The 72,089-nt window shown below is 39.0% G+C and overlaps 2 long non-coding RNA genes across 7 annotated transcripts; both read right to left on the bottom strand.

Annotated features, from left to right (window-relative positions):
* Nucleotides 1–4,725: 4,725 nt before the first annotated feature.
* LOC141647616 (uncharacterized) lies at nt 4,726–8,989 on the bottom strand. Of its 5 annotated transcripts, none has more exons than XR_012545777.1 (5): nt 8,789–8,989; nt 8,455–8,614; nt 7,937–8,025; nt 5,174–7,812; nt 4,726–5,087 (listed from the first exon to the last, which is right to left on the bottom strand). It is a non-coding gene; the product is annotated as an uncharacterized LOC141647616 (long non-coding RNA). The 5 variants fall into 5 exon arrangements; XR_012545778.1 differs by having other exon boundaries at nt 5,174–5,295; nt 7,701–8,025; XR_012545776.1 differs by having other exon boundaries at nt 5,174–5,295; nt 7,690–8,025.
* Nucleotides 8,990–9,148: 159 nt separating this feature from the next.
* LOC141647615 (uncharacterized) lies at nt 9,149–22,036 on the bottom strand. Of its 2 annotated transcripts, XR_012545774.1 has the most exons (7): nt 21,816–22,036; nt 21,425–21,502; nt 21,262–21,340; nt 10,765–10,876; nt 10,038–10,269; nt 9,743–9,912; nt 9,149–9,282 (listed from the first exon to the last, which is right to left on the bottom strand). It is a non-coding gene; the product is annotated as an uncharacterized LOC141647615 (long non-coding RNA). The 2 variants fall into 2 exon arrangements; XR_012545773.1 differs by lacking the exon at nt 21,262–21,340.
* Between the last annotated feature and the right edge of the window lie 50,053 nt (nt 22,037–72,089).

Raw genomic sequence — 72,089 nt, forward strand, 5'->3', positions numbered from 1 at the left:
CCAAACCTGACTCCAACTCCACCTCCACCTCCACTCGGTGACGGCATCGTAATACCGCCACCACCCCGCCGGACCGCAGCCTGAAAAAGGTATCTGCATCGTAACTCGGTATCCCGCACCCGGTTCACGACCCAGACCTCTACCAGATTCGCATCGCAGCACGAATCCCTCCTCCTAAGATCATTAATGTACACGTTCTCCTTGAAGTGGTAAACTCCAATGAGCGACCCGGGTGTGAGACGGTCTCCTGAACCGCCTCACTCTCCTCACCACCGCAACACAATTATAACATCACCACAAATCCACTGACATCTACATGTAACACAATATGCCAAGTACACCATTTTCTCATTTTCCATGAATCCCAAGTTTTCCAAGACGCCATGTATCAACAATTACCACAATTCCTTAAGATGCAATTACCGATTCTCATGACATCATGCAATTAAAACAATTTTTATGAGACTAACCACAACCATAACATATGCAAGCATTTTATACTATTGAAAACCGAGTAGGGAAACCCTACCTCCAAGCACAAGTACAAAACTAGAAGTCCTACTCTATGAAATCTCCTCCTACAATTAACCAAGTAATTTCTATCACAATTGGTTCCTACAACAATAACACATATATAATCCCTTATTACAACTATATAATTACACAAATCCTCAATTAAAACACCTAAATGACAAAATTCCCAATTTTGCCCAAATTCTAGGGTTTGGGTAACAACAAAAGAGAGTAAAAGAATAAATAAAGACTCACAAGTTGAAAAGGGCAAGGAAAAAATGAAGGATGGCGTTAATCTTCAAATCCAAGGTTGAATCTTTTCAAAAGATGATAGGAATGTTCTAGAGAGGGTTTGAGAGGTTTTAGAGAGAGTTTTAGGGTTCATAAAAAGGGGCAAAACGCTATTTATGGCCTTACATAGCACTCACCCAAAACACGGAACCAGATTCCGCGTTTTCTGGTTCTGAACTAGAGCACTCGGTGAGTGCCTCGCATTTGGTGGAATGCACCAACCACTCGGCCGAGTGTCACCTAATAAGGCCCTGGGTCAAACCCATAACACACTCGGTCCTCCACACTTGGTCGTGTATGGACCACTCGATCGAATACACTCCCTTATTCGGTTGAATGCTTCCTAAAACTCAGGGGTATTACATCGTACGACTTTTAATGTGTATCAAGGATAGCTAGCATTGATTGAGCGGCTGTATGATAGGGTCAATACCAATTTTAGACCTAAATTTCATAATCTGTATCATACTTATGAAAATTCTAAAATCAATATCAACTTTTAAATCCAACTCAAATAATATCAGTATATGTATTAAGGTGTGGGTTCAAGTGGTAAATGAGTGTGGGGTGAGGGGTGGATAAATATGGAAAGGTCTATTGATATAGGTAGTGGAGCATAATGGTTTGGGTATGCATGGGTGGGTTGGTTAGGTTAATAGCGTGGAGGTGTGTTTGATAGGATGGGTTGGTGGGTATGGTAGATGATGGTATGATTACTGTGGTTGAGTATGCTGAAGAAAACGAAGAGGCTCAGATCCAAAGGCCTGGTAGATAAACCAGGGAAAGAAAAACCCCTAGTTTGTTGAATGATTTCATTGTTTAAAATACGGGCAAACATGATGCAGATACTGAAAAATAAAAAAAGTGTCAAACACATAGGTTGGACCATCATTTGCTAATATGGTTAAAAATATGTTCAACCAGACCTTTTTAGTGATGTTATGAGGAAGCATGAATAGGTTGAGGCAATGAAAAGGAACTTGATGCCTTAAAACTCAATGATACCTATGAGATAGTTGAAGTTCCTGCAAACAAGAACGCAATTGGTTGTTGGTGGTTATATAAACTCAAATTTAGTTCAGATAAAAGTCTTGACATGCACAAAGCAAGTTTGGTTATACAATGTTGCAGACAGAAACAAGGACTTGATTACACAGAAACATCTGTTCTTGTGGTAAAAATGACAACTGTGAGAGCTTTGCTATCAACCATGCAAATTTGGTTCACTTGTCAGATGGATGTAACTAATGCCTTTTTGCATAGGGAAATCACGGAAGATGTTTATATGCAACTGCCAATGAGTTACTCTAGTTGGGGTGATAGGATAACCTAGATAAGTAAAACTATAAAAAATACAAAGGCACAAGGGGGTATATGAAAATTGAGAAAATTCTTATATGCCTAGCTACAAACATGCACAAAGGCAATTATGGTACTTCAAATCTCACATGTCTTAGTGAAAGCAGGTTATAAACAGTGCTAGGCTAATAACTCACTCTTTGTGGGAGCAAAAGACAAGGCCATCAGTGCTTTGCTTGTTTATGTTGATGACATGATCATCAAGAGTAATGATAAAAAAGAAATTGATAATCTGAAGGACATTTTGCATTCTCAATTTTACATGAAGGATCTAAGAACTCTTCCATATTTCCTACGCCTAGAATTCAATCACTCAAATAGGGGCATCTTTGTATCATAAAATAAATATACATGTGATATGATCAAAGAATTCGGAATACAAAAGAAATAAAAGACCGTTGAAAAATCCTTTGGATATACATCTGAAGTTGGAGCCAAACAGGGACACACTCCTTGCAAATCCCAAGCTGATATAATGAAGATTGGTTAAGCTTATCTATCTGACCATCTCTAGGCCAGGCATCTCCTTCTCTATATGTAGCTTTTAAGTTAGTTTCTGCAAGCTCCCACTACTAGCTAATCACTGGCAGGCAACAAGAACGGTGCTAAGATACTTGAAAAATGCACCAGCTGAAGGGCTGCTCCTAGTTAGAACTTATGTAGATTTATTCACTGCCTATTGTGATACAGACTGGGCATCATGCCCCTTCTCCAGGAAATCCACTACAGGCTTTAAAAACTAAAAAGCAGAGTCTGATAGCCGCCAAATCGTCTGCAGAAGCTGAATACAAAACGGTAATGACATTGACCACATGTGAGTCACTTGACTCATGATATTGCTGAAAGACCTTGGCTTGAAGTCTATATCTCATGCTACATTCAAATGTGACAATCACGTACATTGCCCATTGTTGCAAAACTAATCTATCATGAGTGAACAAAACATATTGAAATTGACTACTACTTCATAAGAGAGAAGTGGCACAAGGGATCATCAAGCTAAGCCTTCATATATATGTTCCATCCTACAATCAGGTTACAGACATTCTTTCTAAGCCTCTCACTCTTGCACAACATAGGAAGCTTCTAGGCAAAATGGGAGTGATGAATTTCCTATATTCTCATCTTGAGGTGTGTAAAAGGGCATTATAGTCATTAAATTGTGTGTACCACAAGGCAATCACATGATCTCATATAGAACAGAGGAGTAGGTAAAATTATGCTCATTTGTGAGCTGTAAATTTCTGTTTTATGTGGTAGCTAGAAATCCTTCTAGGGCAAAGTTTATGCTCTTGTATACAGTATATAGTAGGCTTGTACATCCTTTTAAAAACTGAATAAGAAATACTTCTAGAAAACTAAGACCATCCTTGCTTGGGTCATCTTAATCATGATTAAGCAACAAATTAGCATGACCCAAGGGGTGGCCAAGGCAAGAAAAGGTCAGTTTGTTACCTCTTTTGGTGGCCTCGACCTCTTCCATGACCTGCTAGGTATCATGTACTGGTTGGTTACTCAAAAATAAAAAGACAAGCCAGAAAATATTATCAGGTGCTGCGTTGGGTTCCTTCCATTTCTGCAATCATGGAAATAGGAAACAGTAAATAAATTAAATGAAAACTAAATGAGAATTGTAAGATTAAATAAAAATAAAAAAGTTATAAACATACAAAAAATGATTATATCTTTTGATTATCTATCAAATCAACTCACTTTTGATATTTTTTTACCCTACTTTTAACTTTTCTATATTCCTGTACATATTGTCAGGCGCAATGTCGTTTTAATCGTTTTAACAAATTTTCTACAATTTGTTCTATGACTTAAAGCAGCAATATCAAAAAAAAAAAATTGTTTGAAAAAATCAGATTCTACAATCGTTTTAACAAAATCAAAGTCAAAATCATAACATTAAGCTGCAATATCATCTCACAAGATTAAAAAGAATCGGATTAGACATGGGTAAAGAAGATTGCTTGATGTGCGATGGAGATGATGGTATTCGCTGATGGTGTTGATGCGCTGATGATGGTGTTGATATGATGGTACTCGATCTAGGTTAGAATTTTTGTTAAATGATGTTGATTATGAAATTAAAAGATGACTATTTGAAAGGATTTGAGATTTTTAGATTAAAAAAATCAGATTCTACAATCGTTTTAACAAAATCAAAGTCAAAATCATAACATTAAGCTGCAATATCATCTCACAACATTAAAAAGAATCGGATTATACATGGGTAAAGAAGATTGCTTGATGCGCGACGGTGATGATGGTATTCGCTGATGGTGTTGATGCGCTGATGATGGTGTTGATATGATGGTACTCGATCTAGGTTAGAATTTTTATTAAATGATGTTGATTATGAAATTAAAAGATGACTATTTCAAAGGATTTGAGATTTTTAGATTAAACTAGTTGTTGCACCGCGCCCTATCGAGCGCGGTGCCCCAATTTGGTGCAATTCAAAGCGGAAGTATGCCAGCGGAAACCAGTTGTGTTGATCGGTAAAAAACTTGTCATTCAAAACACCCAAGTAGATAAATATTCAAAATTGCATTCCTGATCTAAAAAGATCGAGATGATGGTTCTACACAATACAGGATTGTTATTCCGTTGTGTACTGTACAAAAGAAAAAGTATACTACAAATGATTGTATGAGACACTGAAATACAACAAAGAGCTCAAATCCTGGAATTGAGCAACTATAGCACCTTCATGAATTAACTATAGCAAAACCTAATTGCAAAAAAAAGGCTAGTTTAAGACATGGTCAGCATTCCTACAACACTACTATTGTCCATCCAATGACGACCTTTAGGAGGTTGACACTTTGCTCCACAATCTATATTCAGTGTCAATGAAGACATGTATATTGTAGCATCTCTTACTTTGCTTGCAATTCCTCTACAATCAACCACTCCTGCACAGTTCATTTAAAAATAGGAGGAAATATATTAAGTTCACCCTAAATCAAAACCATGTACATGCTCATCAAACTATAATTACCAATGTGTTTCTGCGTCATCACAATTGTCACCAACGTTGTCTTGATGGTGTCGTTTCCACCCAAATATAGATGCACATGGTTTATTTACCCTTTATTCCGGATCATCAGTCCCACCATGTTTCTGTTAAGTGAACAAAAGCGAAACCAAATGAATAAATTAATAATAGCAGATTAGAGAACTCACAATGGCAGTAACAATATGCACAAATAGGTCTTAAATTCTGCAAATCAATGATGCGAAATTAGGTGCGAAATTATAAAGTTCAAAACTTCAAGATAGTGTCTAGATTTAGACAACTAACTACGATAGGCTAAAATTTCGACACATGCAAATTTGTGTAAGTTAAATTTTATTGGCAAAGACAACCAAAGTCACACATAAACCCAAGGTACGTAGGATAATACCACAATTACGATTTACCTCTCACCCTCTCAGCATTGATAAAATGCACGCATAGTAACCTAAATCATAGATGTAACATGGAAATGTGCATTAAAACTATAAAATAGGATGAAAGAAAGTTAACCATGCAACAGTTCAACTATTCTGACTTTCCTAAAAAGGGAAGAAGGTAGAATGGAGAAAGGAACAAGGACTGTCTTCCTTGGCGTGATGTTGGTTCGGTTCTCAAGTTTGGTTCGATAAGTACTGAGACTCGAGTACATCTCTCTTTACTTTATGGCTGAATCGCTGATTCTCTTCTTTAGTTTAATTGACTGAACTATCTACAATAGAGAAATACACCTTTAAATTCCACGTAAAATGCCCAATAAGGGTCGCTACAAGAACTACAACATTTTCCGACCTTCAATCATACCTATGTGAAGAGTTTAGACTTTAATAAATATAATGGATTTCGTTTTCTCATTTTCCTAAACAAATAGCTTACCCTTCTTCCCTCCATCCTTCATAAAAATGGATGATGTTTTTTCGTCTTCCTCTACAAAACGGCTTTCCCTCCCTCTAGTCAATATATTGCATTTCTGATTTTCCTATAAAAAAATAGCCCTCCTTCCCTCCCTCCCATCCTATACAAAACGGATTTTGTGAACTCGTTTTTATGTATAATCTATCTCAGAGTGATAAAATACACACATCGTAACCTAAAAGTAAATGTTGGGAAAATATTTGTATCATACATTCGTATGTCTAATATCGGAATAGACTTAAGACTGCGCAAATGTGACTGAACTCACAATGGCAGACCTGGAACGGGCATGGTGAAACGGAACGAAGGTGTGATTCATGGGTGAGTGGTTATGGTCAATGAAGAAAATGACATTGGTAAGTGAAGATAATGCCTCTGTTACAAAGACCACCTGCTAACTTGAATCCGTAGCAGCAGCAGGCCCCTCGACAAAACCGACTGCGGACAAGTACTTCCAATTTCAGAGTTTAGTTTTTCATTGTTCAGGGTTCATTTCACTCTTTAAGCAATATGTAAGTAAATTTAGTTCTACAAAAAAGGCAACTCGATAGTCATAATTTCTCCACAACTGTGATAGCAAATATGACAGTATTCCTCCAACTCTTCTCCCCCCTCCTCCTCGACAAATTGTCTTAATATAAGGGGTAGGACTGTATCTTTACTTTTGTCATTATTAGTACATCTTTACAAAACCCACAAATTCGACAATGTCTTTGACAATAAAAGTGTTGAACACTTGTGAAATAAGCATAAACGCGTTCACAGACTTTTAATTCAACAACTGAAATAAAAGTACATCAAATAATCACTTGAAGACGAAAGAAAAGCATTGTCTGTAGAAAGTGCTTACCATCATCGAATTTTGTTCTGAAGCAAAACCGATTTACAATCACGATTAAAGATTCCATTTAATAAACAAATAAATTAAATCCTTATGCAACAATATCGCTCAAAAACCCCAAATCATGCAACATTGCATAAAATTACGAACTCTGCCCTAAATGAGGGACATATAAATTTGATGCCATCGCGACAGACTCGCAGTTCTACATTAATTATTCACTTGGTAAAAGCATGGTAACAGAGTTACTGTGTAGGAGCCTTATACTAAATCGAAAAACATATAAGTACAATATTCATGATCAACTGATTGCTAGACACATTCACGAAGCATGATTAATCAATTGAACCTATAATTAAACCAGTGTTTCAACTTCGCAACAATTAGGATGAGAGTGGGAGACTCTTCTATCCTTTAGCGTAGGTTTTTGTGAAAATTCCAAAATTAAGAATTTCCCAATAAGACGGTAACTTTATTATCAGACAAACCTAAATACTCTTTGAATCAATTGACTTTTAAATTATGTTAAGACATATTAGGCTTGATATGACAATAAGTTATTTCAGTAACACTAACGACATCTCGATGGCGTGAAACCTGAAACCACTACTATTAAGTCTTGTACGAGCTGTGAGCTTTAAAAAAATTCTTAATGTACTCTTCATCTAGTTATAGGATTAACGGATTGGTCTCATATAAAATTATAGAAGACCGTTGTAAAAAAAATTGTGTGCACCACCATTACCTCGACCATACCTTCTCCCGGAATAATTTCCGGCTTTTAGTGAGCATCAGCTACAACCTCTCTAAGTTCACCAACTAAGGTCTCATTTCCGACAGCAACTAATTCAGGTTTAAATCGCTTGACCTAAGCATCAAAAAGAGTATTGAACGGAAGTAATTTTGATATAATCATGAGGATTATGAGCTAGAAAAGGGAAATAATAGCATGTGATTATATCATGATAGTCTATATGTTAAGAGGCAGACACCTGATCTGCTAGAATGGAGTAACATTTGAACCAACAACAAGAGAAACAACTCTGAATTTATCTGGATTCTCATCAGCAATATCTAATGCCTGCAAAGCACCATCTCATAATAAGAAGCAACAACCAAAACCAAAGCAAAAGAACATATTCTACAACCTGAAAAGAACATCATAGGCATACTACGTAGTTATGCACATATATCCCGTGTTAGTGATATGTTAAAGATACTTTCAAAAGAACCACAGCAACAACATTATCCTAATAGCTTACGTAATCCCATAATAAGCAGGGTGAGGAAGATGACTCCCGAATATCCCATAATGAAAATTATGTCAAAAAATGCATCTAATAATTGTTATTCCATGATATGGAGTAAAAACAAGTGAAACTGTTCTAGAGTAATTTTGCTTAGTTTATCATAATCCAATACCAAAGATTAAAACATATTTTTCTCTAAGACGGATTTTGAGTCGTGGAGCTCATTGACTGAAATATAGGGAGTAGATAAGAACCAGTACCTTGAACCTTGCTCCCTCCTTTGCCAATCCAATAACCAGGGTACAAAAAGCAAAATGCAGAGTTTCTCACTCCATACAGGTTTGGGATTATGTTGTCCAAGTAAAGAGCCAAGACAAACCAAATAATGAATGATCCAACAAATCATATGAAGATGTCGTTCTGCAGTTACAAATACAAGAGTAAAGCATCATTTTTTTTTTTGGGAGAATGAGATAAGCATCATTGATATAACATAATACGGGAGTATTCAGAGTGATTCGTAAAAGAGAAAGAGGAATATTTAGATAGCAAATGAACTCCATTTTTAACAGATTGAGGGGACTGTTTTCATACCATTGTAACTATACAATTATCGCCATTCGGAGAACATTTGGTCTTACCACTCCAGCTGATTCCGGGGTCTCGATGTGTTGTAGACGCATCTGTGAGCATCTTTAAAGCTTTGGCCAGCAAATTTAGAGGGAAGAAGGACCATATGATCCTGTACCCTTTAGCGAACCTATCATTGTAAAAAAATCCAAATTGTGTCACAACTTGCATAAGCGGGATTAATGTCAGTGATGTGAAACACAATACCTGTAATAGCAGTGTGCTAGTGTTCTCTTTTCTCTTCTCGCTTCTTTTTTTACATTTAATTAATTTGTCTATGGTTAGTGGGCTTGTCTCATATGTAAGACTCTCTCATAATGTGTACTTTTCCGTTGAGACTATCACACAGGAATTGAACTTGCCTGAATGATCAAGCCAACAATGAAGTTATAGTACCCTATATTTGTGGCTGAAGATTCCTGGTTGATGAAGGCTGATAGCGTAAAGGCAAAGGCTGTCTAAATAGATACACGGAAAGGGTAGAGATCAGATAAGACGTTAGTGGATGCTGCAAAACTGAACAATCTGGTATACAAAGAATGAAAATAATGAATAAAAGGAAATGACCATGTTTAACTGGAAAAGGAAGAACACAAGTAACAATATTGTAAAATTGTTGTGCAGGGAAAAATCGAACTGAAACATCATCCAGAACAATACAATGAAAACCGGTGTGGCAACGATAAGGCCCTCCCAAGCCAGCCATGATAGCCAATATGCACTATCAAAGAGACCCATGATATCATTGCCTGAAGAGTTTTAGCATAAATAAGGAAACATCCAAGTTTAACGCTTTGGTCATAAACATCACTAATCACTGATATTACCCGCTAAATTTGAAGGTTTTCGGTACACCAAAAAAATAAAAATTCTTGGAACATAAAACACTATTGAACCTATATTAGAGGGGAGACGAACCTGTCTAAGTTTTAGCTCTTTTTCAGCCACCAAGGCACTAATTTGGAATACAAAACCCAACATAGCAACAACTAAGGAAAATGTTGGACCAATGGACTCCATGGCTGAAAAGGGATCTGTTGGAGGGTGCGATAATTATATCAAACCGACTGTCCAGTTGAAATTTGGGTCTGGCCATCATCCAAACAGCAAAAGAGTCCTTAGTTATAACTAATAAACACACCATGAAATTTAAACAAAATGACTGGCTAAACAAACTGCTCATAGTACTACTATAAGAAAGTCGAGCCGATACCTTTAATCAGAAACCTAGCAATTTCGCGTTCAGCAGAAAGCTGAAGTGGGAGTTGAAATTTGAAGGTAGGGTCTTCAATTTTGCCTCTTATAAAGATTGTTGTCGAGTTAGTTTGAAGACAGCAGCTGATTATTATTCCATTTTGCTCTTTAAAATGCAGTGCTCCTGGACTGTGCATTGGGCTTGTAAGAAGCCATTCATCGACCTCTTCCTCCGTCCTAAATGACTTAACCTGCATAAGTAATTACACATCACAGATCTTCGGCATGACGTGTTCTCTTCAAAATTCAAATGCTAATACTCCAACATTCTTGCTAATGAAATTGTATTTTATTCTAACTTAGTTGGTAAAGTCATGAGTGACGGTACTCATGAGGGTTCAAATCCTAGAAGAAGGGAACCTGTAAGCCATTGGTAAATGTTTCGGGTCTTAGTTTACCACATTCTGGAAACCGGCTTTATGTATTTAGTATATACTATTAGGAAATGATTGTCTTTCTACTCCATAACTTATTGCTCGGGGACTCTTTGCTCTACTTTAAGTGTACTCATCCTAATTCTCATTTTAATATAAAAATATTCATAAGACGGAATACTTAGAAGTCCTTAAAACTCTGCAGTTGAATTTCTAATAAAATCAGCTATGTATAAAAAGCTAACAGGCTACCTTTCCATATACTTAAGATAAACTGAAGAAAATCTTAGCAATAGGTCATGTGGTAGAAACCTTGTGTCAGCTCAATCATTATGTGGCAATGATGACAACGCCTCCATCTCCTATCCAGACCCAATTGATGCAAAGTAACATCTGAAGCATCTCTCTCCTATAACGGGAGGTCCTGATAATCTCCACGACACAATAAATTAGGCTAAGGAACACCCAATTAACACAGATGGATCTTTCGCAAACATGACATTCAACACAACTATCACTTGCTTTATCAGATGAGCATTGATGAGGATCAATTATTAGCGATATAGAGATTCAGAACGATGCTAAATGCTAACTATATCCCAGGTGCACATGGCCAACATGCTGGCTTTAACATTTTGGGTACACTATATTACCATAGTAATGTACACTTGGGTAAAAAAATATGCTTTAAGAAATGAGATTTTAAAGGCAAATTAATTGCCTTTACTTGGTGTAAAAACCCATGTTGACATTGAAGCTTGGATAGTATGTGTATACATATAGTTTATGCTGCATCTTTAAGTTTAATTGAATTCAAGCATACAACACGTGAAGCATGGTTTTGTCTCCATCTATAAAAGATGTGAGCATTTTTACAAGAACAAATGACCATGTATCACTGATCTTGAAGAGAAACAAAGTCCTAGAATAATGACTTTGCTTACCTGAAACTCTGAAAAAGGAATGTCCTACTAACTACTGAGATAGATCACATGTGAGCCCGTCTTCCTAATAACCCATGTCGATTTTAAAAGTGAATGACTGAAGAAATACTAAAATTTTTTATTGTAAACAAAGTCGAAGGCCCTTCCTAATATAGAAATAGGTAAGAATAAGATATTCAAAACAGAAGCTACATAATGCAATGCCCTTATAACTCTTTACTCTTTCTTCTACACCTATGTCCTTATGCATCTCGATCTTTAATCAAAAATCTTTGCACTAATATTAATGTGTGCATGGAGATTATAAGAAAGGTCTGTTAGAATATGTCTTATATCTAGCAAGTTTAATTTCTATAAATTTAATTTCATCCATTGTTCCTATCGAATTATTAGCTATTTTACGTAATTAAATCAAGAAGTAATAATCACCAAGAATGCAATGACCAAAAATAAAGAAACAATAATCAACAAATGGTTGGACAGAAGTCCAGAACCCAACATTCACTCACCTAAAATTCTAGATGCCCAGCTCGAAGAAAAAGATAGGGAAACAAGACATGACTGAAGTTCATCTCACAGATTTGAGTAACATGAATGTTCCAAGTTCTATGTGCTAAATTATTAACCTTCACAGATGCACATAACCCACATAACATGAAAACAATCGCGACATTTTCATGTTAGCTTTAGTAACGACACCCCCTCCAAAAAAAACCTACTACCATGTCACATACTCACATGCAAACAACCTAACAAGGAGTATTTGACTGAAGACTCCATTTACTCATAGCCCAATACACAAGCTATACTTATCAAGTCAGTAGGCAAATTTTCAAGGCAAATACAACAGTCACCCAATTCAGAAAAAGTGTAGCAAGTTAATTAAGGAGTCTGAGGTTGTGAAAATATTCGCGCTCTAGATAAACAGAGGCAAATCATTTCCAGATACTTCCTAGGTAGGCTATTCACAATCCTCTAAATATTATAGATAAAGATATGGCTTATGACAAACCATGAAAGCCACACGAGATAGGACATACTTAATCTGATCACCATACGGCAAATAAATGGCAATCAAACAGCTCAATTTCAAACAGAAACTTCTGAAAACTATCTTTATCAGAACCCAACCCATCCCTTGAGGATCGAAACTGAGCTTATTTCAGAGATTCCGGCAATATTTATAGCACTTTGTTTCAAATTTTTCGGCTTTCCACCAAGTCTTAGTCTTCCTATGCGTTAATTTAGTGTATGTCCCTCATGTACAGTCTTGAGGAGCTGTTTCTTGTGGGTTGAATCAGTCCAAAATAATTTCGCATTTATAGGTGTATAGTGCGATATGGGCATCATGATTTTCACAAGGATGAGTTGGACTTTGAAGATCCAGTACAAATCCTAACATGTTCGGGTTCGTTACTACTTCTCATCATCTCCTGCCTATTTCTCCTTCTAATTAAATTCAAACACTTGATTCCGCCATATTTCTCATTTTTTATTTATTTAATCTTAATTGTTTTGTTCTGGTTTTATTTCCCATATTTGTGATTTACGACGCAAATCATGCCGACGTTCAAGCATTATTGAATCAAGCTTATCCCATGTACTCTTACAATCCCTAAGCTCGGACCCAAGCTAAGAAGTCAATTGATAGAAGCCATCCAATACAGAAGTTCACAGTTCACACACACACACACAAAGAAGTTATGGAAGAATTCTACACTATGTATGCAAAGGGTATTTTCTTCTTCTTCAAGGAATTTTTTCTGTGAGAAAAATTGAAGCAATCAGAAGAACAGATCATAAAAAGAATACAAAAATCATCTCAACTACCTAAGATCAACTTAACAGGTTGACCCACTCAATAAGGATGTAAGACTGAAGGCCCCAGACATACTGTTAGGGCCAAAATTACCGTATTTTGCCTGGGCTACGTGGCACGCGATAAGTGGGTAATTAATGAGCAATGGACCCATTACATACAAGGGGAGTCGGGCCCATGGACCGAGCCAGGGAGGCAGGTCTGGAAGCAGAGTAATTCGGGGAAGGACAGTAGATGAAGAAGAGTTCGACTTGGACTAAGATATTAATAAGATCCCGGGTAAGGCAAGGAAATCCTAATTATTGCCATATTCTGAATAAGGAAAGTCCAAACTCTACCTTGAGGAACAAGGTAATCAAGTGGGGAACCCTAATAAACCCACTAGGGTTTATTCACTATAAATACAAAGAAGACAAACAAGAGAAGGGATTCACACACAAGACGGCGTATACCACCTAACTTTCCTCCTGTGCACAACCCACGCATAAAACAAATTACCTTATAAATCATCCAAAGATTCCCCTTAATCATTGGCTAATGATTACCTCAATTACTACACCATTAAAGCCATGCTGCAAATCCTACGTACACCACTATGAACCCACAAAATTGCCCTTCACATCCTGTTAGTATATAAATGTCCCGATTACGTGCCAGGACGGATCATTCGTCATCGATTTGGGTCCATTGTATATTACATCTGTACTCCGATTATCATATAGTGGAATATTGGCGGGATTCCGACTCCCCCCGCGGTTGTTTCCCACATCGGGTTTTCCGCGTCACCAAAATCTCTTGTGTCATTATTTCCTTATTTCGTCCTTTACTTTATTCGTATCGCTACTCCGTCTTAATTGCATACATACTCCGTCACGAATCACATATAATTTAACCCCCCGTCACGAGGCTGAAAAGAGCGGTCACTTTAACCCTAAATTGGTAGAAATTTACCAAAACAGTTTGGCGCCCACCGTGGGGCATGGTGATCGATCTCTATAGTCAAGTTGTCATAAAGTCAGTATTCGGCGCCATGTCCCCTAGCGAGCAAAGATCTCCTCACTGTCCATGAAGTCATCCGAAAGCCATCAGTAGATCTGCTTCTTGGGACCCTCCTCGGAAGCCAGCAGCAGATCTGCTTCCCAGGATCCTCCGCTAGAAGTCAGCAGTAGATCTGCTTCCTGGGACCCTCCCCGGAAGCCAGCAGTAGATCAGCTTCCAGAGTTCCTCCAGAAGTCTCGCAGCAGATCTGGCCCCTAAGTCCAGCAGCAGATCTGGCCCCAGAGTCCGGCAGCAGATCTGGTCCGCGAAGTTCCTCCAGAAGACCGGCAGCAGATCTGGCCCCAGAGTCTGGCAGCAGATCTGGTCCCCGGAGTTCCTTCAGAAGCCCCGCAGCAGATCTGGCCCCAAAGTCCAGCAGCAGATCTGGCCCCGGTTCCTTGAAGCCCCGAGTCCGACAAAGCAGTCAGTTCCGGAATTCCTCCGGAATCCAAGAGAGGTTTGCTCTCTCGGCCGTAGATCCGCTCTCCGGCCGAAGATCCGGTTCCCGAATGCCTCCAAATCGCCGTGGACACCCGCTCCCCAAAGCCGAAGATTTGGTCCATGTTGTTCCCCAGAATCCTACAGCTGATCTGGTCCATGGAGTTGCCCAGGGTCCTCCAGCAGATCTGGTCCCAGAATTCGTCCAAATGCCGGCAGCAGAACTGCTCCCCAGAGTTCCTCTAGAGTCCTATAGCAGATCTGGATGCCAGAGTCCCTCCAACCTCTAGCTACCAGAGCAGGAATGGTCAGTGCACCAGAAACCACCAGCAGCGTACCAGCAACAAGTGTACCAGCAGAAGATGGACCGGCAGGAATGTTCAAGACAGGGTGCGGACTCAAAGGTACCAGGCTGGGGGCAGATCAGGACCTCCAGAATCTTTGGACCAGATATCCCTAGACGTCGTGCTGGTGCTCCAGATGGAAATTCAGAAGCAAGTTGCAGAGAGACAATCTGGAGCCTGCAGGAAGCATAGACGCCAGGCTATAACCTAGATGCCTAGCATCCTGCCGCTCTCTCTCAATGACTAGAATGGAGGAAGCATCAGGTAACACCGTATCTCGTAGTTCTGTTCTGTTGGAGCTAAATTCCTCCCTGTTGCAGGAACTTTCAGCCAGCAAGAACCAGAATGACAAACTGAACCAGTGTCACTACAGCTACACTAACCAGCGACCCTGGAGCAGACATCTGCAGGAGTGTCGTTAGGTGGTAATATATTTGGTACTATTTTGCATGTCTCTAACCCTCTTGCAGTCCGAAAACCTGGAGGAGCCACCACCTGTTATCACGTGGGGGCAAGTCCAGTAAAATATGCTCCACGAGTCAGGTTCCACCGTTTACACCTCTATTTGTGCTAGAATAATTTACGTGATAACAGGTGGATCAAAACTTTACAGCCTAAAATACTCAAAGGCGAAAAAGGCATGCCCCAGAAACAAAAGGAATCGCCTAAAACTCAGAAACACCGCCATGATGCTCTTATCATAACATCGTACATAGAAACTACACCGTAAGAAAAACCCTGGTGGATACAATAAACTTAGTCAACATGGGTAAGCTAGACCCAAAACGAACAGTGCTAAAGATTCAGAGTACACAGGTAATCTTCATCGTCAATTGTTTGAATTTTATAAAACTAACATGGCATGTCTCGCTTTGTTCTACGATTACATGATACGAAGAAGATCAAATCTAGCAAGTGGCAAACCAGAATGAGCGTCCTGCAGGAACTATCAAAGCTTGCAAAGAAGCAATCGGAATATAAGAACCAACAACGGTAATCAACACGCAGTCCGCCAGGCCCTTGGAGGCAGATTCCAGCAAATTGTCACCCTCATAGGATAACAGCTCATGAGAAGCTTCTAAAACGAGTTTCGTACCCAGTCTACATCTAGGGAACAATCCCGAAACAAAGCAAAATACAAAAGGGCCAAGTCGCCAGGCAATGATAAACAAAAGCACAAACATGATAGACGAGAGGTCCTCCTAGCATGATTCTCTACTCAGCAGCAGCTACACCAGCTTTTCTACCTTGCTGTGTTTGACCTTCTCTTGCAGGAACTAGCTCTGGCTCAGGAACATCAGCAGCCTCAAAAGCATTTTAGGGGAACCTTAGTACCACCACTGTCGTCCAGCCCGGAACTAGAAGAACCTTGGTCACAGTACGTATAGTCCCTGTATCTGATTCCCCGCTCCTGGTCCCAGCACCTGTTTACCATACCTATTGGTAACCGAGACATCAGTTATGTCATACTGGAACCCAGAATATTATCTCAATAAGTCTCTGCATCCTGCAGAGACCAGGTACACATCACTCGAAAAAACAGTTTCTTGCACTTGTTTCAGCTTTTTATAAATTGCTTTCTTATTTTAGTCTCATCATATCCATGCGGTAATTGACTATCCCTGAAAGCCTATATGAGAAAGCTAGAGCTATTAGGATAAATAAACAATGACCAATTGAACTATACGCCTAAGTGTTCACAACCTGAACATCGAACCTCGAATGACAGTTAAGTCACAAACCATGCTAGACTAGCACCTGACTTTAGTCCTGCACCCAGACCTAGGTGGATGAAAATATCAGGAACCTAGAAGGGAAATAGGAATCAGAGTTGTACATGGCAGACTAGCAGAATTTCCAATAAGAGGGACAAGAGTAGGCCTGGTACCCAGGTCCCCGAAAGGGGACCAGCAGGGAACCTGATAGTCCGAGCCTGCAGCGACCCTGAGAGTCAGGCACCTGAAAATATCTGGAACCAGACAGGTCCCCAGCCGGGGGCCAGAACCTGGAGGCAGACGTCCTTACAACATGTGGGTAGCATCCACGCTAGGTATCTCACCATTTATGTTTATCATTCATGAGCTAAACCATCGGTAAACAAAGAACAAGAAGATTCATGTTCATATGTCGCTCTTAAAGTAATTCATAAACTTCGTAATCTTGTTCCCCTGTTATATTTTGAATAACTATTGTCTTGAGCGTTGGAAGGTCGTTGGCTATGCCATCTGCTGGCCCTATTAGAATAATTTCTTGCAGGAGATCTCCCTACCAGCAGGAGTGGTTACTCAGGCTCCAGAACCTGCCACTCCTTCCCCATATCAAATCGCTCCTCCTGCAGCATATAACGCAGAATGCAGAATGCAGGACGTAGGACGCAGAATGCAGAATGCAGGACGCAGGATGTAGAATGCAGGACGCAGGATGTAGAATGCAGGACGCAGAATGCAGAACGCAGAATGCAGGACGCAGAATGCGGGACGCAGGATGCAGGACGCAGGACGCAGAATGCAGAGCGCTCCCTGCAACAAATTTTCGGCCTGCAGAAACAGCCTCCCCGCGCACAGGTCGGGCCAGCAGGACAGGTAGCTCCGTCAGCAGCTTGCAGGACATGAATCAATGGCATGGGGGCAATTCAATCAACGTATCGCTGGTACATAAAAGCTCCTAGCACCCTGAATATATAGGAGACAGGCAGCAGCCATAATGCTGCAGAACACATCCTTGCATCAGCTTCCCAAAGTGAAAAATCACAACAACATATGCTACAACCAGCCTGGTTCCCTGGACACCAGAACATGAAATAACAAATGACAAGAGGAAATGAAACTACCCTCAGCAAGAAAGTAAAAAGCAAGCATGGGTCTCATATTATATTGCATGCCATCCACAGCAAAGCCGTGAAAGTCATGCAGGGGGCAGAGACTACATCCCTCACACGACAGCCAGAAGCCAACAGTCCATCGAGCAATCTTGGTCAAACAACAAACTCAATGTTGAGAACCTGGAACGATAACAAAAAGAAAGAGCCACAATAGTTGAACTAAGAAGTGCTCACATACGCATGACATCGTACAAGCAATCAGAAGCAAAGGCATATGATAACAACGTCAGAATCAGGACTCTCCCAGTAGAGGACCTAGTGCTATAAAGGATATTTGAAAATACCAAAAAACAACAATTTGAAAAATTCGCTTGCAATCGGAAAAGAACAATGACAAAGAAAGCGCGGATAACGGGGTGTACAGATTGATGACCATGCAAGGTCAAATCTTGTATAATCCCCGACCGTACTTTGTCTGACAAAATGCTAAAACCTTAGTGTACAGAGTACCTTTCAACAGTCCATGAAGCAAAAACCTTTTTACTAATATCTTTTGTTTTATCGAGTCCTTTTTTAGTTTCAAAATTTGTTTTTGTGTTTTTTATTTATTCGTCTTTATTTAAAACAAAATATTTTCTAAAAACCCAAGTGGTACGCGCTGTGGCTTCCTGGATCTAGATGTTGCTCTGGAACACCATGAGATAGCACCAGGTATTTGTACTATTTGGTTATCTTTCACGCTTCTAGGGAGAAAGGCTTTGACACTGATGTTGGTTGCTTGTCAGATAAGGGACACTTTGAGGGTCTAGCCCCTGCCATGTGAGGCCGCGAGACGTTTATCTTAAGTCAAGCCACATGGAGAGCATACGCCGAGGTAGCGCGCAGGGTTCGGCATACTAAGACCACCCATACCTTAACGTTAACTCAGTAATTCCTTAGCTAGCTATGTCGTAGATCAATGGGTGCACGCACGGATTTCAAACGTCTGGAACCACAAGGAACACAACATTCCTTGTTAGTCGAAACATTCAATGAAGGTATGCTCGATCGGCTAACCTAGTGATAAAATATTTTACGTCATGGGTAAAATATTTTATCAAACATCTGCCACCAGGGGCAGAGGCTGTGTACCTGGAACCAGGTCAGCCTCCTGGCAAATCAAAAGTGGGAACTAAACTCCAGACAAACGAAATGACAGAGACATAGCATACAATCATGGTTGACATTGCATTCACGACATATGATAGTCTACAGCTTGTCTAATCATCATATAGTCTGCCTCATACATTAGAGAGTCCATGCATCACACTACTAACATTTTGCAGGTATCACCTACATAACAAGTGTATAGCAAACTTATGCCGAATGCTCCAACCACCAGATTCACCCTTGGTGACCGGATAATGAGAATGGTAAGGACGGTGGGAAGTGGTTCCCAAGATTCACGTCGGCTCCCAAAGATCGCCTTTCTCGGTCCCCGTGTCGGTCGCCCGTCCGATTTCGGACCAGTGCCCGGCTCCCAAAGATCGACTTTCGGTTCCCAGAGCGATCGTCGAGCTCCCAAAGATCTCGCCACCTGGTCCCTAGTGTCGGCATCGCCGCTCGGCATCCGCCAACATGATTCAGCGCCAACCGTCCGGTTCCCAAATTGACCATCAGGCTCAAAGATCGCCGCCCGGTTCCCAAAGCCATCGCGCGGACTTGAGAACCCTGCCGTCGATTCCTCGCATCCGCCAACAGGATTCCAGCTCCAGCCATCTGGCTCCCAGTGTCGGCCGCCCGGTTCCCGAAAACCAGCCGTGCCTGGTTCCCACCACCACCGTCGGGATCCCAACGTCGCCCATCGGGTTCTAGAGTCCACCAATTGTTCCGAGCATCCTCCCAGTAAATCCGCCCGGAGTCCGCTTCTTGAAAAGTGCGCTAACAGGAGTCCACGAGTCTACATCGATAAAATATCGTTTACATCTACTTCCGATCAGTGAGAACCAAGGAGAGCGGAAACTGTCTACAAGGACAGCAGAGTACGATTGACAAAATCAAGCATGCCGGGTACGCAGTGCAGGTACGAGTAGGAATGCAGAATTATCTCAAGTATATCTAGCAGAGTCGGATCCAAGCGAGCGGCCACTTGACTTGCTCGAGAATTCATGAGACTTCTCTATTAGAGTTTCAAAGACTGCTCTGTTCAAAGCAAAGTTTCGGTGGTCTATCACAAGAGGTTGGTGCAGACTCCTTCCGCGAGAATAGCAAAGCATAATCCGGAAGGATAACAACGGTTTAGCGGTAGCGAGAATGACGACTTGATGGCGAGCTTGAAGAATCATTTCCCTCCTCAACAAAGCCGAGAAGCGAAATTGGGGGCAAGCTGTTAGGGCCAAAATTACCGTATTTTGCCTGGGCTACGTGGCACGCGATAAGTGGGTAATTAATGAGCAATGGACCCATTACATACAAGGGGAGTCGGGCCCATGGACCGAGCCAGGGAGGCAGGTCTGGAAGCAGAGTAATTCGGGGAAGGACAGTAGATGAAGAAGAGTTCGACTTGGACTAAGATATTAATAAGATCCCGGGTAAGGCAAGGAAATCCTAATTATTGCCATATTCTGAATAAGGAAAGTCCAAACTCTACCTTGAGGAACAAGGTAATCAAGTGGGGAACCCTAATAAACCCACTAGGGTTTATTCACTATAAATACAAAGAAGACAAACAAGAGAAGGGATTCACACACAAGACGGCGTATACCACCTAACTTTCCTCCTGTGCACAACCCACGCATAAAACAAATTACCTTATAAATCATCCAAAGATTCCCCTTAATCATTGGCTAATGATTACCTCAATTACTACACCATTAAAGCCATGCCGCAAATCCTACGTACACCACTATGAACCCACAAAATTGCCCTTCACATCCTGTTAGTATATCGTCTGTCCCGATTACGTGCCAGACGGATCATTCGTCATCAGATTTGGGTCCATTGTATATTACATCTGTACTCCGATTATCATATAGTGGAATATTGGCGGGATTCCGACTCCCCCCGCGGTTGTTTCCCACATCGGGTTTTCCGCGTCACCAAAATCTCTTGTGTCATTATTTCCTTATTTCGTCCTTTACTTTATTCGTATCGCTACTCCGTCTTAATTGCATACATACTCCGTCACGAATCACATATAATTTAACCCCCCGTCACGAGGCTGAAAAGAGCGGTCACTTTAACCCTAAATTGGTAGAAATTTACCAAAACACATACCCCTGCTTCAACCAATTAAATAAGTGTGTAAACAACTTCCAACTTATATCGCTAATTAAATGTAAGTGTGTAAATCATGTGTAAGCAACAATGACTTGATTAGTAAACCACAAATTCGAAATAAAACAATCAAACTAACAAATATTTTACCTTCTTGGGATGATTTATTGTAGGATATCAGTATCTGTGCTTTGGCGGCACCGATGATATCAAATTACCTTAGTGCAAACTGCCGAAGAACACATCCCACCAACATAAACTTTATAAAAATCGAAAACCGAAAACTGAAAAGAGAAGATAAGCAAAAACATACCAACTCGAGACTATGATGAATCCAAGTAATACCATAATCTCTCTTCTTACCCTCCTTTGGTATCAGAGCCCTCAACATCTGAATTTTGAAAGGGCAACATCAAATGATAATAAAAAACACAGTCGTTTACCAACCCGCTGATAAAAAAATATACCAACCTATAATAAAAACACCAAAATAAGCCATAAATTGAAAATGGAATTATAAAGGCTGCTCTTTTGAGCCCTAAATTATTGCATCCCAATCAATTTAATCCTAAAAAAGCCCAAATTTCTGCATGCTATCAAAATCAACTTAAACCTAAAAATGACTAAACCCTAACTTATTTAATTTAATTCGGAATCAATAACAGATAGAAAGAGAATCACACGAATAAAACAGAGAAACTAACCTGCTACGTGTTGATCATCATTGTTGATCACCATTGTTGTTTTTGATGAGTGAATTATATACAACGAATTATGAGAAATGCATGAGAGATAAAAGAGAGACGGAGTTTGTGAGGCTTTTAGCAATAGGAGGGTAAATTATTAGAGTAGAAACTGGTAAAGGCGAAATGGGTTGAGGAGAGGGAAAATTAAGGGACTAAGAGGGAAAGGTAAGCTATGGAAGAGATTACCCATATAGTAAGCAACGAGGAAAGAAGAACAAAATAGGCAGAAATAATAAAGGAGGGCAAAATGGGCAAAAAATACCAAAGTTACTGTTACAGGAACAGTAACCATATTTGGGTTTTCTAAAGAGTGTAGAAAAAGGAGGGATACAATGCTGATTTGAGAATTTTCTATATGGGCTTAATTATTTGTTTCCTTCCTTTTTTTTTTGAATTAAACCCGAAGGTTTAAGAAATAATATTAACAGAATCAGCACAAACTACATCAGCGATTTCCAACGGAACGGACTCCAACCATCTACGAGAACCTATCGACCATGGTCTCAAATGAGCAAGCTCATGAACGGCCTTATTAAAGCTTCTACGAACCCAAGTAAACGAAACACTGTCGAAAAAATTACAAATAGCATAAATGTCATTATAAATTAAATAAATACTACTACGTCCCTTCCGTTGCTGCTGTAGATCATGGATAACATTCGAGAAATCGCCTTTCAGAATAACTCTTGAATTATTCCTCCGTCTCGCCTCTTTAAGACCATACAAAATAGCAGCTACTTCTGCTTCTGCAGGATCCATCTCTACCGCCCCCTGCTCCACCGCACACCATACAACCTCTCCCCTATCATTCCGACACACCGCACCCGACTCGACACCCACATCAGCTATCACAGCGGCATCAATATTCACCTTCAACACCTCCCTCTCCGGCCGCCTCCAACTTCCACCATCATCCACTACCCCACGGGTCCTCCCCTCACCCAAACTCCCATTGTCCGCCATTTCACATACGATGTCCCTCACCCTTCGTACGACCAAATTCGCCCTCCACTCTCCATCTTCGAAAATAGCCTTATTCCTCCTTTCCCAAATAGCCCAGCAACCAGTCATGAACTCCACCTGCTCTTTCAGCCCCATCTCTCTCATAGCAACTTCCACGCAATCCCTAACCCTTGGAAATCCCGAGCTTGACGGCAAATCGAGATCCAGGGCATCCCATACACCCCCAACCCACCCGCACTCACGAACAACATCTAAACAAGATTCCACACAATTTCCACACCGTAAACACTCATCCTCAGCCGAAGTCACCCTCGACGAAATATTGCCTCTAGTAGCAATGGCCTCATTACACAGCTGCCAGAAAAACACTTTGATTCTTGGTAAAACTGGAGCTCTCCAAATCTTATTCCATAGACAACTATCAGAGAAATGACTCGGCGACCCATCCAAATTGCCATCCTGCTTAACCATAAGCCTGTACGCCGAACGGACTGAATAATTCCCATCTCGTTCCCCACCCCAATACCACACATCTGGAACCAACTGCTCACATATCCTCATTTTAATGATACGCTCACCCTCGAAAGGAAGAAACAACGCCCTTATCAACTCCGTTTTCCTTCGTTTTCTAGTCTAGCTAATTACTCCGTGTTTGTTTATAGTGGTTTAATTGTCTCAAATGGGTAAAGTAATTATCTCAAAATAAGACAGTCAATTTGATTATCAATTATTTGTTTCCTTCCTTTTACATTTTATAATTTCAATCATTTTTTTTAGTAATGTACGAACTAAAATTATTATTATATTGGAGTAGTTATTATTTTATTAAGAATTTACAAAATTAGCTTATATAGAAGTATAATTTATTAGTAAATAATAATTGAAAAAGTAAGAGAGAAGTTTTTGTGGGGTAGAGAATGTAGGAAATGATTAGAAAGTGAAAATGATTGGATTTGTGAGTTAGGTTGTGACCTTTTGCACAGTAAGTGGATTATACATCCGATGTACTACCACCAGTTTTTAGTTTCTAAGCATTATAATAAAGTTTTTGAGTTTTGTTTTAAAAATTATGAGTTTTACTATAAAGTTTCTGAGTTCATTCACTAAAACATTAAGTTCAAAAAATTTACAATAAAACTCAAAAACATTACATACAAACTTAGTTAAATTTAGGTTTTGACGAAAAAAAAAATTAAAATTTAACTTATAAACTTTAATAATCTCAAAAAAAATACATATATGCTCAAAACAAATAAAGTTTGAGGTAATAAGCTCAGAAAAAATATAGATATGCTCAAAAACAAATAAAATGTGAGGTAGTACATTCGATGTATGTTCCTTTCTCTCCCTTTTGAATGAAAGGATGAAACTGGGTCAAAATTAAGAAGGTAAAATTAAGAGTAAAAATGAGTGATGGCCTAATTAGTATGACCCTTATTTGGGGATGATCTAAACAATCAGTTTTAAACTTGCATCATACATTCTTCTTCTTCAAAATTGCAGTAGCTTTATCATGGCTCCGAGTCTAAAACTCTTTCACGTAGAATAATCAATCCTTCAATGAGGCAAATACAGAGTATGTAATTGGTCTTAACTCATTAAGTTACAACCGTCTTTTCAAATAAAATTAATACGGAGTATGCAATTAGTCTTCTGTCTAATGTCGTACTTTCTATCCCGGTCATTTGTTGTCCTTTCCATTTTAGAGTGTCTCAGTCAATTGTTATCCTTTCTATTTTAAGAATGAATTTAATGAGCAATTTGATCATTCACACTCAATTTGATCATTCACACTCAATTTGGTCCACTTATCATTAAGTAATTGGCCTCCTCCATTTTCTTGGTCTTTGTGCCAAAACCAACAGACAACAATTGACCGGGACAGATGGAAAAATAAAAAGTCTTTGTTTTTTTACTCTTCTTAATCTTCTAGTTCTAGGTATTACTTGTCAATCACCTAAATTCCAACGGACTGAGTTGGTGATCATGACATTTCTAACACGAAAGATAGGATACTAGTTTAGCGTAAGAAAAAATAAGATTAAAAGTAGAATGGTCGATGCATTGAGTCACGCCACATATCGTGGGTTATATTATAGCCCTATAGTAAATTTTATAATTAATTTTAAATTATTTAAGTAAAAGTGTTTTATGCAACTATTATATGCATGTTTGGTTCACCATCATTATAAAATTCTTATTAATTTAAAATTCTCATGAAAAGTTGATTAACACGACTTAGATAAAGTTTTTTTCGGTTTTAGACTTGGATAGAAAAATCGTAATTCATATAGAAACTCTCGCATACCTGTAGGTCTACGGTCTCTCAATAAGTTTAATAAGTTTATTAAGAGACTATTTTACAATTTTAAGAAAAAGTGGTAATAAAGTTAATAAAATAGTTTTTTTTTTTTTTTTTTTTTTTTTTTTTTTTTTTTGGTGGAGGAATGTGAGTATATTATAAATAGAATAAAAGAGATAATTACATATGGAGCCTTATAACTCTTACAAGAATTTCTTATTTTTCAGCCAATTTCTATCACCTATGGTCAAATCCTTCTCATCTCTTCTTCGAACCCTCAGTCTGATCTCTGCTACAATCTGTTCTGCTACCCTCTTTGGTACCATCAACACACAGTCATTCTTGCTGCAATTTCTCTGATGCCAAACATGATAAATTGCTCCCATCCCTACTACAGCCTGCACCCCCATCTGCAATTTAGACCCCTGCCTATCCACGCACCACTCCATTATGTCGATCGGGAGTATGAGAGAGCGATCGATTGATTCAACCAGTTGATCACCTGCTTGCTGTAACTACACCCAAAAAACACATGATCCATGCATTCTGCAGCCTGTCCACAAAGGTAGCATTTAGCATCAATATCTAGTCCATACATCAGCAACTTATCATTAGTTCTCAAAGCCCCATGAGCATACAGCCAACCCATAAATTGATGTTTAGGAACCACCCAATCATTCCAAACTCTCGAACCACCGCACGTAGTTCCCCCCCTTAAGCCATTCATAGCAACCAAGAGGGGTATAGCAAGATCTTTGAATGCACCCAAACTCCATCAACATAACTCGCTTTGCAATAACCGCTTCACTCTACATATCCTCCTCCACACCCAACTCGAGTTGTTACTAGGTTGGTACTCCATCCAGTCCTGCCCCTTGAGGTAGTTAGTAGCCACCCAACGAACCCAGATAGAATCCCTCTTCTCAGCAACCCAATTAGCCAGCCTCCCAACCATAGCCTGATTGCACAACTCCTGATCTTTAATCCCAAGGCCACCTTCCTCTTTTGGCTTGCAGACAGTATTCCATGCTACCAAGGATACTCTTCTATAATCAGTGCTATTATCCCAGAGGAAATTTCTACACACTGCCTCAATCTTAGCAATAATGCCCTTAGGAAGGACAAACATGGAGGCCCAGTAAGAATGCAAAGAAGACAATACTGCTTTAACTAATACTAGTCTCCCTGCATATGAGAATCTCCTAACACCATAGCTATGAATTCTTGCACAGATCTTCTCTACTAAGCACTCACAGTCCTGTTTCTTCAATCTAGTCGTTTGAATAGGCATACCAAGGTATTTGAATGGCAAAGACCCTTCAGAAAAAATCAGAAATCTTTAGGATATCCTGCTTTGTCTCCTCTGGTACCCCCCTAAAGTAAGCATTTGATTTTGAAGCACTTATTTTCAACCCACTAGCTTTTGAGAAGGTGGTAAAAGATTGTAGTAGTAGCATCATAGACTTAACCTCCCAATAGTTCATGATTAAAGATAAAAGGGGTATATTTATTATGTAAAGATGTACTAAATTACTACTCCCTCCTATTCATTTTAACTCTCCCCCTTTCCTTTTTCATCTATTCATATAACTCTCCCCCTTTCCGTATTTAGTAAAGTTTTATACTTATTTTAACCACTTTACCCCACAACAATACCCCACAATACTCATACTTTATCTTATTTTAATCACCTTACCCCACAACAATACTTATTTTAATCATCTTACCCCACAATAATACATTCCCTCTCTCCAATTACCTTACACCACCACAATACTTTACAATAAAATAATCCTCCCCTTAATTTGCGTGCCCTTTTGAAAGGGGAGAGTTAAAATGAATAGGAGGGAGTATGTCAGATCAACAACAAAAGCGTTACGAAATACAAATAAAAGGGTACGAAAGACTCATATTTCAATAACTTATTGAAAGATCATCTCTCCTAAATTTTTGCGTAAGGAGTTAAACAAGGAACTTTTATATTTTGCAGGAATTAGAGTTTCATAAAAAAATTGTGCTTCTAATTAGTAAATTTAACAGCCAAATAATTAGTAAACTCTTCCGATTTTCAAATTCAAATAAATTCATCAAAGTGCAATTGTGTTACAAGTCCTTACAACTAAAGCTGGCAATCACCATGGGCTGACCCGATTCGGTCCGAACCCGGCCCCTTTTGTAATACTACGGTTTTATGAGTCTCTGGGTACTCTATAGAGTAGGCCTTACTCTGTCGAGTAAGGGTGAGTTGCGTTTTTAAAATAGTTTCTGACCTGTTGGGTACTCGATCGACTAACGTTGATACTCGATCGAGTAAGGGGGCACTCGATCGAGTACCTCAGCTACTCTATCGAGTAGCCGGTTTACGGGGGATGATTTCTCGGGTTTTGTTAATAATGCGATTAAGTATATAATTACTTCCGTCACTTTTCTTTAAACACTTTTACAACCTAATTACTTTCAAAAGAGAAATCAAACTACGTTCTTCGCATCAATCGCATTGTTGGCAAATCCCGGAGCTTGGAAGGTCGGATTTTACCTTTCTTTATACCGTTGTGATCCTTGCGTCGAGGGTAAGATCTACGTACCGTTTTTATAGTATTTCGTCAAAGTTGGTTAAACCCTAATTTTTGGGATTGGGGGTTTACTATGTTTATGTTGATGTGGTAGTGATTGTATGATTATGTGTATAGGAGAAGGGTTCGTAGAGAAAAGGTTTTGAGACAGCTGCTAGATCGTCTGATGATTGTGTTGCTTTTCAGGTAGGGTTTCCCTACTCAGTATTAGTCCCATAATGCATTGTTGGTGTTTTGTGATTGTTGAATATTATTGTATTCGTATTGTGACGGTTGTTGGTTTTGATTGCTGCTTAATGGTTGTAATTGTTGTTCTCTCGTTCTCGAGATGCGTTCTCGGCTGAGTGGAGTCACTTGCGGGAGTGGCTTCACGCCCTAGTTTTGCCATCCGTGGAACCCGCCACGGGAGGGGATGTGCACATTAATGGGACAGGGTTATCGCTCGGTATGATGAGCGGGGCTTAGGTGGGAACGGCTGCGGTCCCCCCCCTTTGGCGGGTGGTCCCGGTGGACGTCGGTGACGGAGATTGATTGGAGTGGGTGTGATTGTGTGTGTGATCGTTTGAGCTGCTTGTTTCTTGTGTTGTTGGTTATATAAATTGTGTGATTAGACTCGACCCGTTTAATGTTTTAAAAGCGTGGTGATCCATTCGGGGTGGTGAGCGATTATTATTGAGTGGGTATGATATGACGCGTATGGGATAGCTGGAATGAGTCATCACGTGGCAGTTAGAAGTCTTCCGCTGTGTCAAACGATGTTTTATAGTTTTGATAGTTTTAGCAGTAGACTGTCTGAGAATCTTGTATTTCAGTTTGGGTTTTGGTTTTGATCATGTAATCACTTTAAACTATTTTGTTATTTAAATTATGTTTCTTCATTGTCATTTGATTATCATTGCCTCGGGTAACCGAGATGGTAGCACTTCCATGCCTTGAGTAGTCCTGGTAAGGCACTTGGAGTATGAGGGTGTTACAAAATGGTATCAGAGCGACGATCCTGAAACCTGTAACCAATGAACCTAATGAATATAGGGAGTCAAATTAAAATGAACCCGGGATAAAAGTTGTAGGAGCTAATGCAAAGACTTGGGAGACGTCCTAAAGTCGCGAACTCGCCCTACAATTTTGAACCGGTCACCATGGGATATGAGTCGGGATCGCTATGTGTTTATCTTGTGAATTGTGTACCTATATGGTGATGTGTGGCATGAATCAGTGGACGTATGTTTGTGGTGGAATGAGGAATGTGGTAAATGATAAAGTGTTGTGAATAGGCATGTTGCATGATATTTGGTTTACAATGATGTATGGAATTGTTGGAAAAGTACATGAGAAAATAAATGATATGGTGGAAAAAGGGAAGTAGATAATATGATAATATGTGATGGGTAATGATGTTGCAGGATGAATGGTTTATAATGTGTATATACTAGTAACTTGTGATTAGGGGATTTGATATGATTTTACATAATTCTGTTTGCGTAAAGTTAGATAATAAGTTCATATAATTGTCTACTGTGGTATCATATGCACTTGTAAATGAAGAATGTGGTTGAAATAGATGAACTGATTGGAAAAGATGGAGTGTCAATTGCATGAGAATATGGATTTTGTGAATATGAATATGTTTAGATGACGAAGTGGAGTTGTAATATTGTTGTGTTAGTAACATGGAAATAGGATTTGTAATTGTATGAGTATGTTTTGTTTTACGAAAAGTCATAAAATTAAAGCATGCGGTTAGTACATGATTAATGAGTTAAATAATATATGTACATGATGGATGTTGTTGCGTGACTTTTGAAGGTAGTAACATGTGATTAGCAATACTGGTTTTATGAGTACTGAGTTGGTTTTGCTTACCTTGTTGTCGTTTAAGTTGTTTGGAAGTAAAATCAAATAGTTGTGTATTTCGATTATAAAGAGGTCGTCTTTAAACTGTTATAACTTGAGGTGTATAAATGATTTTAATGTGATTCCAATTGGAGGTGATAGCTTGTTGTTTTACGATTCTAACGATAGGTCACACGCCCAAAACGACCAAGAAATGAGTGAGTTATGACCGTTTTACGAAAACTGGACAGTGCTGAGAAATGCGTAGGGTACTCGATCGAGTGGCCCTTACTCGATCGAGTGCATCTTGGTACTCGATCGAGTACCCCTTACTCGATCGAGTAACCCTGGTAAAATTTGTTTTACGTGCTTCTGACCTTCACCTACTCGATCGAGTAAGTCCCTTACTCGATCGAGTGGCCTGTACTCGATCTAGTGACCCCTATTTTGGGTCATATGCTTATCTTTAGACTTTGTTGCATATCATGTTTAATTTGAAAGTGTTATTTTGCTTCTTTACGCATTGTTTTACATGTATGTTGGTCTTGACCCGTAAGTTACCCAATCGTGTGGTGTAGTGAGTGGCACCTGTGGTGAGTATGAATTCGGTGGGAGGACATGAGTTATATGTGGTTGTGATAGATAGTGGAAAAAGAAAAGGAAGATCGTTATGGTTAATTGAGACATAGAGCATGTTTTCTGAGATGAGATGAGATGAGTGATATGATTGTGTGTTGAGTAACGTAAAAGCAAGTGAATATGGGCAAGGGATGATGTGAGTCTAAGGAACGTGAGAATGAAAGGATTGAGAGTAAGGATGTGGATAATGGCAACTTGAGATGTGTAAAGAATTATGGAGGAAGATGGTTAGGAGTCGTGTGGGTTAGGAGTATGCATAGTGAAAGTTCGTTTAAAGGGGTTGAGAAGAGTAATATATAGTGAACTTTGTGGAGACATGTCGCGAGGTGGATTTGTAGACAGTGAGTGAGTTTGGGAGATTTGGTTTATTAAGAGGTGAAACTACTGTGGGATTTCCTTGGAATTTTAACGGTATGAAAAGAATTTTGATTTCTAGAGATGTACAAAGGAGATGAAATTGTTTGGACAGTGAACGTTGATTTTATGGATAGATTAGTGGCAAGTGTGAGTGATAGCATAATAAGAGAAGATCCATGGTAAGAAAGAGTGAGATGATATCGGTATAAAATAATGGAATTTGAGTTTTGGAGCAACGAAAGGGTAACTGGATTACTAAAGAGTTAGCTAGAAGGAATAAGGAGTTGAACTATTAATTGGTATTATTGAGTGTAAAGAGAAAAGAAGGATAAAAGTAAGCCGAGAAAAATGTTGACCGGAGTTATGTGATATAGAAGTAAGGAATCGTCGAGATTTATGATATTATCATGAGGATATTAGTTAAGGGTTATATAGGAATTTCAGGACAACATGATTAATCATGAGTTTCGAGGAATTAAGGGAGTAAGAGGTTGATTTAGTATCTGCACTCTATGAGATTTTGGTGGAGAGTTAGATGACGATACAGTTCGGGATAGTATTGGGAAGAATGTTGAGGTAATTTTGTTGATGGATTCGATGTTCGTTGTTTGGGATGTTAACCAAAGATAGAAAGAAATCGCGATATTTAGAGATGAGTATAAGAGGTTTGATGTCCGGACAGCGGTAGTGTTATGGTTTGTGACTAGTGGTTAAGGGTGGTGGTATATTAGAAAGGTAGCAATTCTAATGCGGTTGATTTTGTAGAGACCAGATTAATATGTATGGTTGTGAGAAAGTATAAGATGTGGTTATATGAGGCAGTTGTTAGTAGTTGAGTATTAATGGTATGGTTACAATTGGCAGGGGGTGATGGATATGCGAATGGGAGAATATGTTATGAGGGGAATACGAGTTAAGCTCGGGTGAGGGGTAACTTTTATCAAGTGGTAACTTACGTGATCAGGATTGACTGGTTGTATGTGATTATGGGTTTGTGATATATATATAAAAGTTTGTGTGAGGTTTTGACCTCACAAGACGTGATATGGTGTGGTTATCATAAAGTTGTTATTTGAATGTTCTGTAATGCATGTTGGGTATGCTAATCTAATTGAATGATGATTAAAAAGGTAATAATTTGAGTGATCTGGCATGACTGGTTATACATGTATGTATTCATGATACATGTCAACCTGTGATATGGTAAGGGGATGATATTCATGAGGTTATTATCTGTTTAATTCATAAAATATGTTGCGTTGTGATTTAGTAAAGTGGATTTGAGTAAGTTTTTCTTGTTTGAGAAGTTATTCTGAGTCAGTGTTTATGGGAATTGTATGCAGTTGTGATGTCTATCGGTGTGGTTGTTGTGCCTCGGGTGGTGATCCGGGCACGGTACATAGTGTTGTGATGCGGGTATTTTCGCACTGCGGTGTGGCTGTTGGTGGCGGTGTTGCGATGCCGTCACCGGTTGTGGTGGAGTAGGCGGGATGATTATGATAGGAGTTTTCAAAAGTACATACCAGTCATACATAGATTGTTGTTTTGTTTGATGTTGCTTCCTGTGAGTTTCAGTTTGTACAGATAGACAATTGTTTTGTTATTGATGTTTCTTACCAGTTAAGTTTGGGAATCAGGGTAGAGTATGATATGAAATAGAGTTGTATATGTTTTCGTTGTTGTCATGGTATAGTGATATTCTGTTGATGAGACACGGTTGTGAGAGGTTGTTACAGTAATTTTGATGTTGTTCTAGATAAGGCTTTAGTGGACACGGTAATGGCAAGTGATTCGTAAAACATGTGTGGTAATGACCTGAAAGATGCAGGTGGTTCATAATCCTTTGTTGAGACAGTGAGTGTAGGGTGTTGGGGAAATTAGTGTCATGTTAAGTTGTGTATGAGTTTTGCGGTAGTGAAAGAAAGAACTTGAGGATCTAGTGTGAGTATACGTAACGAGTGTGGATCGTGAGTTATGCTTTTGGGAGATAGGTGCTTTACATAGAGAGGTATGTTGTTTTGCAGTAATAATGGAGAGTTAGTATGGTGATTTTGCTACGAGTTTTATGGTATAGGTTAGGTGGTGTGCCGAATGAGTTGAGGTATGAGAAATGTTTAAGTAAGAGAGCCTTGGATATATGCATGGCGAGTGTTTAGATTATAGGTGGTTATCTTTGACATGCGGTGGTGATGAGGATAATGAGACGATATAGCTAGGATTTAGTATTAGTGAGTTACGAGGACGTAACATTTATCTTAAGAAGAGTAGGATGCGATAAAAGAGATTTTGATGGTTGTGCATATGGTGGTATATTCGCAGTAGAGTGTTGGTGTAACATAAAGAAGGAAGTTGAATATTTTGTGGTTGATGTTGTTAAAAGGCCATGGTCGAGCTTGTAGTAGTGTGATGTTTAGGAGTGTGAGAATATTTCACTAGTGTTGACAGTTGGATGATGAGGTAATGAGTGTGAGTAAACTTCGAGGACGAAGTTCCTTTTAAGGGTGGTAGAATGTAACATTCCGTTTGATGTCTATGAGTGTCTTGATATTGGATTTGATAGTGGATGATATTATGGAGCTAGCAGCGTTAGAGGATGGTAGTTGGTTATGTATGGAGTTGGTGTCGTGAGAGATATATATGTGGTAGGTACGATATCGTGAGTCATGTTGTGGAAGTAAACATAGTTGATGGAGTGGGAGTTAAGAGTTCATGTTTTATGTTTGGTCGAGTTCTTGAGCTCTTAGCTTTGTTGTTGTGTCTTGGTCGAGTTAGTATGGTTGTTTTTATGTATGGGTTGAATTTCGGGGACGAAGTTCTTTTTAAGGAGGGAAGACTGTAATACTACGGTTTTATGAGTCTCTGGGTACTGTATAGAGTAGGCCTTACTCTGTCGAGTAAGGGTGAGTTGCGTTTTTAAAATAGTTTCTGACCTGTTGGGTACTCGATCGAGTAACATTGATACTCGATCGAGTAAGGGGGCACTCGATCGAGTACCTCAGCTACTCGATCGAGTAGCCGGTTTACGGGGGATGATTTCTCGGGTTTTGTTAATAATGCGATTAAGTATATAATCACTTCCGTCACTTTTCTTTAAACACTTTTACAACCTAATTACTTTCAAAAGAGAAATCAAACTACGTTCTTCGCATCAATCGCATTGTAGGCAAATCCCGGAGCTTGGAAGGTCGAATTTTACCTTTCTTTATACCGTTGTGATCCTTGCGTCGAGGGTAAGATCTACGTACCGTTTTTATAGTATTTCGTCAAAGCTGGTTAAACTCTAATTTTTGGGATTGGGGGTTTACTATGTTTATGTTTATGTGGTAGTGATTGTATGATTATGTGTATAGGAGAAGGGTTCGTAGAGAAAAAGTTTTGAGACAGCTGCTAGATCATCTGATGATTGTGTTGCTTTTCAGGTAGGGTTTCCCTATTCAGTATTAGTCCCATTGACGTGGGCGTGTCGTTGTACACCCAATCAAAACAAATTTATAATACTCAACAAACAACTAGTTAGCGTTAAGTCGAGGTCGATCCATGGGACGGTGTGCTTTGGGTTCTAAGTCTATCTATCTCAATTTATGCTAGTGTCACAATTGATGGGATTTGTAGTTGTATTCTAAACTAATTAAAGTAACAAAGTAGAGCAAACAATGAACTAAGAAATGTAAACAATTGACTAAAAGCACTAGGATGTCATGGGGTCATAGGGATTCATGGTTTTGATCATACAAACATGTTTACAAAGTTGCAAGCAATTAATGTAGTAAAGGAACCGAGTTGGTTTATGTCTTACGGTTCATAGGAAGATTTGGGTCCCGGAGCCGAATCGATTAGATTGTACAACACCTACAAGTCGACTTACTTTCCTCCTATTCAACTTCTATGCATGGTCTAACAAGACTCGAGTTGGTTTATATCTTACAAGTCTTGTTGAGTAGATAAGAGATGGTTGTAAATGCAAGGATTCATAGGCTTAGCATTTCATCAAACATAACATGTGCATAAAGTTAACATCACAACAAGCAAGCAATTTGATTATGAAAACATATTAGATTAAGCATTAATCAATCCCATGTTTGTTTCCCCTAAGTACCCACTAATCCTAGTTTAGTAACTACTCACTCATTATCATGGAGAACATGTCATTAATGGTGTCAAACATAACAACAAGTGTAAACATGATAAGAGAATGAGGAAATAAACAATAAAGAGTAAAGGGGAAAAGAATTATACCAAACTTGAGATGATTCCAAATAATAAAGCAAAGAATAATAGAAGAAACTTGATTGATTGATGAAGGGTTGTCAATCCTCCAATAATAACCCAATAGTCTTCAATTACCCAATAATAAACTTGAACAATAATTAAGGAGAGATTATTGTGTAATTTGTGGAAAGATTAAAGAGTAATATATTCTAATCTACTCCTAATCTAATCTAAGAAAACTTGATTTAATCTAAGGAAACTTGATTCTAATCTAATAAAACTTGATGGTTTGATTATTATAAATGGGTTATATATATGGGGATTAGGTGTAAGAATTAGGGTTAACTAAGGGCTTAAATGACGATTAAGTCCCTTGTTGAGGAAACGCCGGTCTTTTTGGAAAGACTCCGGTCTCTAGGAAGACTCCGGTCTCTAGAAAAAGATGTGCATCCTTCCTTGAAGCTTGAAGAAGACGAAATGGGTCTGCCTGGGAATCCGGGCGTCTTTAGCACGGGACGGGCGGATTTGGTGATTTCTGCCCGGGCGTCTTGTGGGGAAGACGGGCGGATTGTTGGGAAGACGGGCGGATTGGTTTCGGGACGCTCGGATTCTGGGCTGTGTATTTATCTTTTCCTTCTGTCTAGCAATCCGAGCGTCTTGAGGGGAGGACGGGCGTCTTGTGGGGAAGACGGGCGTCTTGTGGGGAAGACGGGCGGATTGTTGGGAAGACGGGCGTCTTCAGTCTCGGGACGCGCGGATTGGCGAACAGTTTCTTTGTTTGAGCTCGGATTGTAAAACGGACGTCATTTTCTCATCCGGACTCCTATTGGAGTGATTCAAAAGCCTAGATCACTTGTTTTTTCGATGCCGTTCCATCTAGCATATTTTCAGAGTCAAAGGAGCAACTCTTCATTTGGGTTCCGAGCAATTTCTTCATGCAATGCCTTCCTTCTCGTCATCCTTGCTTTTAACCTTTTATATACACTTTATTCCTACATCCTTGGTCATCATTCTTGCCTCCTCTTCATACTAGTCCATCTAATATCATCAATAAGCTTCCAAATATGCACGAAAGACGGGAATTTCCGCCTTATTATCTCCTTTTCTACAAAATATATGAAATGCGATAGAAAAGCAAATAGGAAGGTTTTGACGGATAAAATGGCGATAAAATGTTATAATAGTATGCAAAATAGGCTCAATTAGGGGACTAAATGTGCGCAAATAATGATCACATCAAATATCCCCAAACCGAACCTTTACTCGTCCCGAGTAAAGAGGTGACTAAAACTAGACCTTTATTTAAACTATCCTAATAATATAACCGATATGAGACAATTAGCGGGTCTCACTCCGCCCCTTCAACTCACAACAAGACATCCATGAGGTAGGATGCCTTCTTGCAAGGCAAGGTGGGTCTTGCCAAAATGGCGACACATCCAAACATTAAAGCACATAAAATCAAGTAATGGATGCATCTACAAGAGAATAGCCACTTTCCTCATCTAAGTGGCGGAAATTATCTACAAGGGAAGCAATTCAAGGGTACACACTCCTTCATAGATGCAATTTCTTCAAACTACTAAGCCTAGAAGGATACCAATAAATCACCTCCAAGTTGTGTCAAGCTAGGGTACCTTTGTCCTCAATCGTTAAATGCTTTTGTCAAGAATAGACTCCCTATGGTGTTCGAAACACTGGAGGATCGCGGAATTCCCCCTCTTGCCTAGACAAGAAGAAGGGTCGTCCCCTCTCTACCATGCACAAGAATGGATACGATGGATAAAGGGATCAATAGATATTTGAGTTTCACTTTGGGAGTTTGCTTTGTTGTTGTTTTTCCCCCCAATTTCTTGTGGCATATAACATTTGAGAACACTTTCTTGCCATTTCTTTTTGATTTTTGGCATTTCAACACTTGACAACTTTTCAACTTTTCTTTGCATTTCTTTTGAACATTTTCAAAGTCACCCCATATGTAGTGAGGGTGGCTTATATTTGAAGCTTTAGGAGTTCTATTTTTGCTCCTCTTTTCATTTGATGCATTTTTGCAAACTTTCTTTCACTTTTTATTTCATTTCTTTGAACTCAAATTGATTTCTTTTTGTGCCCATTCCCTTTTGTTGACAAAAATGTGGTAGAACATGGATGATGGATGGATGCATGGTTTCAAGGGTCACCTTGGAATAAACGGTAGCCAAGGAGTTATCACACCACAAGGTACTCTTGACTAGGCCTTAATCCATGGGTCAAAGGATACTAGCATGACACATCCTAGGGTGTTTTACAAGCATTCTAACAAGCAAAGTCTTAAGAAGAAAAAGCATCTACTAGGGCCTATATACACTTGTCAAACTTCCCAAGTAGACGGTTTCGCAAAATTTTTCTAACATGCAACTACATGCCATGATGCAACTAACATTTATACATCCTAATGCAAATGATTCTACCAACTAATATGACATATAAACTAAATGCAAGTCCTAAGTTCACATTGTTGTACCGCATCAATCAAAATAAAGCCACATAGTCATTAACATAAAGAGGAAAAAGGAGATTGAAAAGATCATACTATGCGGTCTTCAATATCCTCATGTCTCGGATGTGGCGTAGTCAATCAATGTGAGCAAGGATGAACAAACACAATATATACAATATATACAATTCTACACTATAAAGGAATGAACATGTTTTTGGGTTTTTCAATTTTTCAAATTTTTATGGTTTTTGTTTTTATGAAATTAAAAGACATATTTTTGTGATTTTTCGAAATTTTTCAATTTTTATGCATTTTTGGAATATAAATTCCCATCCCCCACTTTATTTTGGACATTGTCCTCAATGTACATGTAGGAGTAGGAATAAAAAGGAAATACATGTTTTTGGAATTTTTTGATTTTTTGAAATAAAGTACAAATGCAATATGGTATGAATGAATGCATGTTCTAACTAAATGCAATTCACCTATGATCAAACCTCCCCAAACCGATTTAAACACTATTTCTAGCGTAGAAAAGAATATGATTGGTCATTAGTGACTATGCATGAATTCTAATCTATATGCAACTAACTACATGAATCATGTGAGATATATTACAATGCAACTATACTATATGAACTAACTAATATAAATGCAATATGAAATATAATACAAATGCAAGCTTAATGTATATGTAAATAACTAAATGCAAGTGTAAATGTAATGCAAAGTCAAAGGAAAGGATATCTTACAAATGGTGGTTTGAGGGAGGATTCCACCAAACTCATTCCTTGTTGCCATGGTAATTGATATTGTCCATGTTGCTCAATGCTCTAAATAATCGGTCAAATGCTTGAGCACAATCTTCAAACAAGCATGAATACGGTTTGTTCCAATTCAATATGAAGCTTGGCCAAGGTAGCTTGCCACTTACTCTCTCGTTCACCTTGCCCTTGGCACTTGAGTCTTTGTAATGCTTCAAACCGATAAGCCCATGATTCTTGCCAACATAAGGTATGAAGTGTGGCTTATTTTCATCCGGAGATTTCCACTCACCACCTTCTCCTTCAATTTTTGTGGTGATGATAGCATTTGGATTTATCAATCCTTCAAGAGTAGAAGGAGAATTCTCATAACATTGATGACCGGATACCTTAGAAGTTGACATTGTGGTTGCCAAATTTCCGCAAGTAGTTTCACGTGCAAGTTTCTCTTTGAGTTTTTCCACCAAGTTGTGGACAGCGGGGGGCCCACGGGGGCGCTTGGGAGGAAGAGAACAAGCGTTTGCATTTTTGTTGGAGTCGCCACCAATTTTTATGGGAAATTAGAACCGTTCGAATACCTCGTGTCATGTCAAGACACAAAGTAAAGACATGAACACTAAGCAATCATTACCCTTAGCATTCTATGTCTAGAATGACTCTCGTGGATTCCAATGAACACGGATGTTCATAGAGATCTGGAGTAAGGGTTGAGGGTACGTATTAGGAAGCTCTTTTGATCGAACACCTAATCTCGCCCGCCTCGATAGCGGCCTCTACTAATGATTAGGGACATCATCTATACTCGATATATCGTCGATTATATGCATGCAATGCAACACCCAAGTTTTAATCCTAGCATGTGAAGATTAGACTAAGTCGGTTAACACGTAATTAGCATACAATTGGGTCGAAGTAGGATTTAATGCTCAATTTCATGTGAAAACATGTAATGGATACAAGAATATGATAAATAAAAGAAAGTTACAATAATAAAAATTACAATAATTATATTGGGTTTATTGATTTATGTCGAAAATACCTTTAAAACGGATAATTTGGGAAAAAAAAGAATAAAAGAATGAACGAATAAAACAGAAAGCGATAATACGTTTAATAGTTGATTACTAATTAAACTAGGTCAGGCAACAACGGAGTTCAGAGACAGAATTCAACCCGGAACAGGCGCAGCAGAGCTGCGTCCCTTGGAATAGGCGCAGCAGTTGCTGCGTCTGTTCCTGACCTGAATTCTGGCTGAGAAGCCGGAATTGCGTGTTGTTAATACTCGTTGGTGAATTTAATGATTGATTAAATTATTTACTCGGATGGAAGTGATTTATAGGTCAATTACATGTGATTAAGGATCATAAAAGCGATAAAACATGGATGAGACGGAATTAAACGAATTAATTACATGAATGAATGATTAATTAGCGACATGGGTGAATGAAATAAACTAAACATGACGAATTGATGACAAATATGACAAATAAACAGATGTAAATATATCAAAGGATCGAATTCCAGAAACTCAATATGAACAAATCGAATTCCTACAATTCGGGTTGAATTTAATGACGAAAACCCGCTAATATGAATTACTTGGGATTTAAGTCGGATTTTATTGGATAAAACATGTTAATGATGATGAGTAATATACATGTGAAATTAATATGCTATCATGTCAAAGAATTAAGGAACAAATGAAAACAAATAAAAAAGCTTGAACGAATTACAGAGGACGAAGGAAGAAGAAAGGAAGCAGGAACTGCGGCAGCCTCACGAAGAGGCGCAGCAGGAACTGCGCTCCTTCGAAGAGGCGCAGCAGTTGCTGCGTCCTTTCTCGACGGTTTGTCTTCTGGAAATCCGTAAAAAAGGGTTTTTAAAGCACGGTTTTATAAATCGGTTTTAATAAGTATTTTCGACATAAACCTTACAATTGATGATACAAAAAGGTAAATAATAATAAATAAAAGAGAGATTATACACCCTCAGACTTACATGTTTGACGAAACGAGATGAACTAAGTTTACGATTAGCGATGCTCGACTCGAACGTAAAGAAAGTGCCCTCGTAAGAGGAAAACGAATAGATTGATTAAGTTGATTGATTGTGGAGTTGGTCAAATTGGTCGGTCATGCAAACGAGGCTGGTACTCAGAAGGATCCGAGCTTACGTGGTCGAATGTTCAAGCACGTAGACGCCAAAAAGTAAGAACAAAAGTCTAGAATGCAAAGGGAGAAGAGAAGGACGGACACTCGCGTGAGAAATATGAGGAGCGAAGGCTCCTATTTATACTAATCACGTGAAGGAATTAGGGTTTCGGAGAGTCTTTGGAAGTGAATCTCGGAAAGATATTAAAAAAATACGAAAATTACGCAGAAAAGGACCTGGGAAGAGGCGCAGCAGCCACTGCGTCTCTTGGAAGAGGCGCAGCACCTGCTGCGTCTGTTCCCAAGGGGTTTCCTCCCGCGGAAGAAAAATTTCCGTGTTTAAGTTATGGTAGGACGGAATAATTCGGTTTTCCTTAATATTTTATGTGAATATTACGGGAAATTGTTTACCAAAGAATAAAGATTGCGAAATATTTATAAAATATGGTATAGAAATATCCGGAACATTCCAGAACATTTTTGACTCGGGATTTAACGGTTATCAGAAAATGAAGACGGTTTTAAGCCCGGACTCCAAATGTACTCTAATTACTGTCAAAACGACCGTATCGGCACGTAGATGACAACTTAGAGGTAGACATTAATGTTTGAGTAATCACTTGACGATAAACTTACGAACTGTCACAAATCGTTCCGCGTAGCAAACATGCGGCCCAATCATCACCGGGTGGTTTGCGAGAGGTGCAGAAATGAGGTATCTACAGAGCCCCCACTTTGACTGAGGCTTGGACAAGGCGAAAGTCAAAGTATAGCCATCAGGTCAATCGAAGATTACAACCTGACAACTATGGCGACGCGAGGCGACTCAAGGGGTCTGAGCCAAGGACCTGTCGTCGGGAACATTTTAGAGTCTGTCGACTATCGGGGAGGGTCGTTTAAAGTCCATTATACTACGTAAGGAGGCTCGCCAGCCATAAGAAGAGACCATACCTGAGACTTCTTCTCGAGATGCTTCCGGAGGTGCATGGGAGCTAAGGTGCTAAGGTCAAGCGTGGGGGCTAAATAAGTTGAGTAGCAGGACACAGGCGGGAACTGCTGGGAGAAAACTGCTTGGGTAGTCTTCGAGAAATAATTGCGAGTAGCAGGACACAGGCGGGAACTGCTGAGAGAAAACTGCTTGGGTAGTCTTTGAGGAAAATAATTGCGAGTAGCAGGACACAAGCGGGAACTGCTGAGAGAAAACTGCTTGGGTAGTCTTCGAGGAAAATAATTGCGAGTAGCAGGACACAGGCGGGAACTGCTGAGAGGAAACAATGTTGATCTCCATGTCTCGAGAGGGAAGGTATATCCGCTTACTCTCGTTGGGGAACATGATCGGGAATTAATCTTCATGTCTTGAGAGGGAAAGTATATCCGCTTACTCTCGTTGGGGAACATGATCGGGAATTAATCTCCATGTCTTGAGAGGGAAAGTCTATCCGCTTACTCTCGTTATAATGAAGGCGTGTCAAAACACCTGTGAAGGAATAAATGCTCGTTACGACAAGCAAAGGTCTTGAAAGAAATAAATGATATGCAACAGTCTGCTGCTGGCTTGGAAAATGCGGGCCGGAACGAAAGAAAATCGTCAAACGGACCAAAAGGAAAAAATAGCATCGGGGAAGAGGCGCACCAAAGATGGGCCCACAAATAACGAACTCATAACGAATTTTTGAAAATTCGTATGGAGGGAACACAAGGAAGAGGCGCAGCAAGAGCTGCGTCTCTTGGAAGAGGCGCAGCGCCTGCTGCGTCTATTCCCAAAGGTGTGTCTTCTACGTAAAAACGCGATAAACAGAAGGGTTTGCGTTCATTTGTTCGAAACATAATTCACATATTTCTATTCCCAAAGGTGTGTCTTCACCATTTCCGCCAAGGTTTGATCCAAAAGCTTGCATTAATCATGACTAATCGAGGTATGTGTCTTATTCTTGCATTAATCTTCTGTATTTGTCCAATTTTGGATCGAAAAAATTAGGGTTTATGACCCAATTGATCGAAAATTTGGGGCTTTTCCCCCAAATGCATTTGCCTTGTGAAATAGGTATTAGAAATGGATAATAGGTAATATAAGGAACATAACCATGTATTTGTTTCGAATTTTCGTTGAGTTTTGAGCCTTTGAGTGAATTTGAGACGGTTTCACAGCTAAACCGTAAATTGCTTCGAAAGTAGCCTTAGGATTGCCCATTTGCGATGAAACTTGATATTTGGGATCCTTGGATGACGGGTAAACTTCCTACCATCTCGGAATTTTGGTTCGTGACAGCTTTTTCAGGACACTTTTCTAGGGCATAATTGCAGTTATAACGAAATGCTGCCGAAATTTCGACTTGAACCCGAGACTAGGCTTCAAATTAGGCTTGACTTGACCCAAATTACCACATGAGTGATCGGGTTTTGTGAGAGTATGGCCAAAGATGGCGAGAAAAGAGCAATTTCAGGGCTTTCGAAGGCTCGAAAATCCCTTAACCAAGGCTTGTCGTCACGTGACGCGGCTTAAATTTGCCTTAATGTTGTAGGTGATGAGGCTTCTACTTCTGGGAGAGCTCCCATGGAGATAGATGTTGCTACTATTGAGGAGGCTTTAGAGCAGGCCTTCACCGCCGCGGTGATGGCTGCTGGGGACGAGATCCACGAGGAGGAGGCTGTTGAGGAGGAGGAGGAGGCCCCGAGACGGGCCAACGTTGGACGAGGAGGTCGTCAGCTGAGAGGAGCTCCTGCGTGGGCTGAGACCTGGGAGAGTAGGCACTTGCTGTGGGCTGCAGAGGGTCACCTGTCCTACAGGACGGTGAAGAGCTTGGTAAATAGGAATTCATCACTCTTCACTCATCTTCTTTCCTTCATTTGTTCATATCTCTTGCATTCTCATTCAAAACTAAAGATAGCTTTTTTTTTCACATCACAATAGGAGGCCGGGAACATCAGGTCGTTCTCGGGTTACACGACAGCGATGGAGTGCTACGAGCGACTGTCGGCGGAGGAGCGCGCCATGATCAAGCGCGGAGCGTTCGGTGCCTTGGTGCAGGCCTGGAGGGGTATTGCGAAGAGGAAGCTGCGGGCTAACCTTAGCCTGGTCCGCGCTTTCTTGGACCGATTCTGGGATACGACTTTCACGTTTCACATGCCTTTTGGTGAGGTGGGAGTCACTCTGGAGGACTACGGCATGATTTCTGGTCTGCCGTGTGGGCCTGAGGCTGTGGAGTGGCCAGAGACTGCCATGAGGGTGGACTCGGCCGAGGCTAGGAGGTTAATCGGCTGGAGCTTGTCGCCGAGGGCTGTCACAGTGCCGGGTTTGGTGCCCAGCTCCTACGTTCGAGACTACTTTGCGGGAAAGATCCCGGTGCTGGTGACGATTGACGGGAGGGAGACGGCTCCTCCTCCCTGTACAGCTGAGCAGAGGGTCCGCTTGTGGCTCTGGTGGTTTCTGTCTTCAATTTACCTCGGAGACAAGGGAGAGAGGTTGTCGACGAAGCTTCTTCCCTTCCTTTCTGACCTGAGCTCCCTAGGGCGTTGGGACTGGGTCACTGCTGGTTTTGCGATCCTCATCCGCTTCATGAGGGCCATGGTTCGTCCGGAGTTGATGGAGAAGGGGACTTCTCCTGGTGCTGTCGGACCTGGACTACTGCTGGAGGTGTGAACCTTCATTTAGACCAAGATCAATTCCTTTCCTTATCTAATCACGAAAGATCGCTATTGACTATCTTGCTATACAGGCGTGGGTGTACTCCTACTTCCCGGGCCTCGCGCCCAAGAGGACGAAGCCACAGAAGAAGGCCTATCCCGTGGTGAGGGATTGGGTGATGTGCAGGACGAAGAGCAAGCGTTCTTCTCACGGTGTCTACCGGCGGGACGTGAACGCTCTTCAGTTAGACAGCGTAAGCATCTTATATTCATTTGCTTCTATATTGCCTTTAAATTGATCATAAGAATGATTCCTTTGTTTATCTTGTCCCAGTGGGTGCCCAGGCCTTGGGCAGAGTACGCTGACATGCCTCCTTTTGTGGCTGAGGTCCTTCGACCTAGGAGCTCGAGCCGGCTGCTGTTGAGGACGTCGATGGGTCCTGTGTGGTACTTAGGCGAGCGCTTGGCTCGTCAGTGCTATCGGGACGTGTTGACGGTTCCCGTCGATCCTCCCAGGACGATGTTCAGGGAGCCTTATGAGGCAGAGAGGGAGGCGGACTTGGCTGGCGCTAGTGGTGACGCCTTCCTTCTTCCTGGCGAGGACTACTCGGCGTTCCTCTACGGGAGGTTGGCGTACTGGCCGGTAGTGGTGAGCATCTTTACCCTTCTTCTTTACTTGATTTTGAGAACTTATGATGAAAGATCATCGATTAATGAGAAATATTTGACTTTGCAGGAGGTTGAGGCGGCGGGCATCGAGCCCCTAGAGTACCCCGAGACCCTTGAGTACACTGACGCGACCGGGAGGACGACGATCTCCGAGCTGCGTGACTTTGACGTGGCTGTGACAGATGCTGGCCTGGACGACTGGCAGCATCTGATTCGGAGGGTAAACCTCTAACTTTATGTAATTTTTTTGTGTAAGAACACATTTGATTGAGTTTATTCAATTATTGAGAACTTCTTTTTGAAAATGCAGGTTGCGCCGTCCCGGTTCGTGGCGTTATGGAGGGTGGCCAACCGGCTGCGAGCTACTGCCGTCGAGGCACTCGTCGGCGGTCGAGGCCGTCAGGTATGAACCTTGTGCCTGTTTCATTTTTGAATTTTGATTTTCCAACTTTCTTGTAATTACTTGGAATGATTGACATGAGCCAATTTTGTTGTTTACAGGGGGACCGCGAGCTGGAGCGAGAGTTGACCTAGTCTCGGGAGGAGACAGCTCGCTTGTTGAGGGAGCTCGAGGTTCGAGACGCCGAGATTGCCGCTCTTGCGGCAAGAGTTCTGTTGGAGGGCGACAGCAATGATAGTTTTGTGCGATTTTGTTTTGTTTGTTTGTTGGCTGTATTTTGCACAGTTGTACATTTGGACCTTCATTTTGAACATTCTGGACTTTGTTTGGGGCTCGAGCCCCTAGTTTGTTGTACATTTCCCTTTTTGGTTGTATATGAGATGGCCTGAGTGCCTTTGCTGCTGGGTTGCGTTGCTTGTGCCTGCAGGTTAGCTTTGAACAAGTTTGGTAGATGACGGTTTACGCCGTCATGCTGCCGAAATTTACATAGAAATCACGCAAAACATACATATGGCCGTAATTAGCGCAAAACGAGTGACTCAAAAGAATGAAAAAAATGCAAAAATTTTGCCGGAAATGACCGGACGGTAGGGAGGGTTACCCCCTAAAAAAAAGAAAAAATAGAAACCTATAAGTTTAGAAATGAAATGAAAAAGGAATAAAAGAAATATATAAATGAAATAAATATATACATTTGAAATGAATTAAATGAAAATTATTTTCTAAAATGAGAAAATATTAACATGAGAATTATTTCCCAAAATGAAAATGTACAAGTGTGGTAAAATGACGAAAAATGTCGACGTCGTCTCGAAATGCGTGCCCGTGGAATTAGGAAACCCGAAATATGGTAATTTTCACGTATTTACCAAAATAATAACCCGTAGGAATAGGAAATTATTTGTCATGGAATTAGGAAAGATCCAACGCGGAAAATCACAGAAGTTAAGCTGAGGAAGAGGCGCAGCATGAGCTGCGTCCCTTTGAAGAGGCGCAGCAGGTGCTGCGCCTGTTCCCAAGTTGTTCTATTCTGGCAGATTTTTGGAAACAGAAATTACTATAAATAGAAACGTCGATAGAGCTTTTATTCACACAATTCTTCCGTCTCTTCTTCGTCTTATTACATAAAATTCTCAAAATAAACTCTTCATCATGAATACTTTGGAGATTCGCTTGAAAGAATGGACCAACGAATTTTCGAACATGGAGAAATATGATATGGGCGCCTATAATCTTGGATCATTGTTGAGTTTAAAACTCATCAAGGTTGTCAAACCGTTCTTGGATGCTTGTCTTGATTATTGGGACCCGAATTACCATGTTTTTGCGTTCCCTGGAGGCGATATTTGCCCATTTCCTGAAGAAATTGCCGCTATTGGTGGGTGGGACCCTGAACACTTGCCTGCCATTCCTTCTACTTCGCAAGGGTACAAGAGCAAATTTAGAGACTTGCTTGGGTTGACTAGACTCGAGGTGGACCGTCTAGTGACCTCGAAGGGAGTGCGAATGTTGGACTTCATTGACCGATTCATTAACAGGGCCGACCCCACCTTTTCTTATGTTGCTAGGCGGAGGGCATTTGGTTTTTGCTTGTTGCATGTGTATGTCTTTCAAGGGCACGTTGATGAAGACTTGAGAGGTGATCCCCGTCTTCTGGGCCTTGTTGAGCAAATGGAGCTGCGCAGGAGCCCAGCTTGTTGATGCTTAGGAGAGATCCTGTTGGGCTTGGATAATAGGAAAGCCAATCGCGACCTACCGTACTTGGGAAGTCCCGTCATTCTGCAGGTAAAAGAACATTTCTTGCTTTTTTTTTTCTTCTTCTTCTTCTTCTTTTTTTTTTTTTTTTTTTATTGATGTCTAATACCCGCTTTTGGTAGGTTTGGCTTATGGAACGACTTCGATTGATCGAGCCCCCAGTTCATGTTCCTTCCTATCATGCTCGTTCGATTGCAATGAGGACCAGGGTTTACATGGTGGATTTCACCCGAGTCTGCAACTATTGGGAGAACAAACTGAAGAATGATGACGACCCGTTGATTAGGTGGATTGTACCGTGGTGGCACCTCAAATCTTCACTGGAGTGTCTTCTTTGGATCCTACTCGGTCCGTGCGCATTCCTGGCTTAGAATTTATGGTGTGTATCTTCCCGGAAAGGGTGATGAGACAAGTTGGACTAAAACAGACAATCCCGAAGCTTGATACCGTCCCGCAGACTGCTGTGGCGCTTACTACAGAGAGCCGAATGGAGTGGGCCATGAAATGGGCTCAAAGAAATGTATGGTTCTTGAACTCTTCTGCTAATGCCTTATGGGTGTCGGATTCTTATCTGCGATGGAGGAAAGCTACTACTCCGGAAGAGCGTGAGAGGTTGAGGAAACGCGAGCCCGTTGACTACAAGGTGCGCGAGGTGGAGAAAGAAAAAGAAAAGCATTTGACTGAGGAAGAGGAAGAAGCCGGGTTTCGAGTCCTTCATCCTTCGAAGAAACCGAAGACCTCTCCTGTCGTAGAGATGGTGATTGGCAAGAATGGAAAGTCTAGGACTCGAGAAAGACCTTTGGTGATTAGGTCCGAAGTGGCGCAAGAGCGTCCGGCTCGAGGTCGTGACAAGAAGTATGACAAGAATGACAAGGGCAAAGGGAAGATGGAGGAATACCCCAAGTCTTTATTTATTATTTATTATTATTATTATTTATTGTTGTAATAAAAAGGTGGGGTTTTTAGAATCCTAGCCTATTCTATTTTTATTATGTAGCGTACTATTATTATTATAAAATGAATGAAATAAAAAAGGCTAAATGGTTATGAAACCGTTGTGATTTTCTATTTATTATTCTTGTCGAATTCCAAATGCAATGCAAATGTCCTTCTATTTACATTTTAAATATAATGGGTTGTATCCTGTAAAGGATTGCCTACGTATTCACTTAAAAAAATGAAATCAAACCCTTGCGCGTAGTTCGAGTAAATGTAAAAGAATAATTGTTCTAAGCAAGAGCTTGTAATGAACTTAGAAAATAAGCATGAGCTTTTTGCTTACTCTGAAGGTGTAAATTTAGTTTATTTGATGATATGAGGATGACAAATTTGTCAAAATGCAAGAGCACAGTGACATTAGCTTATTTCAGCTTGGCCAGGGGCCGCTTATTTAGTGCCACAAGAGCGACACGTGGGGTTACGCGAGGCGCGTTTTTGTTCCTATTCTAGGCATAGTACCGTTTTAGTTGGTCGAGGTTTGTCGGGTTTGAAAATTCATTCCCATCTAGGTCTGTGATTCTAACCGCACCCCCTGGAAGTATGGACTTGACTAGAAATGGCCCGGCCCAATTAGGTTTGAATTTTCCCCGTGGGTCGACAGGTAAAAGAGCTCTAACCGATTTGAGTACTAAGTCTCCTTCCTTGATGTTTCTTGGCCTAACCCTTTTGTTGAAAGCTCGTTTGATACGTGCTTGATATGTTTGGACATTATGCAAGGCGCGTAGCCTACGTTCATCCAGGAGGATGAGTTCTTCATATCTATCTCTCTTCCAATCGGCTTCTGGGATTTGACTTTCGAGTAAAATACGCAAGGATGGTATCTCTAGCTCGACTGGTTGTACAGCTTCCATGCCGTAAGTCAAATAGAAAGGAGTAGCCCCAGTGGGCGTCCTAACAGATGTACGATATCCCCACAAAGCAAAGGGTATCTTGCTTGGCCAATCTCGATAATTGTCAATCATTTTCTTGAGAATCGTGACAACATTCTTGTTTGCCGCCTCTACCGCGCCATTAGCCTGTGGTCTATAGGGCGAAGAGTGGTGATGCCTAATTTTATACTTGGCTAGCAATTGCTCAGTCTCAGCTTGTAAATGTGATCCATTATCACTAATGATCTCATGTGGGCAACCGTATCGACAGATGATGTTGTTTTGTATGAACTTTGCCACATTTTTGGCCGTGAGACTGGTGTAGGAAGCTGCTTCTACCCATTTGGTGAAATAGTCGATTGCCACTAAGATGAAACAGTGACCTCCTGTTCCGGCTGGGGTTATCTTCCCGATTATGTCAATTCCCAAGCCAGAAAATGGCCAAGGAGATGTCATCGTATAGAGCAATGAAGGAGGGACATGTTGTACATTCCCGAAGATTTGGCAATTGTGGCAATGTCTTACGTATTTGATGCAATCGGATTCCATTGTGGTCCAATAATACCCCAAACGTGTGATTTTCTTTGCCATCATGGGCCCACTCATGTGAGGACCGCATTCTCCATCGTGGACCTCTTCCATCACTTTCCGCGCCTGTGAATGATCAAGGCAACGTAGGATTACACCAAGAGGTGTTCTTTTGTATAATTCTCCTTGCATGAGAACGTATTGTGAAGCTAGTAGGCGTATAGCACGTCGTCCCCTCTTGTCCATATCGGGTGGATAGGTACCATTGAGCTTAAAATTCAGGATTGCTTGGAACCAGGGTTCCTGTGCGATTTCCTCTTCGTCGGTGATTTGGTGTACATAAGCCGGCTCTGACCGTCGTTCGATGCACAAAGGCATTTCCACCATATCATCTGGCATATTAATCAAAGATGCAAGTTTCGCAAGAGCATCTGCAAATTGATTTTCTTCCCGAGGTAGGTGTAGATACACTACAACAAATCCCTTGCATTCTCGACGCTTTTTTAGGCTACTCTCGACGCTTAAAAGCGTCGCCATTTTATTTCTCGACGCTTTTAAAAGCGTGGTTTTTTGGGGTGTCAGAATTTTTTGACGCTTTTTAACGTCAACCTTGTCTACGCTTTTAGGTGTCAGGAGCAGCGACGCTTTTAAGCGTCAGATTTTCTCTACACTTTTTTGCGTCAAAACTTAGAAATTTCTCTACGCTTTTTTCCTTCACTAGAAAAATTCACTACTACTATTTTCGTCAATACAATTGAATTAAATCATGTAGATTACTAGATCACATCATAAAAAGTGGATAAACAACATTAATTTTACTAGAATATATGCAAAACAAAATTTTATACCATAAATTAAAATTGCATTATCAAATTACATGCTTTCAAAATTTAAAAGTACTGTAATTATTTCATCCGAACAATAGAAATCAGAAAAAATATCACTATTAATGTTTTCTCGAAAAAATAATAATATGTCCCCAAATGATTAAATCCAAGCCAAAAGGTGCGACTAATCTACTCCCAAAAGTGAATTCGAGATTTGCTCCTTTCATGTGGATGCACCGCCACCATTTGTTGAGTCTGATATCTACATGCAAGGAAATTAAATATCATCAACAAGTCAATCAAGTAGGAAGTTGTGCTACTAATAACGAAAAGATGAAATCACAACACTCCTTAAGAAACCATAAAAGTATAGCTGACATGAATCATCCTTTACAACAACACTGCATACGCAAAATTGAGCCTGCTTGCGAATGTGAAACAAGAATACGAACTACTTGCCCATAAAAATGCCTAAGGAGTACTCATATTTGTTTGACCAAGAAACATACAAATTTTTGCTTGGCATTATAGTTGCCAAGACTAGCTCAGGTACAACTTACTGCAATTTCATGTCTAGTACATTGAGATGGTACAAGGCTATATAGGAAGGAATTGGTAAACAATAACATGCTGAAGTTGCAACAGAATGCAACTTTGTTCCTCACAACTTCCTACTATGAAAAAAAGAAAAATCATTTCAGAAGGTAAGGATTACATAGTTCTTTATCAACTCATAACGGTATGTGGTAAGGACATCAACCTCAGACTCTCAACACTCTTTCAAGAGCTATGTATAATGCTATCACAAAGTTCTTTGTCAACTCACAACCGTATGTGAATTAGAAACCACTTACAGAAGAGAGGGGGAGGGGGGGAGGAGGGGATTAATGCTAAAACAAAAAGTATAGTCAAATAAGTAGTCAGGTTGGAGATTTAGAGTGAGAAATTAATGGTGCAATAGACAACTTACTCATTTATCACTAGTTGCTGGTAAATAGTGGTACTTACACAATAACAATTAATTGTAGAGTATGTTGTCATTCATACTCAGTATAGTATTTGTGTAATCTACTATATATGGTTGAACTTAAACTCTCACACACTAGAATTGAAAGGTGGCAGTGCTTTCATTGCTATTAGGTCAGGTGAGACCGATATTGTCCCCATTTATTTATGTTTTCTACATAAATTGATTACATCACTACCAAATAAGAATTGATTCATGTCTAAATTAAGTTGTCAGACAATTTCAAAAACGCATTACTGTTATTTATGCATTTAAAACAAATGATAAAAGAAAAGGGGAAAATTGCAGAGAAAAGCAACCAAAAAACAACCTAGAATTAAGGAGATAAGACTAGTATTTGATCATTCACTTTTATGTGAATTTGAGAGGGAGTAAAGAAGAATATTGTTACCAGTAGCACAATATTGTTAGAATCCAACAAACTTAATGGCAACAAGTATTTGATCATTCACTTTTATGTGAATTTATCCTAGAGTAGGGTAAAACGCCTCAAATTTAATCCAACAAACTGATTTACCAGTAGCACAATATTGTTAGAATCATTCCCTTTAATTGAAACAAGTTAAAAGGGCCATCTCAAATATTGAAAAACAATACCAATTGGTCTCTCTCAAGATGGGTGTATCCGTCTTAAGAGTAAAACGGGGTCAAATAGTACACTCCTTAGCTAGAAAGGATAATTATTTTACTGGTTCTTAGGAACTCTTCTCTTGTTTTATCCATCCTATTTAACCCGTCATAAGGTTAACAAACAAACAATACGTGAAAGATCGATAATAGAGATAAAAAAATTTCTTGATGAAAACCCATAAAAGCAAATCTACTAGATAATGAGGATCTTCAACATAGAAGATAAATGATCCAGATTGTTATAGAGATGTTTTATCTATGATAAAGACATACTGACATGCAAAATAAATTACTTGTTACCTATTTAAAAGAAAAGAAGACCTTTAATAAATATAGAGGTTAGTGATAAAAAGGGAGTGCGGATAAAAATGCATCTACAAATCAAATTTAGGTTCTAGGTATATAAAATTTTTGGTTAGAAAGTCATGGCATGGTTCATAAGAAAATCACAATTATAAAAGTATACACAAGATTTGTGTAGATTCAACATACTTACCAATGACGGAAACAAATACTTGTACTTGCCAGGCACTAATGTCCTTGTCCCACGAGATGCAAATCATATCGAAGATAAAGATCAAGGAATTTATCATCGTATAATCAAAACCAACTTCGCTATAAGATGGTATTAGTACATTGGATTTAACAATTTTAAAAGCGATGAACATAATAAACGAGGGTACTGTTTAGCAAAAGCAATTCAAACTTTTATCCGCGGTAAAACAACAATAATTTTGGCCAGACAAATACTCCCTCCGTCTCAAGCATTCGTTTACCCATGATTAAAATACTCATCACAAAAAATAAAAAGGGTAAACAAATGAAATGGACAGGGGGAGTAGTAGTGTCATTCAAGTTTTCATAAAATACAGTAAAAAAAAAGTTCAACAAATTTAATTCAAAGTTTAACAACTTACGACAGGAAACCGAGTACGTCATTTGGACCAAAATGAAGTTCGTCATAATCATAATTAATCAACTTTTTATTACTCTCAAACCCACTAGCCAGCCACATAAAACTGTCAAAAACTACACGGAAGGGAACTACATCACAAAACAAAGATCACCAAACTAAGTTAGATCATAGAGGCTGTTGTGCGACTTTGCAAATCTATAATGGACAGGTAAACAAGCATGGAACATTGGATACAATACTATTTTAAATTTAGGACATTTAAAGCCCTAAAATCAAGAAATTAAAAACACCTATTGAAGAAAAGATTTTGTACCATATCTAGTACTGAGTACTGACGTATGTAAACTTGGAAGCTAGACAGAGTAGTAGCATCAGAAATATCAAATTTAGATTTTCAAATCCATATCCCCTGTCCCCCATCCCAAACTTTTGTTTTTCGTAAGTATCCAAGTCATTGACTTGCTAAAATACGTTTACATAAAAAATAATTCGGAACAATCTGTAATGAAAATAATTAATGGTTAGTTTAATGAGTTTTTGATACTCCATGATGTAACCCCAAGATAAGCATTTCCTGCAAATTGAGCATATAGTTTCTGGGTAGGTCTTACTTAAGACCATCTTAACTTCAGATAGTCTTACAAACTTCTTTCATTTCCACCTCTATTATAATCCGTTGTAAGAGTTGGCTAAAGTTAAGATGGTCTTAAACAAGAATTGTTGATACTTTCTAATCAACATACATGATTACTAACATTACTAAATGTGGTCTTAGATTAACAAATAATTCCTTTAGCAAACATAAAAACCTACAATGAATTTCTAAAATAGATCAGTGTAGATTATAGGCCATTTCCATACATGGAATTTCAAGCAAGTTTTATTCAAAATTTGACAACTACCTCAAAATTAACAACTTCAATGACTTCATAGACAAAATTACAAAGCAAATCATGTAAATATGAAACTGGAACATAATAAAAAAGAAACCCAAAGTTAACAATTTCAATTTGAATCTAAAAACTTAAAACCAAAACCCTAAATTTCATAATTAAACTTAAAATCACACAAAAATAAGAAATACTTCATATTAGGGTTGATTTGAAGTAATAACTTACTGCAGGATTAAGGACCGAGCGCGTAAACTGAACGAGCATACGATCGAACCATCTTGGTAGTGCAAAATTCAAAGTGATGTGAAATTCAGAGATAAAGAAGATGGGAACTAAAGGAAGGGAGGAATGAGTGTTTTCATATCATCTATTGAATATGAGAGGAATCAGATTGTAGATCTGCTATGGTTTTGTCTTCAGTTAGAGGATGGAGTAAAAGTTAGGCGGTTGAAGTTTTCAATGTTGCGCTCAATAAAGCTTTTTGTGAATGTTAAAATGAGCGGGTCTTCATATTTTGAGGCAGTCAATAGGCCAAATTACTTTTAACCAATAATTAGGCTCGACGCCTTATAAAGCGTCGACATCAAAGCGTCATTAATGTAAGGGTTGTGTAGTAGTGATACGTCACTTGATCAAAGAATTGGGCAACTTGGTCTATTCTAGCTTGGTATGGTGCTAAGCTTTCGCTTCGAATTTTCCAGGATCCTGTGACTTGATTGATGATCAGTGACGAATCCCCATGTACCCGGAGGTTTTTAATGCCCAAGCTTACTGCTGCTTGTAATCCGATGAGACAAGCTTCGTATTCTGCAGCGTTATTTGTCACCTCGAAGTCGAGTTTGACAGCAATTGGTGTATGCTCGCCTTCAGGAGAAATGAGCAACACTCCTATTCTAAATCTTCTTAAGTTTGATGCTCCATCAAAGTAAAGGTCCCAGGAGTCTACATCAGTTTGGAGTATATCCTCGTCTGGAAATGACCAAGTATCTATTGTTTGTGCATCATTGATGGGATTTTATGCGAAGAATTCGGCAACGGCACGCCCTTTTATTACTTTTAGAGGCACGTATTTGAGGTCGAATTCTGAGAGCATCAAAGTCCATCTTGCTAGGCGTCCGTTGAGGACGGGTTTCTCGAAGAGGTATTTGACTGGATCCATTTTGGAGTATATTTTTACGGAGTAGCTAAGCATGTAATGGCGTAGCTTCTTCGTTGCCCACACAAGATAGCCCTTTCTTCACTTCCTACGGACTGGGCTAGCATGGCGCCCATGGCGGTTTCGGTTACTGTGAGATATAAACCAAGAGGTTGATCTCGTTGAGGTGGCATGTGTTGGGAAAAGTGTCCTCAACAATAGTGCGATCACATGATTTAAATATCATTATTAAATCTCATACCAATAATACGAAAGGGATGATACATTACATATATATAGTCAACTGGTCCACACATATCGGTAATGATTGGCTGGCTAGAGTTTGACATTACTGTCGTGCGACGGTGGTGACCAGTTGATCCCTTGAGGTCACACCTAAAGAACGATTCCCTTAATTGAAAAGGTTAATTAATTGTATACCGATACAGATTAATTAATTCCTTAAAATTGAACAATTCAATTTGTGAGAGAGAATTTTGATATCTTATTGTAATGGGATTAAATAAGATTTATTTTAGTAATAAAATGCTTTATTACTAAAATTGTTTATTGTTTGAGAAACAATAAAGATAAGAATGAATGGTTGATTATAATTACAAGATGTTGTGAATTATAATTATATGACCCATTTTATTTATATGATCAAGTATCACTAGTCAATTTGTTGAATGTAATTTAATTAATTTATAAAATGAAATTTATGTGATAAATATGCATCTAATTAATTAGTAACATGTATCACACTACATGTGACATATTGTGTGACAAATGACAAATTGACAAAATAAAATGGTAGTCCATTTTATGTATATATGGACCGAAATAGTGAAAGAGTTAGTGGGTTTTGGTTGTTTTATTTTATTTAATAAAATGGCATGATAATGGCTACCTACAACTAGCCTTATACCTACTCTTACACATCTATTTTCTTGTAAAGACAAAAGTAAAAAGAAAAGACCATGCATTGGTCTTAGATAACCCTCCAACCGGTTTTGGGAGGTAAAATATGGAGAATTCTATTCTCTTATTTTTACTTATCATTCATTCATATAAAACATGCAAAAAGTTTATGCATTTTTCTCTCTTCTCTCTCTCTTTAATCTTCATCAAAAAGATGATATTTTAATCCAAATTGTTCATGAAAGATTACTAAATTTATTAATGTAATATATGAGTGTTAGTAATCAATTTTAAGGTAAACCACAATATAAATATCTAGTACATATTAGTTTGTGGGATTAAGGGATAGTTTTGGGTTCAACTAATTGGAGGGCTTCTATTTTGAGGTCATGTATGTTCATCCATTAATGGAAAGCTCAAGAACTAACAAGAAGAAGATCTTGTTGGTGCCCTATATGACCAAAATTATTATGGTGAGAATATGATTTCTTCTCTTATTTATTTTAGTTTGCATGCATAAGATCTAGAATTTATTTTATGACCAAATAAATTTGAAACATATAAGAATATGTTAAGTAATGAGATATAGATTTCCAACAAGCGGTATCATGAGCACAAGGTTGTTTGCATGCAAATCGGTTATTGTTTTTCCGAGTTATATGATTAACAAACAAAACTTGTAAATTTGTGATATTATGATAGATCACGAAAATAATTTATGCATGTTAAAATTTCTGATCCTAAAATGTATTTAGGATATTTTGGTTAATTTATGGATTTTATTGTTCATTTTATATAATATTGGCATTAAAATGTGATTTTTATGATAAAAATGTCATTTTTGGACGAAAATTAGCTAAACTTCGAATTTTCCAGTGGTTTTTGGATATGTTTTCACATATATTATTTTTAGATGATCTGGAAATTTTCATAATTTTATGAGTTCTTATGCTCGAAAAATGGATTTTTCATGATAAAAATCGGATTTAGATGAAAAATAGGTTAATATGAGAAATATTTCGAATCTGGTTATATAAATTTAGTATGTTGTCACATGCAATTTTAAAAGATGTGTGTAAAATAATAGGCTATAATGAAGTCTTCATGCATGATTTATGGATTTTTGATGAAAAATAGCATAAATAGTGACTTAATTAGTGAAAAATTGCTAAAACATACTTCATTACTAAGGAAAAACGTCAAATGTTGCATTTTATTATCTTTTTCAGATCTAAAATTGAAAAGTTGATGAATATAATTTTTCTCATGTTTTTATGTTTTTTATTAATAAATCCGATAAACCGCAACATTGTTTTTCCCGATAACTTTCGAAATTTTTAACCTAAGTTTTTGAACATTATGAGTGTCATGGTATTTTTCCAGAATGTTCATGAGTTTAAATTTCAATTTTTGAATTTATTTGAAATTTTTGTGATTTATTTGAAGTTTATAGCATTTTATTACAATTTTAAGTCCATTAATGAACAATTTTAGAAATATGAGTTAATTATGGTCATGTAATTAGTGAAGACTAATTTTGAGTCCTAAGAGGTTAGGGTAATTAACTAGTGCATAAATATGAATTTATGTAATTATCGTGATTATAAAACGTTAAATCACACAAATCCGTAAAAACCGTGTAATATACGATATTGGCTCCTTAAAGGCGATTTAGCATAAAATTGGGCATGTTCATAGATATTATAATGCTGCATTTTATTTATGATTGTCATAATTTTATTTTATGTAATTTTGAATTATGTAATTTTACTTAGTATGGCCTTAGTTTTTAATTGGTATTACCCGAAATGTATGGGAATATCGATTCGGTTGTAATTTATTGTGATCTCGTATCACCGTTTTGTAATTTAATAGATTTATTTTATTTTAATTACAAATGTATAATAGGAAATTATGTAATTTATTATGTAATTTATTTATTCCGGAGTTCCATAAAGACGGATTTCTTCAAGAAGGCGATACATAAAGACGGTGTTACCTCGAGATGCGTGCCTCAATGAAGTTCAAGGTACCAATGGAGTTGGTTTCCGAATGTGTAATAGTTAATTAGATTTTCTATTTTAGGAAGGCCATACTAGGATTATTTTATTTATGCTTTGCATTTTATTTATATGTCGCATGCATCGCTAAATCGCCATAACTAAAGCATGCATCATCTTTTAATCGAGTTTATCGACCGTGTCAATTACAACTATCGTAGTTCACCGCTTTAGTTCACTTAAAACGTGATAGATAATAAATTGACATGACCTCTCGCTAAAACAAACAATTGAGACTTAGCCTTACCAAATAGTAGAAACCATGAAAACCTATTTCGCGAGGGAGTGCACTCGGCCCTACCGGGGTACAAACCTTGTTACGTAGGGGAAGTGGGTGATAAATGTCTATCCACCGAATTAATGTTGATGAAGGGTATGTCGACACACCGTGCCCTAAGTTGATATGAGTTTGGATCATGGACACATTTATTCGAAATTTGGGTTGAACTCAACGAAAGTATTCACGACGTATTTCCGGATGTGTTTCGGGCTAGAGATAAATATTAATGTAATTTTATCGACCAAGAGTTCTAAAAGTAGAATCGATTAAAGAGTTAATCCACCGAGTTATATTAATAAAGGGTATTTCGGCACACCGTGCCCCAAGTTAATATGAATTTGGATCTTGGAATCATTTATCATAGTTGGGTAGAGGTCACTATGTAAATGCTTTACTTGTTATTTACAAGTGTTATTATAACGATAAATGTTTTGTTTTCATTATTCCGTTATCATATTGTTCTATTTCTTTACCACAATTCATATACGATATCATTTCGATTTTTCAAAATCTCCATTAAAATATCGTAACTAAAGACAAATTTAAATTTTACTCCTAAAACCTCAAATGAACCATTGCTAAGGATCTCTTGTAAAGAGTATAGGTTAAAGTTATTCATTATCAAACAGGTTTTTGATTCTTGACTAACACATCTACTTACAATGGATTGTTTTTCATGTACTTAAATGAATTAAGTACCTTGAAGCGATAAATTATTTTGGTAATTAGATTTGTTGGAATTCGTAATTGACCAAAATATTGCAACCATTTCAATGAAAGTTTTAAGACTAAAACGAACAAATGAAGAGTAATCTTCATGAATTCAATTTTGCTTCTCAAAGCAAAGACTCATTGAAATGAGTGGGAGCATTCTCTTAAACCGTTAAGATGAGAATGAGGTTCAAGAAGTAAAGATTATAATGGAATTGATACAAGGTAATGTTAAAAGTAAAGTTATTGAGAAATAACGATACTAAACCTATCAATCCCGACCGATAAAGTTTCCATTGTCTTAAATGTTGGACACTAGAAAGGAAACTACCCCAAATTATTGAAGAATCAACAAATTAGTTGTGGGACATCTAATAGGATCTTCTTCTTTAAATGTTTATATGATTAACATAAATTTTGCTAGTACTACTTCGTCAATATTAGAAACCCATGGAGGTTTTCATCATTGTACTTGATACATAAGATGATTAGAATATGACGACTAGCAACAATGAAGTCGAGAGATAGAGTCATTGTGTACTAAATCTAGTTTTTGGGTTTGGAGTTGTACTTAATTATGACTATTAAGGGCATAAACTCTAAATAAGAATATGAACTTGTTAAGATACAAAAGAGGATTCACTTTTTTGACCCTATACACCACAATTTGATGTATGGCTAGCCCATTATCAAGGTGATTATATTCTAAACCAAACTAGAATGATATATCATGAAGATGATGCAAGACTCAAATTGGTAACCCAAGATCAAACCTTAGATTCTGGAATGATTAACGCAAGGAGTTATCGAGTACTCTTGAAACCATTAGATCTTATGGTTTATGCGTATCTTGTATTCAAAGCAAGATATCTCGTGCCTTTTGGTTGAAAAGGAGATCGAGGTTGTAAATCATCGATCCAAAATAGGTTGATCATTATTTTTACCAACGATTTAAGTTGACACTAATATGTTCACTTAATAAGGTAAATAGAGAAATCTTTGAAGAATTTCAAAGAGTTCAAGGAATCACGATTTAGTCGTGATGGGATTATCCAAGTGAAGACTTTGATATAAGCCAAATGAAATGTGATATAATATCACAAGTTAATCTCTCTTAACACACATTATGGGACAATGTGTGGTTGGATAAGAAATCAAACGCTATTCGATAAGGTTTGGACTTCGATCAAGTTACTTAGAGTTACTTGATCCTTTTGGGGATTTTATCATTTTGTCTAGATTATTTTTCCACTAAATCGAATTATATTAGATATGAAATGGTAAGGGTACCATGTTTGTAAGTTTTCACAAGAAACAAATGCTCATTTTTCCCTTTTCAATTATCACGAGTATGACGGGTTTGCGGCTCGTGAAGCTGTCTTTCTAAAATACAAGTTTATTTCTAGAAGACAGAGTGGGAGAAATTATTCAAGAGCCACAAAGAATGCCACAGAGAATGTTATGTCGCAAGAAACTGATCTTTCTTGGCTACATAAGACGTTTTGTGTAAGACATTGTTTCTTCAAAACCTAGGAGGTTAAATTCGTCACTTGTTAAAGATGATGAATTCATGCTACTTTTAAGAAAGTAAAGAGCTTATAACTTACAAAAGAAATTGTTTGATTCAAGTTGATTACTTCTGGAAAGTAATCAACAAATGACTTACATAAGAGTGTTTAAGTCGCAACTCATTACAAGGCTTAGAGCCATGAGAATCCGAAATAAAAGGCTTGATTAGTGACAAAGGGTTTTGCACTAATAAAGACAGATTTCAAGGTTTGATTGGTTGCAAAGGGTTTTGCACCAGTTGAAATGTTTAAGTCTATTTGGATCTTCTTAGGGATTGTGTTTCATTATGAGGATATGCGCACATCAAGTGAATCTAAAACCCACTTCTTCAAAAGAAGGAATGTATTCAATACATGTCATGAGTTTTATAGATTCTTGCAATCCTAAGATAATATGCAACTTAAGAGATGGTCTTAAGTAGGACATCAATGAGTTAGAATCAATGTTTTGATCATGTTATAAAACTTTTCTCGATAAGTCGAGAAGTTGTGTTTATACATGGAGTTTAGTAGGAGTTACGGAAATTTTTATTAGTCTTATATGTGGATGACATATTGATCATTGCAAATGATTTAAGACTTTTGGAGTATTATAATACATCTTTAATATCCGGATTTATGAAGATAAATCCACATGATATTGGCGTCAATAAGAAGTCTTACGTTGATAAGATTCATGACTAGTTCAATTAAATTGAACATATTTGATTGATCTCATTTGCTTCCGCTGCCGGATCAATTAAATGAGTAATGATGTGTAACACTTCATATACTTTGAGTATGATGAGTTGTTTTCAAAATCGAATTTAAGTAATCTTTACCAAGTAAGCCATAAAGATTACCCTTAAGTGCTTGCAGAAGCATTAAGGAAGTAAAGCAAAGTGTTTATGATGCAATTTTGTGTAAGGGTGTTACACAAGTGACAATTGACAATTGAGATTGCGCATGGTTTCCGACAAAACCATAATCAAAACACATTAGGATGGTTAAAGATACCATTGTGGTTATGATATTTAAGAAATAGATTTTCTAGAATCGTTCTAGGAAATAAAGAACAATGAGAGATATTTATAACGGAAATTGAGTACACTTGCAATCATGAGATGTGCAAGAGAATGAGTCCCGCACACTGTGAAAACAGTGGGAGTTATTCTTAGGCTAGAGGGCCTATGTCTTGATTGGATCTCGACACGTACTCAGGAAGTTTTGTAATGCAAATGTATACATTACAAAAGAAAACGAGTATGTAGTAAGGTTGAGTAAGGTACAAGAAGTTGATGAAACCTACTAACCAAAGCCTTCTCATAGGCTAAACATGATGAATCATGTCATTTCAAATCAATTGAAATGAACAACTACATACAAGATCAAATTAGATTATAGAACATGAAATAGTAATCAGGCATTGACTATTCATATGTGATAATCGCATTTGTCGTTCGAGTTTTACTTTAAAACTCTTTTATTATACTTTGTTACATCCAAACGGGTTGTAGAGACAATTGAACCCCGTTAAAGTGAACACGGATTAGCATTGTATTCGCCCATAGTCACTTGTATGAGGTGACGTCTCGAAGTGACTAGAGTGTGATGCGATTGATGGCAAGTTCAAGTGCCATAGAGTCATGTGAGATGACTAATCGATCACATAGGCAGACTGTTAGGAACACTTTGTCGGGCAGTGACCGCTTATAGAGTTCTGGCAAATTTATTAAGCCTGGTCGTGGCGAGAGCTACTATAGTATTCTAATGAGTTGATTCTTTTGACTAAAGACTGTTCACCTAAGATGGCACAGTTTCAGATTAACTTTGATTTGTGTTACTACGACCTTCGTAAATGGGGTCAAATGGGCATATTTTGGGTTATGATGGCTGTGGCTAGTCGAAGGGAATAAGTGCGATAGGAATTGTCCACCCCCTTGTCAGGGTCAAAACAATATCTCAAGGCCACTCGAGGAGTAATGAACTGGAAATGCGTGGCCACGCTCGGAAGGTATCCATGGTGGATAAATTCCGGTCAATCAGTTATTCTCCAGATCGAGGAAACCACTCTCGATATGATCACTTGCAAGTACGACCCGAAAGATACCTTGCATTGAGTGGGAGATAGTAATAGGACAAGAGAATTGGTGACGCACACTTGTCGAGGACAAGTGGGAGATTGTTGGGAAAAGTGTCCTCAACAATAGTGCGATCACATGATTTAAATATCATTATTAAATCTCATACCAAGAATACGAAAGGGATGATACATTACATATATATAGTCAACTGGTCCACACATATCGGTAATGATTGGCTGGCTAGAGTTTGACATTCTGTCGTGCGACGGTGGTGACCGATTGATCCTTGAGGTCACACCTAAAGGACGATTCCCTTAATTGAAAAGGTTAATTAATTGTATACCGATACAGATTAATTAATTCCTTAAAATTGAACAATTCAATTTGTGAGAGAGAATTTTGATATCTTATTGTAATGGGATTAAATAAGATTTATTTTAGTAATAAAATGCTTTATTACTAAAATTGTTTATTGTTTGAGAAACAATAAAGATAAGAATGAATGGTTGATTATAATTACAAGATGTTGTGAATTATAATTATATGACCCATTTTATTTATATGATCAAGTATCACTAGTCAATTTGTTGAATGTAATTTAATTAATTTATAAAATGATATTTATGTGATAAATATGCATCTAATTAATTAGTAACATGTATCACACTACATGTGACATATTGTGTGACAAATGACAAATTGACAAAATAAAATGGTAGTCCATTTTATGTATATATGGACCGAAATAGTGAAAGAGTTAGTGGGTTTTGGTTGTTTTATTTTATTTAATAAAATGGCATGATAATGGCTACCTACAACTAGCCTTACACCTACTCTTACACATCTATTTTCTTGTAAAGACAAAAGTAAAAAGAAAAGACCATGCATTGGTCTTAGTTAACCCTCCAACCGGTTTTGGGAGGTAAAATATGGAGAATTCTATTCTCTTATTTTTACTTATCATTCATTCATATAAAACATGCAAAAAGTTTATGCATTTTTCTCTCTTCTCTCTCTCTTTAATCTTCATCAAAAAGATGAGATTTTAATCCAAATTGTTCATGAAAGATTACTAAATTTATTAATGTAATATATGAGTGTTAGTAATCAATTTTAAGGTAAACCACAATATAAATATCTAGTACATATTAGTTTGTGGGATTAAGGGATAGTTTTGGGTGCAACTAATTGGAGGGCTTCTATTTTGAGGTCATGTATGTTCATCCATTAATGGAAAGCTCAAGAACTAACAAGAAGGAGATCTTGTTGGTGCCCTATATGACCGAAATTATTATGGTGAGAATATGATTTCTTCTCTTATTTATTTTAGTTTGCATGCATAAGATCTAGAATTTATTTTATGACCAAATAAATTTGAAACATATAAGAATATGTTAAGTAATGAGATATAGATTTCCAACAGCATGAGCACGGGTCGTTTAGCCAATATCTCTTTGATTCGGTCAAATGCCTTTTGGCAATCATCATCCCACATGGTGTGGTCTGTTTTCTTGAGCTTCTTGAAGATAGGCTCACAAATCAGGGTGAGTTTCGATATGAATCGACTTATATATTGCACTTTTCCCAGGAATCCTCTGACTTCTTTTTGTGTTTGGAGTTGTGGCATTTCGATCAGAGCCTTGATCTTGGAAGGGTCTATTTCTATACCTCGTTGGCTAACGACGTATCCTAGGAGTTTGCCAGACGTTACTCCGAATGTGCATTTCTGAGGATTGAGCCTCATATTGTATTTTCGTAGCCTTGCGAAGAATTGGCGAAGGTTCGCAATATGCCCTTCTCTATCCTTGGATTTGACAATCATGTCGTCTACGTATACCTCAACTTCTTTGTGCATCATGTCATGTAAGAGTGTAGTTGCGGTGCGTTGATATGTAGCTCCGGCGTTGATCAATCCAAATGGCATGACCGTATAGCAATAGGTTCCCCATTGAGGGACAAAGGCGGTCTTATGCATGTCTTCTATGGCCATCTTAATTTGGTTATAACCCGCATACCCATCCATGAAGGATAGTAATGCGTGGTCTGCAGTATTGTCCACCAATATGTTAATGTGTGGTAGAGGGAAGTCATCTTTAGGGCTTGCTTTGTTTAAGTTTCTAAAGTCAACACAAACACGGATTCTCCCATCCTTTTTGGGTAGAGGTACTATGTTGGCTACCCAGTCAGAATACTCGGAAACTTTGATGAACCCGGCTTTGAATTGCTTGTCAACTTCTTCTTTAATTTTGAGAGCCCATTCCGTTCTCATTCGTCGAAGCTTCTGTTTTACAGGTTTGAAACCTGGCTTAATCGGAATTCTATGTTCGGCGATATCCCTATCGATCCCTGACATGTCTTTATAGGACCAAGCGAAAACGTCTTTGAACTCGTTTAGGAGGTCTATGAAATCGGCCCTTTCGGTAGAGCTCAAGGTAGTCCCTATCCTAAGTTCTTGGGGTTCTAGTTTGGTTCCTACATTGATGGGTTCGGTGTCCTCTATTACTGGTCCCCCTTCCCCTTCCTGTAGTATTTCTTTAGCTACATAGGGAGGTATTTCGATCGAGTCTGGGTCTTGGTCATCCTCAGTATCATCGTAAACAGAATTGCACTCAAGATAACACAAAGAGTAAAGCGTAACCCGATTTATTCATATTAAAATTTGAGTAAAGTTGAAACAAAGAAGCCATCCGATCTATGGTCGGTGGCGGCAAAGGACAAAGATGGTTGGGACATTTCCGAACTACTCGTGACTACTCGAGGCTAAGCTAGGAGAAACAAAGGGAGTGGGGATGACGACGGGAGGAGACTCTCTAATGACTTCTCTAGACTTCGACTCGACTCGACTCCGACTCGAACTCATCGTCTTCTCGGTTCTCCTTTGAACATCTCTCCTTCTCCGGTGGTGAGCTTGAAGAGTCTTCCTTGATTGTTGGTCCACTTGATTGATTTTCTCCATCCTTTCTCGCGACTTGCGTTGGTTTCGTGATTAACGCGGTGGGGTTGAAACGATCGTCTTGAAGTATCATGGTAATGATCTCATCCTGCGCGGCCCTAACAAATCGATCTTCTCCAAACAATAGGCTAACAGCTTGTTCGTCTAGGCAAGGTGCTTGACGGGTTTTGACGGTAGGAACCGTTTCTGGAGGGATGAAGTAGCAATCGTGAAAGATCTCGATTCCGGCTAGCTTTCTCTCGAGATAATGCCAAGGCTCGGGAAAACCGTGAAAGAGTTCTAGACTTCCTTCCTCAACAAAGTACCCATTTAGGGTAGGGAGATAGGGTCGCATTTGGACTCCTACGTGCTTACGGTTTTGGACTTGAGCGAGCATTTCGAGAACCTCTTCTTTAGTGGGTTTGTACCCTAATCCAAGTGGTATCCTCTTTGAGTTGCCTTCCTTGTATGGTGCGAAGGTGTTTCTTCGGGTAGGGTTCAAAGGCATTCCAGGGAAGTATCCCTGGGTTTTGAGTATGTGGTTGACCACCAAGTTGGAGTAGGGATCATAGTATAAAGGTGCCAATTCGCTTTCTATGACACTTATGCTTTGGAAGCCCCCAAGTTCGTATACGGGATTTGCAAGGACTTGATTGTTCGACTGCTTTTCGATTATTGCCTTGATGGGTGACGAAGTGATCGTCACCACTTTGCCATTTTAGTGAGATCTTGATCTTTTGATGAAGGGTGGATGTTACCGCTTTGGAAGCGTGAATCCAAGGTCTTCCTAGGAGTATGTTGAAGGAAGCTTCAATGTCCACTATTTGGAAGTTAACCTTTCGCTCAATTGGCCCTATGGCTACGGTTAGGTTAACAAGTCCTACTACCTTTCGTCGTGTACTGTCATATGCACGCACACCTTGATTGGTAGGGGTCCAATCCGACTCTTTCATGCCTAATTTGTATGCCGTTTTGAGGGGTATGACATTGACCGTGGAGCCATCATCTACCAAAGTCATTGGCACGTTCTTCTTTAGACAAATTACAGTGATGGAAAGAGCTAAATTGTGACTAGCGCCAAAAGGTAGCAAATCTTCGTCTGAGAAAGTAATAGGATTACTTAGCTTTGGTGATTCTTGGAAGACCAAGTTGACTACATCTTCGGGCGTCGAGTTATGTGCTACATTTAGTTTGGCCAAAGCTTGCATTAAAGCTTGGCGATGTGGGAATGAGCTCGCTATTAATTGCCAGACTGAAAGATCAGCCTTTGTCTTATGTAATTGCTTGAGCAAATGGCCAGTGGAGTCCTCTTCGTTATCATTTGGTGTGACAACGTTGGTTGGACCATTTTGAGTAGTGTTTTGGTATGGACGTCCCGAACGAGTTAGGTGGTCCACATCTTGGTCTTCACCATTTTGGACTATTTCCTTGACTAGGGAGTTCTCAATGAGGTACTCGTCCTTGTCATCGTCAGCCCAAACTCCATTGATTATAGCTAGTTTCCTCATTCTCATGATTTCATCTTCTAGTCGTATGATTTGGTCGACTAGTTTATCAACCACGGCGACTATTTCTTGCATAGTAGCATTTTGAGAGAAGATTAGTGGCATATGTTCCTTGGGTGTTGCGTTGGGATCGCGTAAAGTTGTCACCATATTTCCTAATTCCCAAACTTGCCTCTCCACACTCCTTGCCCATGTGATGAAGTCGGAAATGGTAGGGGAGATAGTAGAATAGAACCCTTCATTCTCGATTGTATGGATTTCATCTTCAATTGGAGAAATGAGGTGTGAACAATCTAAGGTAGATTCGTCACTTGTAATCACTAGAACTCCAAGAGGATTCTGAGTGTTGTTGGGTTTACCTCCCGGCGGTATTGGTAGTCGACCATCTTCAATCATGTCTTGAAGCACATTTTTCAACTTGTAGCATTTTTCTGTGTCGTGCCCTTTGCCCCTATGGTATTCACAGCACGAGTTCTCGTCCCAGAATTTGGATTTCCTTTCGGGTTCGGGAGTAGGTCCAATGGGTTGAAGTTTGCCTTGCTTCATTAACCTTTTTAGAGCGTTGGAGTAAGTGTCCCCAAGATTTGTGAATTTCCTTGGTGGGGTACTTTTCTTGGATGGCTCGAGAAGGTTAACTTCATCGGCCTTGCTAGTGGAGCCGTATGAACGACTTGTTGAGCCTTGATATCCTCGACCTACCGTCTTGGACAAGAGTCCTTTACGGATGTCATATTCAATCCTTGTCCCTAGTACGGTTAAGTCCTTGAAGGTTTTGATGTTTTGGTATCTCAAATGATTGGCATAGATGGGTTTGAGATTATCCACAAACTTCTCCACAAGGGTAGCCTCATCCGGACGTTTAACTAGTTGGGTACTAGTCTTCCTCCACCTACTTAGGAAGTCGGTGAATCCTTCTTTGTCATTTTGGGTAAGAACCTCTAGAGTGCGCATGTTAACTTGGATCTCGGCATTATCCGCATATTGTTTAGCAAACTCGATTGCGTCATCTTCCCAAGTAGCGACCTTCTTGTGTTCTAAGGAGTAGAACCATTGCTTCGGGATGGTGTCAAGAGATGAAGGAAAGATCCTTAAGAACATCTCAGGTTTGATGCCTTTGATAGACATGTAATCCTTGAAGGCACGGATGTGGTTCAAAGGGTTCTCGTGCCCCTTGAATTTAGGGATATCCGTCATATTGAAGTTGGTTGGCAATTTGGAATTGACGGCTTCATACTTGCGATTATTCTCCCTATAAATGTCATCCCCTTTAAGGTACATCAATTGCTCCTCTAAGTATTGGAGTCTTTTCTCGGCTACAGTTAGCCCCATGGGAGGATTTTCGTCCCTGGATTCATCCGCGGAGTCACCTATTACTTCACTTTCATGAGGAGGTAACCTCCCCTCTACAGCATAGATCCGGCCCTCGATGGTCTCACGGCGATCATGGACTTGGTCTTGGGTAACTTGGATTTGGGCTAGCGCGGCTAGGATTCGATCATTACCATCTTGAAGTTGGTGGAGGTTTGTTTCGCTGGATCTAGGCATCTTGAAAACTGGATAAGAGATCGATGACGAATGAAGACACGATCGACCATTCTAATACACTTGCTAAACGAAGAAATGTTTTGACTCGTAAAGTGGGTGTGTGCCACTTGTGTTGAGTGAGCTTTGAAGAAAGGACAAGAATTTTGAAAATGTGTATCCTAGTCAACTATAGTGTAGTTGTAGGAGTGGACTCGAAGTGAGGTTTTGAAATGGGCTTGTGGCCCGAATTTTGACTCGACAAACGGACAGAGTTTTGACTGGGTTTTGCGCTAATCGATGGCCTATTTCGAAATATTTATTTAAAAAAAGGGTTTTGATTTTTGCAAAATCGTCATGGTTTTGTTTTAGAAATGGTGATCACGTAAGGCACAAGCATTCATACAAGCATTATAACGGGATGCTGAGTGCATTTAAAAGGGTTTTGGTTTAAAGGGTGGGTTGCCATACCGAACCATCAAACCCGAAGTCTGTGGAGAGGCTCGTACCAAACAAGAGTAAGGCCGATTCCTAGTCCATTTCCTCAAGTAGTGAAGGCCCTTGATACAAACAAGAGTAAGTATCATGGTATGGATGACGTCAATCACTATCCATCCTTAGGCCCAAATAAGAATTAGGACCGTTTAGACGGGACGATTGGTCGAATGGGTTGGGTTGGGCCTAGGAAGGCCGAATAAAACGGTCTAGGAAGACCGAGTTATGAAAACCGACAATTGTCTTGTACAAATTATTCCCTAACCTTGTTCAAGTTTCACCCTTGGCTACACGTAAATGTATTATCCCCAGCGGAGTCGCCAAACTGTGGACAGCGGGGGGCCCACGGGGGCGCTTGGGAGGAAGAGAACAAGCGTTTGCATTTTTGTTGGAGTCGCCACCAATTTTTATGGGAAATTGGAACCGTTGGAATACCTCGTGTCATGTCAAGACACAAAGTAAAGACATGAACACTAAGCAATCGTTACCCTTAGCATTCTATGTCAAGAATGACTCTCGTGGATGCCAATGAACACGGATGTTCACAGAGATCTGGAGTAAGGGGTGAGGGTACGTATTAGGAAGCTCTTTTGATCGACCACCTAATCCCGCCCGCCTCGATAGCGGCCTCTACTAATGATTAGGGACATCATCTATACTCGATATATCGTCGATTATATGCATACAATGCAACACCCAAGTTTTAATCCTAGCATGTGAAGATTAGACTAAGTCGGTTAACACGTAATTAGCATACAATTGGGTCGAAGTAGGATTTAATGCTCAATTTCATGTGAAAACATGTAATGGATACAAGAATATGATAAATAAAAGAAAGTTACAATAATAAAAATTACAATAATTACATTGGGTTTATTGATTTATGTCGAAAATACCTTTAAAACGGATAATTTGGGAAAAAAAAGAATAAAATAATGAACGAATAAAACAGAAAGCGATAATACGTTTAATAGTTGATTACTAATTAAACTAGGTCAGGCAACAACGGAGTTCAGAGACAGAATTCAACCCGGAACAGGCGCAACAGAGCTGCGTCCCTTGGAATAGGCGCAGCAGTTGCTGCGTCTGTTCCTGACCTGAATTCTGGCTGAGAAGCCGGAATTGCGTGTTGTTAATACTCGTTGGTGAATTTAATGATTGATTAAATTATTTACTCGGATGGAAGTGATTTATAGGTCAATTACATGTGATTAAGGGTCATAAAAGCGATAAAACATGGATGAGACGGAATTAAACGAATTAATTACATGAATGAATGATTAATTAGCGACATGGGTGAATGAAATAAACTAAACATGACGAATTGATGACAAATATGACAAATAAACAGATGTAAATATATCAAAGGATCGAATTCCAGAAACTCAATATGAACAAATCGAATTCCTACAATTCGGGTTGAATTTAATGACGAAAACCCGCTAATATGAATTACTTGGGATTTAAGTCGGATTTTAATGGATAAAACATGTTAATGATGATGAGTAATATACATGTGAAATTAATATGCTATCATGTCAAAGAATTAAGGAACAAATGAAAACAAATAAAAAAGCTTGAACGAATTACAGAGGACGAAGGAAGAAGAAAGGAAGCAGGAACTGCGGCAGCCTCACGAAGAGGCGCAGCAGGAACTGCGCTCCTTCGAAGAGGTGCAGCAGTTGCTGCGTCCTTTCTCGACGGTTTGTCTTCTGGAAATCCGTAAAAAGGGTTTTTAAAGCACGGTTTTATAAATCGGTTTTAATAAGTATTTTCGACATAAACCTTATAATTGATGATACAAAAAGGTAAATAACAATAAATAAAAGAGAGATTATACACCCTCAGACTTACATGTTTGACGAAACGAGATGAACTAAGTTTCCGATTAGCGATGCTCGACTCGAACGTAAAAAAAGTGCCCTCGTAAGAGGAAAACGAATAGATTGATTAAGTTGATTGATTGTGGAGTTGGTCAAATTGGTCGGTCACGCAAACGAGGCTGGTACTCAGAAGGATCCGAGCTTACGTGGTCGAATGTTCAAGCACGTAGACGCCAAAAAGTAAGAACAAAAGTCTAGAATGCAAAGGGAGAAGAGGAGGGCGGACACTCGCGTGAGAAATATGAGGAGCAAAGGCTCCTATTTATACTAATCACGTGAAGGAATTAGGGTTTCGGAGAGTCTTTGGAAGTGAATCTCGGAAAGATATTAAAAAGATACGAAAATTACGCAGAAAAGGACCTGGGAAGAGGCGCAGCAGCCACTGCGTCTCTTGGAAGAGGCGCAGCACCTGCTGCATCTGTTCCCAAGGGGTTTCCTCCTGCGGAAGAAAGATTGCCGTGTTTAAGTTATGGTAGGACGGAATAATTCGGTTTTCCTTAATATTTTATGTGAATATTACGGGAAATTGTTTACCAAAGAATAAAGATTGTGAAATATTTATAAAATATGGAATAGAAATATCCGAAACATTCCAGAACATTCTGACTCGGGATATAACGGTTATCAGAAAATGAAGACGGTTTTAAGCCCGGACTCCAAATGTACTCTAATTACTGTCAAAACGACCGTATCGGCACGTAGATGACAACTAAGAGGTAGACATTAATGTTTGAGCAATCACTTGACGATAAACTTACGAACTGTCACAAATCGTTCCGCGTAGCAAACATGCGGCCCAATCATCACCGGGTGGTTTGCGAGAGGTGCAGAAATGAGGTATCTACACAAGTACCCTTTGTATGATGCTTTGACCTTTTGAAGAAGGTCCACCATATCCTCTCCAACAATCATTGGCTCCATGGTAGGTGTCAAGTAGTCTTCGTGGGCAATAGGGAAGGGACATTCATCTTCATAATAAGATATCTCAAATACTTCAAGGATAGGCTCCTTAAGCAAGGTGATATCACAAGTCCATTCCTCTCCCCTATTCCAAAGGTCCTTGTAAGACACGTATTCTTCATAAGCTCCTTCCTTAGGCACGTCATCATCACTATCTTCATACGAATCATAGATAGGGACTTCATTCCTCTTCACCAACTCTTTCTCCAACACCCCAACATCCACTTCAAATGACACACCCTCATACTCACAAAGGCTAAGAGTATTTGGCTTACTCAACCTCATGTCTTCATCATCAAATATCACACTTTCATAGTCACAAGAGCTCAAGGAGATTGGCTCTTCCCATTTCTCATTTTCCATGTCAAAAGTTACTACTTCAAAATCACATTCATGATCAATCTCCAAAGAACGGTGGGGAGTGGTTGCTTGGAATTCTTTCAATTGGGCAATTTGAATCTCCAATTCCTCACCTTGGGCAACAATGCCTTGAAGAACATTATCCCTCTTTTGGCTCTCCTCTAGCATTTGTTTGAAGAAGTTTTGTTGATCCCCCATCATTTGGAGAATCACATTTTGAATGGGTTCATTTTCTTGTTGTGGGTAAGTGTGAAAGTGGTTGTATTGTGGCAATTGAAACTCATTATGAAGTGGGTATTGGGTGGGTGGTTGTTGTGGATATTGGATGTGAGTGTTTTGGTTGGAAAATTTGGGGTAGTAGTTAGGATTTTCGTTGTATGAGTTGTAAGGTAGGTTTGTGTTGACTTGCTCCTCAAACTCCCCATACCCATA

This window comes from Silene latifolia, chromosome 3, assembly GCF_048544455.1.
Source record: "Silene latifolia isolate original U9 population chromosome 3, ASM4854445v1, whole genome shotgun sequence".
NCBI lineage: Eukaryota > Viridiplantae > Streptophyta > Magnoliopsida > Caryophyllales > Caryophyllaceae > Silene > Silene latifolia.